Source organism: Helianthus annuus, chromosome 3 (genome assembly GCF_002127325.2).
Source record: "Helianthus annuus cultivar XRQ/B chromosome 3, HanXRQr2.0-SUNRISE, whole genome shotgun sequence".
Lineage (NCBI taxonomy): Eukaryota > Viridiplantae > Streptophyta > Magnoliopsida > Asterales > Asteraceae > Helianthus > Helianthus annuus.
The window spans coordinates 60,591,719-60,663,807 of NC_035435.2; positions in this window are offsets into that span (position 1 = coordinate 60,591,719).

A 72,089-nucleotide genomic window follows, 5' to 3' on the forward strand; every position below is an offset into this window, starting at 1 on the left:
ATGTTTACTTGAAAAACTATTAAAATTAAAAAAAAAAAAAAACGTATTTTTTTTGTCCGTTTGTGCGTTTAAACAAGTTTTTTAATTTTTCCAGCCTTTTTTTTTTAATTTCTGCAGCTATTTTTTTATTTCTACAGCTTGTTTTAATATTTCTGCAGCTTTTTTTATTTTTCTGTAGGTTTTTTTATAATTCTGCAGGTTTTTTTTTATAATTCTACAGCTATTTTTATATTTCTGCAGCTTTTTTATAAGTTCTGCAGTTTTTTTTTATATTTCTGCAGCTATTTTGTTAATTCTGCAGGTTTTTTTATAATTCTGCAGTTTTTTTATAAGTTCTGCAGGTTTTGTTTAAAATAACCAAAAAAACCGGTTTTTTTTAACCGATTCATAGGTTAACCGGTTTATTTTAACTGGCCGGTTATTAGCGGTTAATATTTTTCAGTTTGAAAACCGGTTATTAACCGGTCGGTTATTAACCGTAACCGGTTTTTTTGGCCCAATAACTACTACAACCGGTTTAGGTTATGAAAAAAACTGATTTGAGCACCTCTAGCAATAATAAGATAAACGCTTATTGCGTAACGAACAAAATGCGAAACGGACGTCAGTGACCGCACGATTAATGTTAAAATCCTAAAAATATTCCTTTATGATTAAAATGCTATTTTTAATCACATCCGTGAGGAAAAATTAAGTAAAACGCTTAAAAGCACTGCTTTGTGAATTTAAGCGCATACTGCGCAATACCGCGCGTATACGACAAAATACAGACAACGCAGTTAGTCAAAACAAATAAAATATTATTCAGCAATATTATGGCGAGTTAATTTTTATAATATGATAAACATAATCTAAAACGCTATAAAACGTGATTAAAATGCTAGATAAAATATCTGGAAGTCAGTTAAATACCTGTATTTAACTAGATAAATATAATATATGTGTATGTATATGCATGTATGTGTGAGAGAGATGGTAGGTGGCGGCTATGGAGGGTGCCCGCATTTTCTTTTTGTTGCCAGGTGTTGGCCGTGGGAAGAGAACACACACATAAAATATTTTCCATCAAAACCCTTCCATACTCCATTTTATGCACAATCCCAACATAAAATATTTTCCATCTCTCCCTCCTCTCTCTCTCTCTCTCTCTCACGGCCGAACACACACACACACACATACGTTCCCACCTTCAAATTTTGAAGTTCTTTGAAGATTCAAAATCATATCAAGAAGGTTTCAAGTTCATTTGAAGATCCAAAAGAGATTCCAAGGAGGTGCAAGTTTAACATCATAAAAAACCACATCAAAACTCACTTGTATTCTTGAAAGGTATAAGCTTATTTCAAGTTCATGTTCTTGTTTCTTGATGATGATGATGATGATGATAGAAGGTTTCTCGAACACATGGATTCTCCACAACACTTGAAATCTAAACAACAAATGGGGTTTTAATCAAAATAAAATGGAAGCATGTGTGTGTGTGTACATGTGAGGACGTGAGTTTCTATGGGTGTGTGTTAGAGATGGTGTTTTGTTAATATATCAAGTTTTGAAAGAAAGGATACTTGAAAAGTTGATGCATATATGATATAAAGTAATTTACATGAAAATGATTGTGATTAAAATGGATTGATGAAAAGTTCATGATTGAGTATATGCATATGGCCGAAAATGGGTATATGTATGGATTAGTGGTTGTGTTTTGATTTTAAGTTGAGTTTGATTGACATGATTCTTGAAAGATGATTGTATGTATTATTAAAAAGGGTTTTTGAGTAAAGATTATATGATCGAGGATGAACATATAAAAAGTGAATTTTAGAAGTGTATATATATATATATATATATATATATATATATATATATGTGTGTGTGTGTGTGTGTGTGTGTGTGTGTGTGTGTGTGTGTGTGTGTGTGTGTCGTTTATATATATACCCACACATATGCATGAACATGTGTTTTTTTTGTTTTTATGTTCATAAAGGTGAAAGATTTATGCATGTAATGATATGATGATGATTGATGTTTGGATTACATGGAGTTGAATTAAATGTATGTTAGATGCATTAAAGTTCTTGGATAATGATATAAATGTGACTAGCCGAAGCTTCCCTTCCCGTTCCATCTCAAGTTGTAACTATATGAATCTTGATAGCCATGGCTTTATATATATATATATATATAGATATATATATATATGATGGATTGTTTGTATATGAGTGTGTATATCTATTAAAGTTTTGAATGATTAATTGTGAATATATATGAATGATTGTGTTAGTTGAATACAATAATCAAATAACTTTTTGATGTAACAATTGTGGCGCACACTCATGTGTGCTTATTAATGAATACCTAATTTATTATGTGGCCGCACACTTATATGTATTTTTTATGAGAATTGTTAGAAATTTTAATTATAGTCGCACACCCCCAAATACAAGAATTATTGTCATTTTGGCAGCACACTACACTTATACATATTAATAAGTTTGGCCGCACACTACTTGTATGTCCATATGAATGTTTGGTGTGATTGGTGGATGCAAATTATAACCCTCATATAATTGGAAGCACACCAAAACAACTTGCACACCACTCCCTATACATCTTTCTTTTGGAAATGGCCCACGGGTGGCCGCACACTTCAACAACTTGGGCCTTAGTGGACCGCACACAATGATATAAGGGCGCACACCCTAGCTTTACATATGTGGGTGTGCGGAATCTTTCAGTATGTATAAATACCCATGTGGCCAAAAGCCTAGGGTATTCTTCCCCTTTTTCGTGAAACATTCCACCCTAGCTTTTCAGCAACAATAGTCCATCTCCTTTCTTCCGGAAGAATAACGGCAACACCATCTTTCAGCAACCTTTTGAATGACAACCTACATTCATTTTTTCTTGGTACTCCAATCTTCCTTTCCTTCTTATATATCCTACTCCAGGTTAGTTAAAATTCTACCATATTAGGGTTTATGTTCTTCCTCTAATTGACACTAAGTGATTTTATGATGGCTACTCATTTTAGTAAGATACTAGACCTATTGTACATGAACTAATTTAGATATTATAGAAGGATTTAGCATGGATTGATTTTGTCGTTCATAAATTGTTTATAAAATAAGAATGGTAAGATTGTGTGTTGTATGATGTATACGGCTTGATGATTTTATGATGAATTTTGATGATGTAGAAATACTAGGTCTATTTGGATAAGTGTTTGATGTTTTTCGTGTGAAGAAATCTACTGTGATTATTGATATCTGCGTGTGTGATGAACAAGGAATAATGGCATAGATCTGATGCTTTCTTTATGACATAGTATGAGTAAACGTTAAGAGTATGAATGATTTTCTGAGTAATGTTCATAAGGGTTTATGTTTGAATCTGTGTTTTTGGATTGATTTGATTGCATAAAGTTGAATGTTTACTATTCGGATAAGTTGATACCGTACACTCATGAGGTATACCACTTAATCGGCATAAGGTACAAACTCACGCAACAGGCCGCACACTAGCAGTGGCACATGTGCCGCACACACATATAATGTAAACACTTGGACTGCACCTTGTACAATTAAATCATGCATGACCGCACCCTTTCGAGGCCGCACATTCGTGTTGGACAAGTTCCTGTTGCATAAGGGTACAACCTCACTATGCAGGTCCGCACACCATGAGGGAGCAGCACACCCTCTTGAGGGTCGCACACTCACATTGGGCTGCACATTATTTTGGGCCACACAATGAAATGCATACATGATTGGGCTGCCTATTTACTGTTCACTTGATAGACTATTGTTATAATTATACATATGGCCCGCATGTCAATTTATGTTAGTTACGTGTAGAAAATACATGGATTACTTGCGTACGAATCTAATTAATATTGGTGACCATAATAGGACATGGTTGACCAACTTTAAAACAAGTAATTACCTGCCGAGCTAAACAAAGGTGAGTTCACACACTAAAAGCATGCGTCCCGGAGGGACAAACGGACGAACTACCATTCCTGGTAGGAATACTTTTCAAATTACTATTCCTGAGAGGAATACGGTTGAATACTATTTATATTTCATGTCACTAGCAAACTAAACGAAATTCTATCATGAAGTCCCCACTTACGTTACCGATCAATCGCCGGGGCGAACGGGATATTAGTTGATGGCGCTATTAGGTTTGATAAACCTCGCACCGTGCCTGGGAGGACGGGCGTGAACTATTATGCCTTGTAACTTGGTCAATGATGATAGACATTAAATTAGGACATAAATAACTTGATAGTAACTAGTATTCGGTTTATTATGCAGTTGAGTAGCTTACAGATGGGGTAACTCCCCATAACATGATTATAAATAAGTAATCAAACAACTTACGTTTTTCGAAAATAAAACCGGTAAACCGTGAACTCGCCAACTTTATGTTGACACCCTACTACATGCTTTGCAGGTCGTTAGGTACACAACTCTGGAGCTTGCAGCGCAGGAGTGTAGTGTGACAACTGCCACTTTCCAGTAACTTTCATACATTTAAATTACTCATTTTTAGCTATACAGTTATGTGTTTTGAACATCCAAACTGCATATTTCATGACATACACTTAGAATACTCATGGAATACATATTTATGATGCACACGATTCATTTTTATTGATTACATTTGAAACAGATTAAACAATGCATCAAAACAACTAGTATAGCACCTAGTAGACTAGTATGTTGACAGAAACGCAGGATCCGCAGAAACCACCTTAACGACATGTTTAGGACTCAGACGAAAGCCCAACATCAAATATACATTAAACCCTAACTGGGAATGTAAGGGTTTGGTTTAATACCATCCCGAAGTCCGATAACACTAAAAAACTGCCCGAAAAGCACTAAAAGTCACAATTTCAATACTTTTCAGCAGAAATTCAGCAGAAATCAACATTGTAAGTTTTATGCAATGTATAAAAGTGTTGTTTAACCTAAAATTCATATGAGAATACCTTGGGGTATCATCTAAACCAATAATTACATCAATTCCCACAACTTACACAAGCTTAGCATTCAATTAACGACTAACGGAACCAACGACAAACAAATATTTGAACGATATCTAAAGGTTTTTTTTAGTAAACATCTAACATTATTTGAGTCATTTAAGGCTAGTAGTGATCACTTAACATATTGAAACACTTAAATCCCTAAAACATCTAAGCTTTTCTAACAATTTTCTACAAAATCTAACACTTTAAACAAGTTAAACAATTCACAACATGAGACACCCCCCCCCATTCTCGGCCGACCCCATGTGGGAACCCCCCACCCCCTGCCCACTTGGTGAAATATCTTAGATATTTGACCTCCCTTTGCAAGTTGATGTAGTTGGTGAATGATAACACTTTGTGAAACTAGTTTACTAGCACATTACCCACATTATTACACCATAACTTTCACACACAAACCCACTTCATTTTCTAGTTTAAGAACAAGTTATAACGAAAAGAAACATACAAGAATAAGTTGAAAATACAAAGAAGCAAACTAAAAATGATGATATAAAAGATTGTTTATGTTATGATTTAAAGCTTATTACTTGCATATTTGATCTAGTTATGATGAATATCTTATGAAAAACTTGTTAGATGATGTTTAAAAACATGATCTAACAAGTGTACATTAAAGTGTTAAAAGAGTTATGTAAAACATAGTGTTTAATGGATGATCATAATCTTTGATATTGTTAAAGTATATAAAGTTTTTTTCACTAAAAATAATGCTTTTACAAGATTTATAAAAAGAAACATACAAGATGGGTTTTGTATAAAAGTTTGGTAAAACTAGAAGTAGAGTATGATTTTTGAACTAGTAAACATATGTAAAGATCATACCAAAACCCTACATGATTATGAGTTCATCTTGTTAAGTTTATGTTATAATTCTCATGTGCTTTTGCTTAGAAAGAAAATGAATAAATTGTTGGTGATTTTGAAAAGAAAAAGATATGTTTTATTAAACATGGCTAAGTCCATATTTCAAAGGAAATATGGCCGATTTTTCTTAGAAATCATATGTTATAAAAATTATCATTTTTGACAAAATCTTTACTAGACTAAAAAGATTTGAAAGAATGGTTTTTATAAAAGCAAAACTATATATAAATATATATTTTTGAGAAAATATATATTAATCTTAACAACTTATATGCTATGTGTTATTTGATTGTATTAGTTCTATATATGAAAGTTAGGAACTTGAATACAATGACACAAATAAACACAAGACATATCACAACTAAAGTCTTACAAGACTACACATAAATACACCTTAAAAGCAAATTACGGACGATCCGAATATTTGGATACAACTTATGGACAAATCAGACTTACGCACAAATAAACGGACTATATAAGTATTTCGGACTATAATATGTAATATATCAAATGTGACAACCCTCACAAAACCAGGTATCCGTACGACTTAATTAGCTATTAACTGTTGCCTAATTACTGTGCTTAACTGAGATTTCTGATAAACTGCTACTTGATTGTTGATACATGTACATGCCTGCATCATACTTTGATTTTTTCCTGTCACTACATTATTTATTTACTGAACTCTAGTGACAAACTTGATGCACAAGAAGCACAGTAGCACTAAACGGATACACAGTGAACATGCTGATATAACCAGCATCAGGCAAACACTGCCTCTAAAGGCCTGAATGAGCCAGAATTATTTTACTACACCCGTAGTGTGTGTAGAAATACAAGGGTTGTATAATTGCGTCTCTAGGAATAAGATACAGAGATTGGATGTGCCTAAAACGTACCTTAAGCACGGAACACAGCACTTTTATTTACACACTAGCTTCTAGCTAATTAATAAAGTGCCAAAATACAAGGAATTATTCCTGACACTTTGCAGAATGAATTGTGTCGCTAAAAATATTACTTACGACGCTTAAAGGATATCTTAAGCACTTTAACGGATTCCTATCCAACCGAACAACCGGACAATACCCGGAACATAAAAATATTGCCAAAATTAATATTGATACTTTTCTGAGCCAGTTAGGGTCCCTGATTACCCTAACACCCGTATCATAACGCACTAAACAACTAACGAGGTTAGACCTTTATGTAACCGACTTAACATAACTGAACCATAACTGTTTAGTTGGAATCGAACCGGGTGGTCCCACCACCCTAAGGAAATCGGCCAACCAAGGGGACAAACAAGGACAACTTTTTATTATTTTATTTCACTTGTCTAATATCTAGAAGGCACGAGATCCATTGGTCGATAACGCTTAAAATCTCTATATAAGCTCACATCTCTCACACACTAACACACACTTCACAAAATCACTCTCTCTCCCTCCCTTGGCACCTCACGGCCGAACCCCCTCACCACCACCCATCCGCTTTCGAGTTCGAGTCTTGCCATTCCAAGATCATTCAAGCTTCACGGGTCACGTATAAGGAGCTTTGGTGCACTCGGAACGCAAAGGACCTCTACCGTTTGCTTTTATCCACGCAGTTTTCGACTAGAATCTTCCCTAGCCCCGAGCTAGAGGTATATTGTTTAAAACTCGTTATTAGTCGTGTCTAAAGTGGTTAAAAGGATTTTTATCGGTTAAATGTCGATAACCCGCTTCATGAATCTTTAAAGTCTTCTAAAAAGTGAAAATCGTTGGATAAAAGAACATAACGCGTGTAAATGTCGTAGTATTTGAATATGTTGGTTTTTATGGCCCGATCTATGATGTGGTGGCTCTCATCATCGTTTAACCCGACTTTGTTAGGATCACGTATCTTGACATACACTTGTTTCTTTTATACAAGGGTTAAAAGGTGAAACTCCACCACACGGGAAACATGAACTTGTGTAAAAGTGTTTTAACGTGAAAAATAGTATTTAAAACGAGCCGATCTACGAATGTACAAGTGGTATATTCGTAGGACCGGGTGTCGAGAAAATCATGTTTTATAAAAGTTGTATAACATGTTAACAAATGTGATTTTTATAGTCTACACGTGTATAAACACTTGTGAAACGAAAGATCCGACAAAATAACAATTTTTATAAAAATTGTCGGGAAGTTGTAAAGAGTGATTTGTTCCAAAAACGGGGTTTTTGCAAGAATAAACTATTTTTATACATAGATCCACTAAATATAACGAGATCTGCATAATAGTTTTAGAAAAACTACAAGTTCATGTAATATTGTGATTTTACATACTAGTCTACGAATTCGAAGTGTTGAAACTTGTTTATTATGTTGGAAATTGATTGATTGAAATAAAAGAAGTGATTTTGTAAAAGAAAATGATACGCTTGAAAGCGTGGCCACCTCCAGTTACAGGGGAAACTCTGGCGAAATTTTCTAAAAATCTAACACTTAGAATTATTTACAGGTGTTAGACTACTTTTGACATGTTTTCAAAACTATATTTCGCCATGACTGTATTTATTAAATAATCGGAGGTGGGATTTTCACAAAACCAAACGTGATAAATATATATTCGGTAAATATATTTTGTCACAACACTGTTTATGATTATTTTGTGAAAATGTATAAATATTATTTTTAGAGTAAAAATAATATTTACTAACTTGTCAAACCCAAAATGATACCAACGCTTATACGACAAGCATAAAAGTTACAACGGTAATTTCTATTGCCACCTAATCATTAAAACGTAACTTACGCATTACGCAGAAATATTCACCAACACGTATGTTGTCAACGTATTATTTTGGAAAGTATTATGTAAAGTGAAAATATATTATTTTTGAGAAAAATAATTATATTTTGGAATGAGAAATAAAAATATATTAAGTGGGACTTAATGAGATAGTATAAATACACATGTATTTAAATCCCCCATCCTTGGGAAGGAAAGTAAAATACCAAGTATGTACACGAAACGGTTGTCTAACCGTCTCCTAAAAATATAAGTTATAAAGCTAAGGCACGGCCATCCGTCTAATAGAATTAGCACCTGTAGGTCGTTGCACAGCTTCGGATATTCGGATTACTTGGTAGAGATACGCATTCACTGTGAGTTCATGTCCCCCTTTTCTCTAACTGTTTTCAGTTTACTTAACTGCGGGGGTGAAATACATGTTACTATGATTTACGAGTACTTTACAACGGTATGTTTAACGTAAGGAGGTGTTATACGATCATGTGAGTGGATAGGAACAACATGGGGCCATTAGTCCTCATGGAGGGACCGAGGGACAGGAGCGGTAGATCTATCTGGGTGTAGCGAGCCCAGCCCCCGGCCAAACTAGAAACGGACCGTGGGGTGACTTTGTCCACATACTTTGCCGTGGCGAAATCTGCTAGGTTTGAGTCTCCCTATTTGCACTTCACATATGTCAGTGGCCTTGCAAACCATTGATGATCACAAGTCCTCTTACACTGCTACATACCACAACTATTTTTATACTCACAAAGGTTTTACATACTCACTTACGCATGAACTCGCTCAACATTATTGTTGATTTTTCAAACTCACATGTATTTCAGGAAATTAAACGGATCTGGCACGGTATGGAACGTTTTCCGCTGCACCGGTCATGAAGTCATCAGGGTTTAGGGTTGTGTCTCTTACCTGGACAAGACACAATCCCTAGATCACGTTTATGTTTTGTTATAAGTTGTAATGTTACTGAACAAGGTTATGGTTGCATGTTAAAACAATGGTATTGTATGATGTTTTCAAAAACTTAATGGATGACTTGCATGGTTTTTAAATTCATATAGCTTTGTTATGATTAAGCTATGGTATTAAGAAGTCACACAAATTAACCACGCTTCCGCAAAGCCAGGGTGTGACATCAAAAACTTGGTAAACTACGTTTTCTAAACCGAACAAGTAACGATATATTTCTACAAGTATACAAAATATATTACTTATAGTTTATCTTAAAAAGGTATTGTTTTTGAAATATATAAAGATATATATATATATATATATATATATATATATATATATATATATATATATATATTTCCTAACATCTAAAATATATTATTTTGGTGAAAGACTAAAATTATATTTTTAGAACTAATCTTAAAAATAGATTATTTTTAAGATGATTTTTATACCTTTTACCAAGTATAGATTATATATATTCACATGAAATATATATTAGAATATATAAGTATATAGATTCTAAGAATACAAGATCACATATAATGAACACGCGGATATACGTATTCCTATATGTACAACTATATACTCAGTCACATCACCTAACACTTGGTGAAAACATAATTATACAATTACGATACAACTCACGAGATACAAGAATATATATATTTGGCGAAATATATATACTAAACAGTTATTAATTAATACATCTAAGACAAAGTTCAATGAATAACAAATACATACAAGTCTTAACACACATTCAAGATAAAAGACTTGTACCTGAGTCACTACAAAGACCGAAGTGTCTAACAAAGATAGGACGTTTGTAGGTCATGACACTATTTTGGACGACCGCACATGAGATCACAATACTTACAATTCACGGACGCAATTCTGTGAGTTCATGTCCCCTATTCATTTTAAATGTTTTACAACTTTAAAACTATCAGGGAAAATCCTTGTTCAGAGTATGATAAGTCATGGAATGAAACACCATAGATCATGTGCGACTAGGGTTATACAACTAAGCACCATTAATCCACTTTGGACCTAGGTACAAGGGGTTAGATCTAATGGGTTTTGGCGAGCCCCACTCTTGGTCATGGACCCAACAGAACAGTGCGTATGTGTCCCAGTCGATAGTAGTCGACACAAAATCGTCTAGGTTTGGATGGCTTCCTTTTTCGTCACACATATTAATGTCCTTGCAAAACATTAATGATCAACGATTTCATTGACGCTTTACATACTACATCATACATTTTACAAACTCATCTTTACAACTAAACTGTATGAACTCGCCAACTGTTGTTGATGTTTTCAACTTAACATGTATTTCAGGGAATTAATGGACCATGTTGGGAATCTCAGTCAAGATAACAAGTATCAGAACTCCATGCCATCTTTTGGAGGGTTTGCCTGTTATATACCGCCTCTTTGCGGCAATATAATGGTCAAAACCTCACTAGTTAAACTTACATTTTGTTGTATGAAACAATGACACTTTACTTTTCATGTTAATGGTTTGTAACCGATACACTTAACTCTTGTGTGTTCTTTTGAAACAACTATGTAATGGCATTGGAGCATGTTTTATTCATATAGTATGTTCAGTTATTTCGATATTATGCAATGAAAACCGATAAAATCACACCTCGCGCTTCTGCTATGAGTGGGTGTGACATGTAGTGGTCACATTGAACCATTGTTAGTTCTGAATAAATAATTATGAACTTTAAAACTTATGTTTGGATTGTTAAACCCAATGGTTCAGCTGTTTACTTAAAACTTGCTTTTGGATTTTGAACTTTAGTCACTAAGCATATTGTGGTGATGGTTTTACTATATTTTAAATGATTGTTTAAAATGATTGGTGGCATGGTCCTAGTCAGTCACATGCCTCGCGGTAACTCTCCGCATGTGGAAATTGAGGGTGTGACAGATTGGTATCAGAGCCATTGGTTATAGTGAACTCGGTTTTAAAAGGAAAAGTCTTTTTGAGAAAAACCAGACTATAATCCGTTTTGTGCTAAGCGGAGCGCAACGACACTACACTCCAAGTGCAAGGCTCAATATTCTAGACTACACAGCTCGTGCACGTGTTTACTTTGTTGGATCGTCGTGCGACCTGAATGAGTCGTTCAGAAGAGTTTTTAATCCATATCAAAGGCGGAATCAATGATATGAACTTGATAACAGCTTGATTCTCCTTAATTATCTTCTTATTATTGATTTCAAAGCAATACAGATCAGTTGACAGTTCGGCAGCACCTCGGCTCTGAAATCCGGATCGTTACAAATGACAACCAGGCTCCACTATATATAGTCTTCTCATTTCGTACGAAATAGGTAAAGTTCATTTCGTGCGAAATGGACACTTGTCCATTTCGTACGAAATGCCTTTCTCATTTCGTGCGAAATGATCTATCAACATACAAAACCTAATTTCTCGACATCTGAGCACTGGTTTATCCTATCTAGATACAAGACTCGATAAAGACAAAGTTAACAGACATTAATTCACCAACACACTTGTTACTTACCTGGTACATATTTGATGATACATGTGACGGTATGCTAAGTATGTAAGACTTTAGCTATGAGATACGTACTTGTGTGCCACGATCAAACTTTCTTCTATTTTTCTCATGCCACTACGGCGTCTTTCTCATTTTGTGTTTTGTGGATGTGAAGAAAATGAATGGATGAGGAAGAGGCAATGTTGACATGACTTAGGACCAGCTGATGGACCTGATAAACGGCCGAGTTATCTCGGAGGTAAATCTACCTTTTGAACCATTCTAGGATGTCTAAATTTTGTTCTTGTGTCATCTTATCACTCTTAACCTTATTCGCTTCACTTTACGCGACACATCAACCTGCACCTACTCAACCCTGCGTCTGCACTTTCAAAACATTTATGGATTGCAAACCACACTCCTTCAACGGCACTAAAGGAGTAGTAGGCCTTCTGCACTGGATCGAGAAGGTCGAGTCTGTGTTTGCGATGTGCAAATGCCCTACTAACAATCGGGTGAAGTTTGCTACTGGCACCCTTGAAGGAAATGCGCTTTCCTGGTGGAACACGCAAGTTCAAATGCTTGGATTGGCGGATGCCAATGCCACTCCCTGGAACGAATTTAAGGATCTGATCAAGGAGGAGTACTGTCATGGGGATGATATTCATAAGCTGGAGGTGGAGTACTATGATTTGAAGATGGTCGGATCAGAAATTGAGACATACACGAAAAGGTCCAATGACTTGGCTGCACTGTCTCAACTTGTCAAAGTGTGCTTACAAAAGAATTGAGCTTTATCTCAAGGGCTTAATCCCCGAAATCCAAAGCTTGGTGACCTCAGCTAACCTTCCAACAATACAACAAGTTTTCTGTTTGGCACACCATCTCACTAACCAAGCAGTTGAATAGAGCAAGTTGCCCAAGTGAATCAGTGTTGTTACTGATATCCCTGGTGATAACAAGCGCAAATGGGATGGTAATCAGGGCAAAGATTCTAACCCCACACTGACTCCAGCTCAACAGAGGAAGTTCAAAGGCAACAAGTGTAAGGCCATATAATTTAGTAGGTTTACGCTTATCTTTATCAGACACAATTAATAAGCTATTGGGCTTAGTTTCTAGTGGGTTAGATGGTATTTGGATAAGCCATGTGGGCTAATTAATGATTTCAGTGTTGATCAGTTCTGTTTAAACATAATGGAAAATATAAATAACATACCTGTTACAACAGACATGCCAGCAGAGAATCCAGTCAGAGATGCAGCCATTGAGTTTGACATACTTGTCAGGATGATCTGGTTCCTCCTTAGGGTGTAATGTTATGATGGTGATGAAACCGAAACAAGGGTTGGTTTCGGTTAGGAGAGAGAGCCGAATTGATGTTATTAGGGTTGTGTAAATTGTGTAACCCTTAAACTCTCTAATAATCTCCTTATATATACACCCAAGAGAAAACCTAATTAGTTAATAAGGGTAATATGGTCCATCAACAATTACTAACTAATTATTAATAGGTTATTAATATATTTTGATCTATATAATATAAATGATTATAATGACTACAAGATTAAATATTATAATAATTATATATTTAATCTCACATTCTCCCACTTAGCCGAGTAATCATTTATCATGAGTATTAGATGAGCCTGGCCAAGAGTTAACACTCATTTTAGCCTTAAACCAAGAACTATAGCAGAGAAATACAGCCGTTGAATCATCATTCGACTCAGGACCCCCATTAGTCATACTATAGCCTCAATTTAAAACCTAACAGTTATGATCAAAATATGCATAAGCCCTTTAGCGTCTAATTTGTATTTATATTTGTCTATATGTCATTACACTGGCAGAACATATGTTAGAGACATACAAAATCAAACTGAGGAAATTTCATTAATTAAAACATAAGCTAGTACAATGTGCCATTAAATAAGGTCTTTAATAAGTCCCATTTTCGATACATGTTCTTCGAAAACTTTAGGTGGGAGACCTTTAGTCATCGGATCCGCAAGCATATCTTTAGTACTAATATACTCAATACAAAGATTATTTTCCTCAACTCGTTCACGTATGAAGAAATATTTTGTATCGAGATATAAACCAGCTCTAGTCGAACTGTTAATGTTCGAGAAACTAATGGCAGCTGAGTTATCACAGTAAAGCTTCAATGGTCTAGAAATGGAATTAACGATTTTGAGTCCAGTGATCAGATTTCTAAGCAACATTCCATGACAGGTTGCATTGTAAACAACAATGTATTCTGCCATCATTGTGGAAGTTGTGGTTAACTATTGTTTATAACTCTTCCATGAGATAGGTCCGTCTGTTAACATAAACTTGTAGCCCGAAGTGGATTTCTTGTCATCTTTGCATTTGGCAAAATCAGAATCAGAATAACCTACCACTTCTAAGTGATCACTTCTTCTATAAGTCAGTTTATAGTCTTTCGTCCCTTGCAGATATCTAGGGACCTTCTTAGCTGCTTTCCAGTGATCTAGGCCAGGATTAGTCTGATAACGGCCTAGCATTCCAGCAATATAAGCGACATCTGGGGGAGTACAGACTTGAGCATACATTAGGCTCCTGACTACTGACGCGTAAGGTATCTGGCTCATTTGCTCCTTTTCAACCTCTGTTGTCGGACACTTGAATGAACCGAAAACATCTCCCTTAACTACTGGAGCGACTGTGAGTTTGCACTGTTGCATGTTGTAAAGTGTCACACCCCGGCCGCGTAAAACAACAAACCGCGGCGGAAACGCCGGGGAGGTGAGTGGCGACAGAATTATTGTTTCAACAACCATGGCAATTAAAGTTATGTATTATTAAAATTTAAAGTTACATTGTCTTTGAGTTCAAACTAAACTAACATAATAACTGTCTTTTAAGTCACTAAGGCCCGAGTCCGCCTAAGTGAAGCACAAGCATCATCATGCATTAGCACCTGAAACACATGTAATAATAGGTACGTCAGCATAAAAATGCCTGTGAGATACATAGGTTTTGTTTATGCAGATTCATGACTTGTATTTGAAAGGAGAGTTTAATAAAATGTAGTCATGAACCTTGTAAAATGTTTTCCTTTGTAAAACTATGTGAAAATCAATGAAAATCAAATGATGATGAAATAATAATGCATGGTTAAATGAATAACCAAGTAAAAGTGAATTTGTATAAACTATGAAATTTGTAAAACAATGTCATGTTTATGTATGAAATGTTTCATGTGTTGCCCAAGTGGTTTATATAACGCAACGATGTATAATACGATAAAAGCACTTATATATAGGAAGTACCAGCGGCGTATCCACCATGCTTTTATCATATAACACATAGCCCCGTTACATAAGTCACTTATCAATAACCAACCAAAATGTCTTGTTCCATGTCAAAATGTGTATGTGTAAACCATGTACAATGTCATGTATATCATTTAAAACCAATGAAATGCATAGCAAGTAGGAAATCATCTACTTAACTATGTAATGATGTCTAATGTGAAAACAAATGTCATGTATGGTGAATAACTAGAAGTTACTCAACCCCATAGAAAATGTACAAAACATGTTTTTGAATAAACCTAAGTTTAAATCAAATGTTATGCTTTGCAGAAAAACAATGCTTTATGATTACAAACATTTATGCAGTAATGTTAATCGCATACATTCAAGCCTTGAGACTGTGGCGACAAACCCTTAAACGAATTAAAGGTTCATCTAAAGTTATGTAGTCGGATTCTGTCATCCCCAACTTCCAAACAAACCCAGGAAGTCGGAAACGGGAGTTGTCAATTCCTATGGTACCATTACATAAGTCCGAGCGGCGTAGCTAATGTTAATGAATGTATTATTGTCCCGATTGAACATACCAAATGTCATAACCAATGTAGCATGTGAAAACCATGTACTAGGAATGCTAAGTAAACATGCCTAGTAGAAATGTTCATGTAAAAGCAATGTGCTAGCATGCTCAGTAAACATACATAGCAGAAACGTCATGTAAAACAATGTGCTACATATGCTAAGTAAACATATGCAACAAATGTGAAACAAATCAATGTGCTAGCATGCTTGACATACATAGCAAAACACAATGGAAAGCATGTACTATATATGTACTAGGTGAAACTAGCATGTTTATGTCATAAAAGCATGAAATGCACAAAAGTAACATGTATGTACATGTGTATCACCCCAAAATATTTGAAAACGGTAAAAGAGGGGAACTATGTACTCACTTGGGATTGCTAATTAGTCTTGAGAATAAGACCAATTTAAGCTCCAAGTATCACGGAAATCAACCGGCACCTAGTATAGGTAACTATGTTAATAATCGGCTCCTAAATCGGGAGATAGGATAGAATGAGGTTCTATAAATCAAATGAGTAATTGAACTCATATGGTATGATTTATTAGTCCCAACATTCTGATTGGAAGGCCTACCTAAGTGCTTTTGACCCGTTTCGACACATTATGGTAACATAAGCTACTATAAGGCGTCGTTAGCGTAAAACTATGATCGGATGGTTAACTATGTGCTATGTCAAGTCTTACATGCCCAATTATTCCTAAACATGTTACTAAATCAGATTATATGTCAAAATTATGTTCACATAGTCAAAATACGGATTTATGCTTCAAAAGGGTATTTTGGTCATTTCCTATGGGCATACAAGCTAACAAGCATATGACTAACCGATCCTAGGTGATCATAAGGTTATAACCTCAGTGGTTATTCCCTATGAAACTATGATCACTAACTAAGCTTGGTCGGATCCTAAAGATCGACCAAACGGGTCGGGTTCGAAAGTATAAGCGGTTGTTTAGACCGCTTACCTTACGACCCTAAACAAGCACAAACTAATAGTGTCGAGTTAGACATGTCAAAACATGTCTAACCTACTGATTTGGTATCAAAACAAAGTGTTTTGATACCCTAAAGTAGTTTCGTTGCAAAATGCGTGCTAAAACGCATGTTGACCGAAACTTTGACTCGACACTACAACTAGCTAACGTGGTAATCAGCAACTATAATCGCGAAGGATTATAACTATCGTGATTACAATCACGTTTCAAAGTTCAATTGAACTTTGACTTGACCAATTGATGGTCAAAACCAAAAGTCAAACTGTTGGCCAAACTGTTTGACTTTCTGCACTACAAAAGGAAAAAGGAAATAAAAAGAATGAAAGAATGCTCACTTAAGGTCCTTGCTATCTTTTCTACAAGAAGACAAAGTCCCAAATGCTTGAGAGAGAGCTCCAAAGCAGATGTGAAGAGAGAATGAGAAGAAATGAGCAAAGAATGAAGGAGTTTGGATGGCTATTTATACTTGTGGTGAGTTAATAGGATCATCACAAGTGTTTTGCTTGGTCATTAAGCATTAATCCTAGCCATACATGTGTTACAAGCTGATTAGAAGCCTTGGTGAACACACAAACTTGCTAATCACTCAAAGAAATTGCACAAACAGCCCCTGAATTTGCAAACTGTTGCTGAAAATGATGTTTCTGCCCAGATGAGGCACTCGCGTAGCGCGACAGCATAGGCCATAGGGCTCGCGCTACGCTAGCATGTATCAGGTTCAGCAAAGTTTCAAAATTGACAGAAATGGTCCCTGCACGTGTTTAAAGCCTTTTTCGATGCGTTTAAACCCCGTTAACCTTATTTCAAGGCTCTAAAATGAAGTTAAAGTATAGGGGACTCAAAACATGCTTGAAAACATCTCAGATGTCGGTTTGTTTGGTCGTACGATCGCGTTGTTCGGTTAATTACGACGAAACTTGAACGGACGCGAAAACGATCCGAATTAAGCGACGAATGGAATTTTTGCATGGCGATCACTAAAATAAAAATATTTTAGTGTGTACAAAAATTTTGGATGTCCAGATGTGTCCAGAACGTAAGATATGCGCGAAAATGCAAACTTACGCCGTTTTTGACACTTTTAGTCCCTGAAAGACCATAATAGCATGTTTTCGCACACCGAACCTATCAAGGCTTATTTCTAAGCCATGTTTAGGTTATTTATGGTATGTTTAACTTATGATCAAGTTCCGGACTGTACGTTGCCTTACGAAACGGTAGACTTTCGCAAGTTGACGCAATTAGTCCCTGAGAGCGAATAAACTTGTTTTTGCCATACCAAAGCCTTTAAAACTTATTTCTAAGTTATGTAAAGGTTATTTAAGGTATGTTAAGTTTATGATGATGTTCCGGAGTGTTTGTCGCGTTAAACTGATCGTGTTTACGCATCAGTTTGCGTATAACTTTCCAGAAAACGATATAGAGTTCAAAATCGATCAAAAATCAACATGGGTACAAAACCAAACATAAATGACAAACATTGGGATCAAAACACACTGTTTTATTAATATTGTATTGTTCAGAGTTTGTAAAATGATATCACAAGCACAGATGTCACAGTCTCCCCTACTTCAGGAAATTTCGTCCCGAAATTTATTTAGAGGAAACTTGTGAGAATAGATGCGGATATTTCGCTTTCATCTGACCTTCACGTTCCCAAGTAAATTCTGGGCCACGTTTAGATTCCCAGCGAACTTTGACCAATTTAATCCGCTTGCCTTTCAACTGTTTAAACGAACGGTCCACTATCTCCACAGGTTTCTCAACGAAGTGCATTGTATTATCAACACGAATTTCATCAAGTGGTATGTGGAGGTTCTCATCAGCTAAACACTTTCTGAGATTGGACACGTGGAATGTTGGATGAACATTTCCAAGTTCAGGAGGTAGCTCAAGTCTGTAGGCTACTTTTCCGATTCTTTCAACGATCTTAAATGGTCCAACATAACGAGGTGCAAATTTTCCTTTCTTCCCAAATCTAATCACACCTTTCCATGGGGATACCTTGAGTAGGACGTGATCACCAACTTGGAATTCCAAGGGCTTGCGTCGTCGATCCGCGTAACACTTCTGACGGCTTCTAGCTGTCTGAAGGTTTTCACGAATCTTCTTGACCTTATCTGTAGTCTCTAGAATGAGTTCAGGTCCAGTAAGCTGAGCTTCACCTATCTCATTCCAGCAGACCGGTGAACGACATTTTCGACCGTATAAAGCTTCAAAAGGAGCCATATTGATGCTAGAGTGATAACTGTTGTTGTAAGAGAATTCGATCAAAGGTAGATGCGAATCCCAACTACCACCAAAGTCAATCACACACGCTCTAAGCATATCCTCCAGTGTCTGGATTGTTCTCTCAGATTGTCCATCTGTCTGCGGATGGTATGCTGAGCTTAAATGAAGTTGAGTACCCATGGCAGATTGCATGGTTCTCCAAAAGCGAGACGAGAATCGAGCATCTCTGTCTGATATAATGTTCAAAGGAACACCATGTCGAGATACAATCTCATCGACATATATCTTGGCAAGATCGTCAGCAGATAGACTCTCACGGATTGGCAAGAAGTGTGCTGTCTTTGTAAGACGATCAACAACAACCCAAATGGCGTCATGACCCTTCTTAGTGCGCGGTAACTTGGTAATGAGATCCATAGAAATGTTTTCCCATTTCCAAACCGGAATCTCTGGTTGCTCCAATAATCCAGAGGGATGTTGATGTTCTGCCTTAACCTTAAGACAAGTAAGGCATTTTGAAACATATAAGGCAATGTCTTTCTTCATACCCGGCCACCAGTACTGGGTTCGAAGATCCTTATACATTTTGTCTGCACCAGGATGAATAGAATAACGAGACTTGTGAGCTTCATCCATAAGCAAGGTGCGAAGATCGTCTATACTTGGGACCCACAAACGGCCCATGTAATAGAAAATCCCAAAATCTCTCAGTTTAAGCTCAGGATTAGTATGACATGGTAACTCTTTACCCATCAAGTCTTGTGCCACACAAGTATGTTGAGCCTGAATTATGCGAGATTGAATGTCAGATCGAACCTGAACACAGTGAAGCTTGACACGTTCCTTACGACTTAATGCGTCAGCCACGACATTCGCTTTACCAGGATGGTAGCGAATTTCGCAATCGTAGTCGTTTAGGAGTTCAACCCAACGTCGTTGCCTCATGTTTAGTTCTTTCTGATTGAAGATATGTTGGAGACTCTTGTGGTCAGTAAACACTACACACTTTGTACCGTAAAGGTAGTGTCTCCAGATTTTGAGAGCAAAGACTACTGCACCTAACTCAAGATCATGAGTTGTGTAGTTTTTCTCGTGCACTTTCAGCTGTCTTGATGCATAGGCTATAACTTTGTTTCTTTGCATAAGAACACAGCCTAGGCCTAAGTTGGATGCATCACAGTACACGACAAAGTCGTCGTTACCCTCGGGCAAAGATAGAATAGGTGCATCACAAAGCTTCTGTTTCAAGGTCTGGAAAGCTTCTTCCTGTTTGGATCCCCACTCAAAAGGTTTGCCTTTCTGAGTTAAAGCAGTGAGAGGAACCGCAATCTTGGAGAAGTTTTCTATGAAACGGCGGTAGTAACCCGCTAGACCAAGAAATGAACGAACCTCGGTAGGAGTAGTAGGAGTATCCCAGTCCTTAATCGCACTGATTTTGGCGGGATCTACATGAATACCTTGTTCGTTAACAATGTGTCCCAAAAATTGAACTTCCTTAAGCCAGAATTCGCACTTGGAGAATTTGGCGAAAAGCTGTTCTTTCTTTAGGAGCTCTATTGTAAGACGAAGATGTTGCTCGTGATCCGCATGAGTCTTAGAATAGATCAAAATATCATCAATAAAGACGATGATGAACTTATCCAAATAAGGTTTACAAACCCTATTCATCAAGTCCATGAAAACAGCAGGAGCATTTGTTAAACCGAAAGGCATAACAGTAAACTCATAATGACCATATCTGGTACGAAAAGCTGTCTTGGGAATATCTTCTTCGAGAACTCGAAGTTGATGATACCCAGAACGTAGATCAATCTTTGAAAAGCAAGTAGCACCCTGAAGCTGATCAAAGAGATCATCAATGCGAGGTAGGGGATATCGATTCTTGATGGTAAGCTTGTTCAGCTCACGATAATCAATACACATCCTAAAAGATCCATCTTTCTTTTTCACGAATAGGACAGGAGCGCCCCAAGGGGAAAAGCTTGGACGGATGAATCCTTTGTCAGAAAGCTCCTGAAGCTGCTTAGACAACTCTTGCATCTCAGACGGTGCAAGACGATAAGGTGACTTAGCAATGGGATTAGCGCCAGGCACAAGATCAATGCGGAACTCAACTTGGCGCACAGGGGGTAAACCAGGTAATTCTTCAGGAAATACCTCTGGATAATCCCGAACAACAGGGATATCTTTGGTTGTCTTACCCTTGCCTTTATCCTCTACGACATGTGCCAAGAAAGCAACATACTTCTTGCGTAGATATTTGCGGGCTTGGGTACATGACATGAGTTTAACGGGTTTCTCCCCATGAACTTCTAAGATCTCACCAGTCGAAAGCGGTATACGAACCAACTTCTCAAAACATACTACCTCAGCATGGTACTTGGATAACCAATCCATTCCAATTATAATGTCGAAGCTCCCGAGTTGCATCGGTGTGAGGTCGATAGGGAAAAGATGGTCATTGAGATTCAACTGGCAATTTCGAAGAACAGAGTCGAGGACAACAGGTTTACCACTAGCTACTTCTACTGTCAAGGGCTTTCCTTGTTTCGTTCTAGTCATCGCAAGTAAAGGCTCAAATGCTAAGGACACAAAACTCTTATCGGCACCCGAATCAAATAGAACAGAAGCAGGATGGTTGTTAACAAGGAACGTACCGTTCACCACTTCGTTATCCGCACGCGCCTCATTTGCATTCAGATTAAAAGCTCTACCACGAGCTGGTGCCTGATTTGCATTTGCCAATCTCGGGCAATTGTTCCTATAGTGGGTCAGATCCCCACAGTTGAAACATGAACCAGGCGGAAAGTGAGGTCGTGCAGGATTCTGGGCTGGGTTTTGTACTGCTGGATTTTGAGCTGCCTGATTTTGATTAGGAGCAAAGCGGCAGGTGTTTGCAAGATGACCAGACTTGCCACAATTCGTGCAGATACGGCATTGCATCTGTGGCTGGTGGTGGCTGTTACATCTGTTGCACAGAGGTGCATTTCCCGCATACTGCCTCTTGGCAGCAGGTTGTGCAGCCTGATTCTGTGCTGCCTGATTGGTAGCAGCCTGGTTAGTCTGAGCAGTGACCGCGAAATTCTTGGAAGCCTTACGCTTCCTAGATTTCTTTGAAGACTCAGCAGCCTTCTTGCCCTTACTCTCCTTGGCGCTATCAGACTGTTTCTGCTTCTTGTCACCTTTCCTGTGGAGTTTACCCTTCTTGATTTGGGATTCAGTAAGGGTAGCAGCTAGCTCAATGGCCTGTCGGACGGTAGTAGGGTGACTGCCAGTTACAATATCCTGAACAGGATCTGGCAAACCGTCTATGTACCTCTCAATAGCCTTATCCAAAGGCGTGACCATAGTCGGACAGAGCAAGCTTTACTCCTCATATCTGTCAGTGTAAGCCCGGTGTTCACCACTGACTTGCTTCAGATCATTGAACTCATCTTCGAGTGCCCTCTGCTCATGTCGAGGACAAAATTCTCTCATCATGAGAGTCCTGAGTTCCTCCCAAGTCTGACCCAAAGCAACATCAGCACCTCTATCTCTCATTACCCCATTCCACCAGGTAAGGGCCCTCTTTTGTAATACACTCGAGGCAAACTCGACTTTACGATTGTTCGGACACTGAACATGGCGAAACGTGCTCTCAAGACTCTCAAACCACTGGAGAAGCCCAGTTGCTCCTTCAGTACCACTAAACTTGAGCGGTTTAGCCGAGTTAAACTGTTTAAAGTTGCACGGAGCAGGTGCATTAACATTGTTATTGGTGGCTTGGTTTATTTGAGTTATGAGACCGGGTAGCATAGCAGCCATCTGCTGTGCTATAATAGCTGCCAGTTCGGCATCAGGTTGCTGAACGTTACGTCGAGGAGGCATTCTAAAAGAGGAAACATGAGAGAAAACGAGTGAGATGATGTGATGAAAATGAGATAACAATAAAATTGACAAAAAGCAAGGAATGTGGTCATTTGTTTGTTACCACAAAGCAAACAAACAACACACAGTTACAAATCAAAGTAAATGAGTCATAATAATGTATTACTGAAGACATGCTCGCCTACAAGTGAACACTCACCCCAAGAGTTCCCAGGTAAGAGTGACTGGTCCGATAATGCGGATTTGTACGAACACTCTAGCCTTAGACAGAAAACTCAGGGTACAGGCATTCACTCTTCCAGTTTGCACGTGTTCACATTATTTAGACCCAAAACTTTGACGAGATTTTGAAAAATTGGAAGGCACGAGGCCAAAAAGAAATCATCTAAGGATAGATGATTGATTTCAAAATCGTTTTGGAATATTATGTTCAAGTTTTGGTAATCACCTAAGGATAGGTGACGGGTATTGTTTTAAAATCTAAACACAAGTAAACTTGTGTTAGGGTCCTAGAAAGTTATAGTCTAGGTCAAAGCATTGCTAATAACCTAATTCCCTATAACCATTGGCTCTGATACCAACTCTTCTGTCACACCCCGGCCGCGTAAAACAACAAACCGCGGCGGAAACGCCGGGGAGGTGAGTGGCGACAGAATTATTGTTTCAACAACTATGGCAATTAAAGTTATGTATTATTAAAATTTAAAGTTACATTGTCTTTGAGTTCAAACTAAACTAACATAATAACTGTCTTTTAAGTCACTAAGGCCCGAGTCCGCCTAAGTGAAGCACAAGCATCATCATGCATTAGCACCTGAAACACATGTAATAATAGGTACGTCAGCATAAAAATGCCTGTGAGATACATAGGTTTTGTTTATGCAGATTCATGACTTGTATTTGAAAGGAGAGTTTAATAAAATGTAGTCATGAACCTTGTAAAATGTTTTCCTTTGTAAAACTATGTGAAAATCAATGAAAATCAAATGATGATGAAATAATAATGCATGGTTAAATGAATAACCAAGTAAAAGTGAATTTGTATAAACTATGAAATTTGTAAAACAATGTCATGTTTATGTATGAAATGTTTCATGTGTTGCCCAAGTGGTTTATATAACGCAACGATGTATAATACGATAAAAGCACTTATATATAGGAAGTACCAGCGGCGTATCCACCATGCTTTTATCATATAACACATAGCCCCGTTACATAAGTCACTTATCAATAACCAACCAAAATGTCTTGTTCCATGTCAAAATGTGTATGTGTAAACCATGTACAATGTCATGTATATCATGTAAAACCAATGAAATGCATAGCAAGTAGGAAATCATCTACTTAACTATGTAATGATGTCTAATGTGAAAACAAATGTCATGTATGGTGAATAACTAGAAGTTACTCAACCCCATAGAAAATGTACAAAACATGTTTTTGAATAAACCTAAGTTTAAATCAAATGTTATGCTTTGCAGAAAAACAATGCTTTATGATTACAAACATTTATGCAGTAATGTTAATCGCATACATTCAAGCCTTGAGACTGTGGCGACAAACCCTTAAACGAATTAAAGGTTCATCTAAAGTTATGTAGTCGGATTCTGTCATCCCCAACTTCCAAACAAACCCAGGAAGTCGGAAACGGGAGTTGTCAATTCCTATGGTACCATTACATAAGTCCGAGCGGCGTAGCTAATGTTAATGAATGTATTATTGTCCCGATTGAACATACCAAATGTCATAACCAATGTAGCATGTGAAAACCATGTACTAGGAATGCTAAGTAAACATGCCTAGTAGAAATGTTCATGTAAAAGCAATGTGCTAGCATGCTCAGTAAACATACATAGCAGAAACGTCATGTAAAACAATGTGCTACATATGCTAAGTAAACATATGCAACAAATGTGAAACAAATCAATGTGCTAGCATGCTTGACATACATAGCAAAACACAATGGAAAGCATGTACTATATATGTACTAGGTGAAACTAGCATGTTTATGTCATAAAAGCATGAAATGCACAAAAGTAACATGTATGTACATGTGTATCACCCCCAAAATATTTGAAAACGGTAAAAGAGGGGAACTATGTACTCACTTGGGATTGCTAATTAGTCTTGAGAATAAGACCAATTTAAGCTCCAAGTATCACGGAAATCAACCGACACCTAGTATAGGTAACTATGTTAATAATCGGCTCCTAAATCGGGAGATAGGATAGAATGAGGTTCTATAAATCAAATGAGTAATTGAACTCATATGGTATGATTTATTAGTCCCAACATTCTTATTGGAAGGCCTACCTAAGTGCTTTTGACCCGTTTCGACACATTATGGTAACATAAGCTACTATAAGGCGTCGTTAGCGTAAAACTATGATCGGATGGTTAACTATGTGCTATGTCAAGTCTTACATGCCCAATTATTCCTAAACATGTTACTAAATCAGATTATATGTCAAAATTATGTTCACATAGTCAAAATACGGATTTATGCTTCAAAAGGGTATTTTGGTCATTTCCTATGGGCATACAAGCTAACAAGCATATGACTAACCGATCCTAGGTGATCATAAGGTTATAACCTCAGTGGTTATTCCCTATGAAACTATGATCACTAACTAAGCTTGGTCGGATCCTAAAGATCGACCAAACGGGTCGGGTTCGAAAGTATAAGCGGTTGTTTAGACCGCTTACCTTACGACCCTAAACAAGCACAAACTAATAGTGTCGAGTTAGACATGTCAAAACATGTCTAACCTACTGATTTGGTATCAAAACAAAGTGTTTTGATACCCTAAAGTAGTTTCGTTGCAAAATGCGTGCTAAAACGCATGTTGACCGAAACTTTGACTCGACACTACAACTAGCTAACGTGGTAATCAGCAACTATAATCGCGAAGGATTATAACTATCGTGATTACAATCACGTTTCAAAGTTCAATTGAACTTTGACTTGACCAATTGATGGTCAAAACCGAAAGTCAAACTGTTGGCCAAACTGTTTGACTTTCTGCACTACAAAAGGAAAAAGGAAATAAAAAGAATGAAAGAATGCTCACTTAAGGTCCTTGCTATCTTTTCTACAAGAAGACAAAGTCCCAAATGCTTGAGAGAGAGCTCCAAAGCAGATGTGAAGAGAGAATGAGAAGAAATGAGCAAAGAATGAAGGAGTTTGGATGGCTATTTATACTTGTGGTGAGTTAATAGGATCATCACAAGTGTTTTGCTTGGTCATTAAGCATTAATCCTAGCCATACATGTGTTACAAGCTGATTAGAAGCCTTGGTGAACACACAAACTTGCTAATCACTCAAAGAAATTGCACAAACAGCCCCTGAATTTGCAAACTGTTGCTGAAAATGATGTTTCTGCCCAGATGAGGCACTCGCGTAGCGCGACAGCATAGGCCATAGGGCTCGCGCTACGCTAGCATGTATCAGGTTCAGCAAAGTTTCAAAATTGACAGAAATGGTCCCTGCACGTGTTTAAAGCCTTTTTCGATGCGTTTAAACCCCGTTAACCTTATTTCAAGGCTCTAAAATGAAGTTAAAGTATAGGGGACTCAAAACATGCTTGAAAACATCTCAGATGTCGGTTTGTTTGGTCGTACGATCGCGTTGTTCGGTTAATTACGACGAAACTTGAACGGACGCGAAAACGATCCGAATTAAGCGACGAATGGAATTTTTGCATGGCGATCACTAAAATAAAAATATTTTAGTGTGTACAAAAATTTTGGATGTCCAGATGTGTCCAGAACGTAAGATATGCGCGAAAATGCAAACTTACGCCGTTTTTGACACTTTTAGTCCCTGAAAGACCATAATAGCATGTTTTCGCACACCGAACCTATCAAGGCTTATTTCTAAGCCATGTTTAGGTTATTTATGGTATGTTTAACTTATGATCAAGTTCCGGACTGTACGTTGCCTTACGAAACGGTAGACTTTCGCAAGTTGACGCAATTAGTCCCTGAGAGCGAATAAACTTGTTTTTGCCATACCAAAGCCTTTAAAACTTATTTCTAAGTTATGTAAAGGTTATTTAAGGTATGTTAAGTTTATGATGATGTTCCGGAGTGTTTGTCGCGTTAAACTGATCGTGTTTACGCATCAGTTTGCGTATAACTTTCCAGAAAACGATATAGAGTTCAAAATCGATCAAAAATCAACATGGGTACAAAACCAAACATAAATGACAAACATTGGGATCAAAACACACTGTTTTATTAATATTGTATTGTTCAGAGTTTGTAAAATGATATCACAAGCACAGATGTCACATAAAGTGTAAGGACACGATCTATGTAAGTCTTCTGAGACAATCCTAAGATCCCCTTGTGTCTATCTCGGTGAATTTCGATGCCAATGACGTAAGAAGCATCACCGAGATCCTTCATGTCGAAGTTATGGGAGAGTAACCGCTTCGACTCATGCAACATGTCTAAAATATTACTTGCCAATAGAATATCATCTACGTAAAGGACAAGTATAGTAAAGTTACTCCCACTCATCTTGAGGTAGGTGCATTGATCCACTTGATTCTTCATAAAACCTTGTCTCTTGATGACTTCATCAAACTTGAGGTACCATTGACGTGATGCTTGTTTTAACCCATAAATGGATTTCTTCAACTTACAGACTAGATGCTCCTGACCTTCAGGTTTAAAGTCTTCAGGTTGTTTCATGTAAACATCTTCGTCTAAGTCTCTGTTAAGGAAAGCAGTTTTGACGTCCATCTGATGCAGCTCTAAATCAAAATGAGCTACTAGGGCCATAACGATCCTTAATAAATCTTTACGAGAGACATGTGAAAACGTCTCTTGATAATCAATTCCCTCTTCTGAGTGTAGCCCTTTGCAACCAATCTCGCTATGCAGCGTTCAACGTTCGCATTCGGATCCTGTTTTGTTTTGAACACCCATTTACATCCTACAGGTTTAGCACCATTGGGTAATTCGATCAAATCCCAACGTCATTTTTCTTCATGGACTCAAGCTCATCAATCATTGCTTTATTCCATTCAGAAGACTGATCACTGCTATTGGCTTCATTATAAGAGGTAGGATCATTGAGCTTTCCAGCATCCATTTCAGTCAGATAGGTAACATAATCATCCCAATTAGTAGGCCTTCTTTGCCTAGATGACCTCCTGAGTTGATTATCAGGTTCAACGTTATCTTGGTTTTGAGCGTTTGATGTGCCTTCGTTATGAGGTATAATGGGTTCTGATTGTGGAGATGGAATTTGTGTAGTAGCTTCAGGTGCAGTTGTTGCATTAGGTACAAGAGGAGTAAATGGAGTAATGGTAAGCGAGGAGTCTCCCCCCCCCCGTGTCTTGTACTTCGTTCAATTCTTCGTAAGGGTTGGTACTGCTCCCACTTGTGACAACCTGAAATTTCTAGGTCTTTCCTCTATGCATTGCGTGTCTGCAATTCTGCTTTCTTAAGTCGTTGACGTTGTAAATCAAGCTTGATGTATGAATAATTGAAGTATCATTTGGGTTGATGGTTAGTGAAAACGTAAGTATTATGCAATGTTAGATGTAATGTGATGTATTTGGATCCGGTTACATTTGGGCCGCACATCATTGGGAAGAGGCACACACGTGAACATTGGTGGCAAGTCAATAATCACCTCACTCATACAAAAGGGGGCGGCACATGCAGCCGACATAATTGGGTGCACATGATTTGATTGGGTGCACATGATTTATTTGAAAGAAAACATAATCATTCTCATTCATTCAAACATCATCATCATCACAAGACTTTAGGGGATTGGGCCGGCCTTGTTGCTGCCATTTAATCACGTGCACACACATAGTTTTAGAGGTGGGCTGATTAGCTTTGGGTCAGTAGATATACATGCACGCATAAGTAATCTGTACGTGATTTTTTTTATGCTAACACTCACATAATCTCAAACCCTAACCACCCCTCCTCTACCTTTCATTAACCCGACGGTCAACAACCCCCATCAGAGCTCACTATCTTCGAAGCATCATCTCTTGGGTTCTTGTATTTGATCGGTATGTTAACTTGTTACTCGTGAGCATGACTCTTGACTGTTTATGTGTGTAACGATCATGATACCAAGTTGAGTGTTATTCGTAAATGATTGGAACCACGATTGTTAGTTTATTTTGTATGATGATGTCCAGTTTTGATATTATATGATCGATTCGATTTAAGTGATCTTAGGTGCAACTGTTTGACATTAGAAAATAATAATTGTGCATGGATCGAATAAGGATAGTTAGTCTTGTTAATTAATATGCATATGTTAGGGAATTCTGTATGATGGATTTGATTTATTATCACACGCTAATTATTCGGTAAAGATTAGAGGAATTGGCAAACCACAAATATGTGAAATTATGATTGTATTAGTTGATGTAGTGGATACGTGATTTGAATGTTATTATAATCATTAAATGATGACCTGTTATTACTGGAACATATGAAGGCATGATGTACATAGTAATTTTGACTTCAACTAGATTTGGTAGTGATAGATTAATATTATTTGACAAACTGATAGATGGTTTGAAGAAATCTATTGGGTTACCTAATTGGAATCAAATATTGTTGGTTAGTGTATGATATATAGCCTGATTAGATGGAACTTTTGTGTGTTTATAACCAACCTGTACATGTTATCGATGCCTATCACATATAATCACAAGTGGAACATATACCATTTGGGATATATATTAATTAGTGGAATGCATATATTTAATGGGCTGCATAAATTAAACCAAACAAGCACACTGTTAAGGGAAAGTAGCACAGCCAAGATGGGCTGGGCTCAATGGGCCGCACGCATGTCATAGGTTGATTTGAGGCCTGTTGTACTTGGGCCGCATGTTCTATGACGGGCCGAGGACTGTTAGTTCACAAATCCCGGAGATTCCACTATTGTTGTGGGCCAGACTCTGATGGGCTATACACACACGCACCCGTCAAATAACATCTTAGCTAGGGACACACAAGTATCTGGGCTTGACTTCATATGGGCCGGTACCCAACCAGGCTACATATGGCTGAGAAAAACCATTAAGGAATATTGAGTGTTATGGGCATGGTAAATTGTGTATGTGCTGTATGTGACCAAACTGATAGCGAGGAAATTGTATGTAAGGGAGTTATGACATGCTATGTTGGAATTTGATTAATTCAGTATATGTGTGCAAAATGCCTAAGGTGTGACTTGGATAACTGTTATACCATGCATGAGAATGTGCATATATTTCATGGATGTAATTTGTGTAATGTATGACATAAGTGAATTTGAATGCTAAACTGATTGTACTGGTATACCGTGATAGGACGTGTTTGGTCAACTGTTAAACAAGTAACTAATCTTACCGAGCAAACCAAAGGTGAGTTCACTGCTCTTTTTCCAAGCATGCATCCCGGGGAGGGATATCGGGTAACGTTCCGGGGAGGAACACTGGTTTATTGGGATGTTTGTTATTATACTCAGTTTTTATCACATAAGACCCCTTACATCTACCAACAGTTGCCGGGGAGGCAACGAGGTTATTAGTTGATAGCGCTATTAGGTTTGGCACCCTCACACCGTACCGGGGAGGACGGGCGTGAACTAATTTCCTTAAAGCATGACCAATGTTTTGATAGAGACATTGGGGTTGGGCAAATACATCTTGTAGTCATTTCGGTAATCGAGTTAATGACAACATCAAATTAATCTGTTAAACTGTTTTATACACATACCTGGTAACTAAACTTGTTAACAAAACTTTGAACTCACCAGCGTCGTCTGACACACTTGTCTGCATGCTTGCAGGTCGTTAGATGTCTTGGATTGGAACTTGCTGTCTGGAGTAGCTGGAGTGGTCATGGGTGGACTGGAGGGATTCATGTGACTGATTTCTTGATACTATACATTGGTTTTGAAACTATTTAACTTTGGTTTACTATTCGCTTCCGCTGAACATGTTGGTGTTTATTTAAACTTATTATTGATACTTTTTATTAATAAGTGATGACTTCATTTAGAAACTGGTATGGGTTCTATGTAATTAGTGGCTCGTTGTTGGTACGTCACACGCCTAGCAGGGACAATCCCTTGGTGGTATTTTTGGGGGTGTGACACCACTCACCTTGAAATCCTCCAGGAACGCAGCACGCTTGGTTTCAACAATACGGGTGGCATGGGAAGGACAATAGAAACGATAACCCTTCGAATGATTAGGATACCCGATAAAGAAGCAGGTAACTGTTTTAGGGTCAAGTTTCCTTAGGAAAGGATTATATTGTTTTGCTTCAGCAATGCAGCCCCATACTTTCATATATTTAAGACTCGGTTTCCTTCCTGTCCAAAGTTCATAAGGAGTTTTAGGGACAGACTTAGAAGGAACTCTATTGAGTATATGAACAGTTGCTTTTAACGCTTCAGTCCAGAGGAATAATGGTAAATTAGTGTTGGCTAACATACTGCACACCATGTTCAAAAGGGTGTGATTTCTTCGTTCAGCGACACCGTTCTGCTGAGGTGTACCAGGCATGGTGTATTGGTTCACAATCCCCTAGCCCTTACAAAACTCATAAAATGGACCAGGAGCTTGACCCACATCAGTATGTCTTCCATAATATTCACCGCCTCTATCTGATCTCACAACTTTAATCTGACGATCTAATTGCTTTTCAACTTCAGCCTTATAATCTTTAAAGTTGTAAGAGATTCAGATTTTTCCTTAATAAGATACAAGTACATGTAACGAGAATAATCATCAATGAAAGTGATAAATGAAGTATGTCCTGTTATGCCAGCGATTTGGTAGGGACCACTAATGTCAATGTGAATGAGTTCTAATAAATTAGAGCTCCTAGTGGCACCTTTGTTATTCGCTAATGTCATTTTGCCTTTAATACATTTGACACATGTTCCAAAATCAGTGAAATCGAGAGGAGGTAAGACTTCATCCTTTACGAGACGATTTAATCGTTCTCTTGAGATGTGGCCTAAACGTTGATGCCACAACATAGATGAAGTCTCTAAGTCTCGATTCTGTTTCATCTTTGTGAGTGATTCATTAATATTATATGACAACAAAGATTTGGAAAAATTATCATCTAGTTCTAATCTATAAAGACCACCATCTAGAATGCCAGTACCATAAACAACGGAATCATAGAGTATAGAGAGTTTGCGATGACCAAGGGAAACGACAAAACCGTCCATGTCTAACTTTGGTCCTAATACAAGGTTCCGAGTTACCTCAGGAACATATAAGGTATCATAAATTTTAATACATAAACCAGTTTTCAAAATTAATTGTAATGTTCCTATGGCTTTCACTTCTAATTCCCGATCATCCCCAACTTTAAGTGTTCTTTGGTTTCTTCCCAGCGTTCGGATTGAAAGGAATCCCTGAGTAGAGTTGGTTACATGAACCATAGGACTAGAATCAAACAACCAAGAATTAAAAGGAACATTTAAATTAAAGGACTCAAGTATCATGAAAAAATCGTTACCTTTCTTAGCCAGCCACTCCTTGAAGTCAGGGCATTCCTTTTGCTTATGTCCTGTTTTCTTACCGAACTTGCAGTAGGGTTTGCCTAAGGAGCTCTTAGAGCTGGAAGGTGCACTTGCATTAGGATTGGGCTTTTGAACTTTAGAAGCATCCTTTCTTTGATGATTTTTCTTCCTCTTCTTAGAGTTGGAGGTGGTGAAGTTAGCAACATCAGTAGTGCGATCCATCTTCATACGCTCTTCCTCCGGTACGCACATAGCGACCAGCTCACTCATCGTCCATTTGTCCTTCTGAGTGTTGTAATTGATCAGGAATGCTTCATAGGACGAAGGAAGCGAAGTGATGATGAAGTGAACAAGAAAACCATCATTGATTTCCATCTCTAGCCCTTTCAGCTTATTGGCCATGTCATGCATCATCATGATATGCTCGCGAATACCGCTCCTCCCATCATACTTAGTCGTCACCAGCTTGAGTATAAGAGTACTAGCATGTGCTTTTGTTGTTCCCTTGAATTGTGCCTCCACAGAAGCCAGATAGGTTTTAGCACCTTCAGAATCAGGAATAGCTCCTCTAATTGCATTGTGTATGGACTGCTTCATGAACATGAGAGACATGCGGTTACACCTAGTCCATTTTTCATGAACTTTCTGCTCAGCAGCAATACTTTGAGTAGTAAGGTCCGCTGGCTTATTCTCTCTTAGAGCATAATCGAAGTCCAGTAATCCATGCGTAAGCATGAGGGCATCCTTCCATTCAGCAAAGTTATCACCAGTCAAAGGTGGAATCCCGCAGTTGGGTGCTGATAGTGGAAATAAGATGAGCGAATTATGATACAGATCAAGAAGTCCTAATGTGATCTAAGGGCATGTTATACTAAGGCAGGCATAAATAATGACCATTTTAGTTATGAAGTTGCGATATTGTCTATTACTAACATCAAAATAATAGACTTAGTTAAAATTCTACTTAAACGAAGACAAATCAGCTTTGGCCAGAATTGTAATCATTTAAGTATGTGTGCAATGTAATCGTGACAAATCAACTTTGGCCAGAAATGAGACAATCACTTTAGTTATGCACTTGTCAAGCATGCTAGACGTAATTGAATTAAATCAGCTTTGGCCATAAATTAAGACATTTTACATTTGTAATGCATACTCAACATAGCTTTTATAATACTTTAGCAATAAATAGATGTATTAAATCAGCTTTGGCCAGAAATGATACATCAGAAGCTCATTCAAGTTAAGCTATTTTGGTTTTGTAAAAAGTTATCTGATTCTGATTAGGTAATTAAGTGTTAACAAAACCAAGTATTTAATAGAAAACCTCCTGTTAGCGCGGATCGAACTAAATAATGAGGTTTCGAGTGAGGTCTCGAGTCAGGTCTCGACTGAGTTATGAGATCTCGAGTCAGTTATGAGGTCTCGAGTCGCAACCTTGGTCTAGAGTTGTTTCCTTATGGTCTCGAGTCGCAACCTTATGGTCTCGAGTTGTGAAGATTTAAGCCCTTAATCGAAACCTCAATGGTCTCGAGTCTAAACCTTATGGTCTCGAGTCGAAATCGTTGTCTCGAGTTGTAAAGGTTTGAGAACACTTATGATTTCGAGAAGAGATTTTATTGTCTTGAGTCTAAACCTTATGGTCTCGAGTCGAGATCTTGGTCTCGGGTCGTTAAATAAATGATCTCGAAATCCTATTAACAGCTGTTGTTGTTAAAAATAACTGAAAACTCGAAATCTTAGGGATTGTGGGATAATGTTTCCTGTTTTATGGTTGATCTAAACTTATCAAGGATTTCGAAAATTACAACTGATTATCTTTTAATAGTTTTCGAAAATTTGGCCAGATATAATTCAGATCAAAACCAGTAAAAACACCCACTAATCCAAATCATATTCCAAAACTTAAGGAATTTTCGAGTTTTCTTAGAACATGTGATAAACCCTAAAAAAATAAAACATAGTTCTTGGATCCGAAACCTGAATTTTAAGACTTTTATTAACAGATTTCGGACATTGATTTACCCATTATGATTTCGAGTCAATATATTAAACAACATCTTCCGAAAACAGTGATTTCGGAACAATGGTACTCGAAATCAGCCATGATTTTATAAGGCTTTCAAAAATTCTGTTTTCCAGATTTTGATCCCAGAATAATGGATACGAAAACAGAACTGATTTTCAATGTGACACTCTAGGTTTTCCCAAGCAACTATCTTGTAGTGACATCATGTGTATACATATTATTAAATGAAAATTTGTGTTGATCTTGATATGCTATGTGATCCTCTTGCTAAGTCATGTGTTGACAATGTGTACGTATGATATATATATATATATATATATATATATAGAGAGAGAGAGAGAGAGAGAGACCATGAACCCGACTCGAGACCACTCGGTCTCGAGTGAACATCAAACAGTTGGGCTGGTTGGGCCATGCCGCTCGGAAACCCACTAGGGTGCACCAACTCGGTCCGGGTATAAAACCCATAAGAGTGGCCAACCTTGCCACTTTTCACCATTTGCAAAATTTCCACACACACTCTCCTACACACTCTTCCCATCACTAAAACCCTAGAGCACCAACACAAAAACCATCTTCTTCCTCTCTCGGATCCAACTGGCAACACTAGGACTCTCGGTTCAAGCTTGGAATCATCATTCGGAAGCCCGTTCATCGATCCTCCATACCCTCACACCTCGGAACACAACCGGTTAGTGTTTTAATGTGTGTTAGGAGTTATGTGTGCTTAATGAATAGGATACATGATTAGCTTAGAGGTCTTTTGCATGATTTTTGTATGATTAGTGAGGTTGTAAGGGTTAAATGATGAATAATGTGTGTGAACTTTTGTATGATAATGTTTTGCTAAGATGTTTGGATGGTAAATGATTAATAGCTTAGGATGATTTTTGCTATCCGATTCATGTTAGATATTCTAGGACAAATGTGTGTTTGATGAAATAATGCAAGATTTACTTGATCCTTGATCACAACATTTCATGCTTAAATGATCTCATGAAGAACATTATGAATGTGTGTTAAGTATGATACGAACATATGATGAACTGTTTGAATATGGTTATGAATATTTGAAATCTGGTTGTTTGATCTATTTTGATTAGCAATTAGACAAGAAAACATGTTGGTGTGATTTGATTGGATAGTACACAATTACATGAAATTGCAATTCTATTGGTTAGTACATCAGAGGTTCTAGAAGAACTTCATGTGCACGTATCCGTGGTTGCGAGTCGAGACCCCCGGTTGCGACTCGAGACCAACACGTGACAACTCAAGACAGACTGCAAGAACTCGAGACCGGCAAGGTCTCGACTTGAGACTTCATGATCTCGACTCGAGACTGGACTCGAGACCTCTGAGGTTGCGACCCATGCCTACACCACTCGAGACCAGATGTTCGTGACTCGAGATCTCCTGGTTGCGACTCGAGACCGCTTGTTCTCGAGTCGAGACCACCTAGGCTAGACTGGGCTGCTTATCTCCGTTATTGGGCCAAAGTGGGTGGACTGGTCATGCGTGTTGCTGTTTAATCTATGTTATTGTTGCATGGTGTTGTTATAAATAAGTGTTAGAGCAGGCCCAATATCTTAGTGTATGCATAGTCAATGTGTATGTTGTGTGTTATGCATGCTACGTGTTAAATACGTGATTTGTTTGTATCCGAGCTTAACCCTCACTGGTAACCATGTTAGGACGTGGTGACCAGCATATCTGACCAAGTAAACTGCCTGCCGAGCAACCCAAGGTGAGTTCACAACTTAAAGCATGCATTCCCGGTGGATTGGGATACGGATTTAAAAATAACACTATCCCCTTGTGAGGGATACAAACTTACTTTTCTTCCCTTGTTACTGGGAACTCTTGGTTAATTACGGTTTATACGGAATGCAACGAGCAACACTAAACGAAACTCTATCACTTAAGTCCCTACTACATTATACCGATTAGTCGCCGGGGTCTGGTGAACGGGTTATTAGTTGATAGCGCTATTTAGGTCTAACCAGCCTCACACCGACCCTTGTTACTGGGAATGGGCGTGAACTAATAGACTCTGACAACCGTCAATGATGATAGAACATTGACAAACGGGGAACTGCGGAAACGTGGGGTTAATTAGTATTCGGTATTAGAAAAACAGTTTAGTCGCTTACTTTGGGGTAGCTCCCCATGGCATGTATAAACGGATAAATTAACTGGTGCAGCAAGTTTTTGGTAATTAAAAACTGGACAACTCGTGGACTCGCCAACATCATTGTTGATACCCTACTGCATGCTTTGCAGGTACCCAGTGACTTAGGAGCTTGCTGCTTGGGGATGTGTAGTGATCGTCTACCCCTGTGTTGGGTGCTAAATAAACTTGAACTATGAACCTTGTTTTAAATTGTGTGTCTATGCTTCCGCTACGTATTTGAACTACTTTGGAACTTAAAACTTTTGAACTTGAATTATATTCGCTAACCTCATGATTGGTGAATATTACTTTCGTTATTTATTAAATTGCTCAGTATAATTGGTGGCTGGATCCTGGTCAGTCACGCCCCCAAGCGGTGGTACTCCGCATGTGGATTTTGGGGGTGTGACAGATTGGTATCAGAGCCATTGGTTATAGTGAACATGGTTTTAAAAAGGGAATCTTTTTGAGAAAAACCAAACTATAACCCGTGACTCATGACGACACTACACTCCAAGTGCAAGACTCAACCCATTAGACCTCATAGCTCGGACTAGTGTTTACTTGCTTGCTTGCTTTATGCCTTCTGTTCTGCTATACGTACTAGTTTGCCTAGTTAGATAGATACACCTCCCTCTTCTATCTCATTCTCGCTATATTACGACATCACACTCATACTATGTTTTCTGGTTATGAAGACAATGAGTGGACGCGGAAGAGGAAACGTTAACATGAGTCAGGCTCAGTTCACTAACCTGATCAACACGGTGGCTGCAGCTTTTGCAGCTCACCCTGGAGGTAAACTCGTTATTTTAGGATGTTTAGATCCTACCGCCGCATCGTCTTTTCACCCCTAAACCTATTTCGCTTCACTTCTCACAACAGGCCAGCATGCGCCTGTGCAACCACGTGTTTGTACTTTCAAGACCTTCATGGATTGCAAGCCCCTCCCTTTCAATGGCACTGAGGGTGCCATAGGTCTTCTGTACCGGATCGAGAAGGTCGAAGCTGTCTTTGCTGTCTGTGAGTGTCCCCCTGCTAATTGGGTGAAGTTTGCTACTGGCACACTTAAAGGAAACGCGCTTTCATGGTGGAAAGCACAGATTCAAATGCTTGGTTTGGAAACCGCTAATGCCACTGCATGGGAAGATTTTAAGGATATGATCAAAGAAGAGTACTGTCACAGGGATGACATCCACAAACTCGAAAACGAGTACTTTGAGCTTAAGATGGTTGGGTCAGAGATTGAGACCTACACCAAGCTGTCCAACGATTATGCTGCTCTTTGCCCAAACATGTCTCGACCTGTGTACCGAAGGGTCGAATTGTACATCAAGGGTTTGGCCCCAAAAATTCGAAGCCATGTGACCTCAGCCAACCTCAATACCATTCAGCCAGTCGTCCGCCTTGCTCACAAACTCACTGATCAGGCTGTGGAACAGGGCAAGTTGCCCAAAAGGATCAGTGCTACTGATGGAACTTCTGGTGATAACAAGCGTAAGTGGGAAGGAAACCAAAGCAAGGATGCTAACCCCACTCAGGCCCCAACTCAGCAAAGGAAAACTGAAAACAACAAAGGCCCTCAGCAACAGGGTGGCTATCGAGGGAACCACCCCAAGTGTAACAAGTGTAACCGGCACCACAATGTGGCATGTAACAAAGGTCAGTGCCAGCGATGCAACAAGATGGGGCATGAAGCCAAAGACTGCAGGAGCCAGTTTCCGGCTAGACAGAACCAACAACAACAGCAGCAGCCAGGAAACAATCGTGTATGCTATAAGTGTGGAGCAACAGGGCACGTGCGAAGGGATTGCCCGGAACTGAACTAAAACCGCAACAACAACCAGGGAGCTGGAAACAACGATCAAAACAACAATGCTGGGAATGGTGCAAGAGGAAGAGCCTTTGTGATTGGAGCTGGAGAAGCAAGGAATGACCCCAACGTCGTGGCGGGTAAGTTCCTACTCGATGATCATTATGTTTCTGTATTGTTTGATTCTGGAGCCGATGCTAGCTATGTATCCTTACGTATTAGTAAGAAGCTTAAACACCCGCCTACGTCATTAAGTTCTAAGCATATCGTCGAGTTAGCTAATGGTAGAAACGTCGAGGCCTCACATGTAATCAACGACTGCAAGCTAGTATTGTCTGGTCAGACGTTTAGCATCGATCTTTTCCCTATCAATCTTGGAAGCTTCGACGTCGTCATTGGTATGGATTGTTTATCCAAACATCGCGCTGAATCCTCTGTCAAGAGAAAATGGTTCGCATTCCCCGCCGATCTGGCAAACCTCTCACCGTTCAAGGTGACAAAGGCGGAGAAGTCACAGGCGTCAACTCGTTCTTAAAGGCCCAGAAGTGTTTACGAAAGGGGCACACCGCTATCTTAGCACTCGTCACCAACACACAGGATAAGGAAAAGAGGATTGAAGATTTTCCAGTGGTACGCGACTACCCCGAGGTGTTCCCTGAAGAACTACCTGGACCCCCTCCCCACCGTCAGGTCGAATTCCAAATCGAGCTAGCTCCGGAGCAGCGCCTATAGCTCGTGCGCCTTATCGACTAGCCCCCGCAGAACTGAAGGAACTCTTTACGCAACTACAGGAACTATTGGATAAAGGATTTATCCGCCCTAGTTCATCACCCTGGGGAGCTGTAGGATCGGTTTCGCGACCTGAATGAGTCGTTCGGAAGAGCTCTTGTACGTTTCAGAGGCGGAATACTAAGAAACGCACTAGAAAATAGCTTGAATACACTTTAAATCTCTTTTCTATTGATATAACAGTGATTACAGTACAAAGAAATACCGACAGCACCTCGGTATCAAATATCTGAATCGTTACAAATGAACTCGTTTGAATGGCTATATATACTAGTTCCTGACCTTTTGAAACCTGCTTCAAACGGTCAGCCTTCAAACGATAAGCTTCTCAAACGGTACCCTCTCAAACGGACACGTCTTCTTCAAACGGAACCCTTCACTTTCAAACGGCCAGTTATCATTTTCTTGATTTCTTGCCCAATCTGATCTGCAACGAACCCGAGACTCGACATAAGACGAAGACGACAGATGACTGCACCAACAGACTCCCCCTCAGATGTTGACGAGTCTTAAGTGTTGAGTCTTCATAACCTTCAGTCTTTATCAGTCCTCTGAGCTTCTCTCTCTCTCTGTCTTCAGACTCCCCCTCTCGATTTACTGGTATTTCGTTGGTCTTCAGCAACATCTTCAGGATCGTTGTCTGGCTTCCCAAAATTTGATTTCCAGGATCGAAACTTGGCTTTCTTCAACAGATATTGTAACCTGGCTTTCTATCTTTAGATCCAAGATTGAAACCTGACAATTCCTGCACATTCTTAACCCGGAAATAAATTTTCTAATTTTAACAATTTTTATCACTAACATTAACTCTCTCTCAAATCATACACACATGATGAACCATTTGTTGATTTAAAAACTATATCCTGACAATTAGAAGCACTCCCCCTCACAACAATGTCATCATGTTTAGCACTCGGAATTTTGATAATCAGCTTTCCAACATCAGTTTGTCGAAAATCTTTTTGAATTTTTCAAAATTTATGCTAAAACACACACAAAATCTTTTTGGATTTGAAATAAAGAAAATGAAATGCAGGCAATGAAATATTTACAAACATATTTTTGTGAGTTCATGTAAGAGGATCATATCAGTTTATGAGACATGTCACTAACACCGTTAAGCTGATTTCATTTTAAGTTCTAAACAATTTACCTAGATTGTCAGTATATCGGTCCACTGAAATTTTCACACAAAGTTCAACTGATCCGAGATACGTTATTAATGTTTTAAGAACTTAAACTTATCCGTGTGTCCCACTACTTGAATATACTCCCGTATCCAGATCCCAATATTCAGTCTTACAGGTGAATATACCATAGATGATATCTGTATAGGGGTTAGATGCGAGGGCCGTGAGAGCTCAGGTCGATACTTCCGTATACGCAGAGAGATGACGGCTTCGACTTTTGGTGTGTCCCCTTTAGAGGATCTTTTAATTTCAACAGCAGCGACTATCAATTTTATTGTTTCATCAGCATGCTGAGGGTGAAGCTATGTTTCAAGCTTTTTGCGGAAAGCATTATCCGGGGACTAGGTCAGTACTTCCATACAGCAGAAGTCCCGGGATAATACCCCAGATATCACTGAGCATAAAGACCTAGTATCTCAGAATAAGGGACCTTTCAAACAAGATTTCAGGGGTTACCTATATATCCAAGTTTGTGTTAACCCACAGAACAAGCAAGTTTGAAATTTTAGATTTATATCTCGTCACAGTTTACTAAATGTGTAAAAACCTACTGACATATCCACAGTAAGACTGTTTATCACATATTATCTTTCCAATTCTTTAGCATGTTGTGACAGCCTACTGACGTACTATCATTTCCTCTTTTCACAACGAAACTCATTTTAGAATTTTATCATGTTTTTGTCTTTTTCAAATTTTCTAATGTTTTTGGATTTTCTGAAATTTTCTACTCCCCCTAAAATGCAAACACATTTCAAAGGAAATTTGAAAACTACTAGACTCTTGACCCACTTTAAAATATAGAAATCAACACAAACTGTACAGAAACTTGACAACTGATATCGAATCACATCAAATCTCCATTCACTAGGCATAAACAATCTGAACTCCCCCTTTCAACAAACCATTTTCTCATTTAGATTTCAAAACACTTAAGTTTGTTTTAATCAAAATGATTTTTCCGGAAAATGAGTTTGTGTTTACCACTTTTAAGTTTACCACTTATGAAGCATGGGGATATGGTTCATCATATTGTTTATCAATCTCATATGAATAGTAAATCAAGTACAACTTAATGTCCCTGATTTACCATTTGCAGTTCAGAAATCTCTGCATCACTTGTAAACATAATCTCTTCAAAGTATAACTAATCAACTACCACTTGTAGATCAAAAATACCACTTGTAGGTTTTACTGTAGGAATGAAACATCTACAGAAACCTCTTTACCACTTGTCAAATTAGTCAGAAAGATGCCGATTCCTGCTTCTCAATTACCAACCTGGAAGCTCCGGCGTAATCCTTCAACCTGTAAAATTCAAACACTATTCAACATCTTTCAAACACTAGAATGATGCCGATTCCTGATCCACGATATAAACTTGGGATCTCCGGCATAGTCCTAAGACTATCATGGGAAGCAGACTTCCATCCAAGTCTTTTCAGACTTGATGGATTTCAACTATTGAGCAGTAGGGTTGTATGTTGCCTTTTTAGTTGCATAAAAATCTTTTACCCCCTTAGCTCTCCCACTCAACATTTTCCCAAAAATCTTTTTAACATTCCCATTGAATGTTTTCTCGACATCAAAATCTTTTTCTTCATTGTAAAACTGATTTGAAATTTCTGTTTTACCAACTTTCTTTGTAATTTCTTCAAATTTCAGCAATGGAAAATCATCATCATTTACTGAAATTTTCTCTTCAATCTGTGGCTCTTCTGGCTTTGTGGAACCAGATTCATCGCCGACATTCACATCACTTTGCTTAGCAACCCATACTTGGTTGTCTTTTCCTTTCTTTTCATACCTCTTCTTTGTAGAACATTTACCAACCTCAAAAGTTGAATTTTCAAAAATTTAAGTTTTTCTGTTGGTGGTTCAGTATCAACAACCTTTTCTTTTAGTTTCTGAGAAACTCCCTGTTTTGTTTTGATATTTTTCGGACAATTCCATGCAATATGACCAGCTTCATTGCATTTGAAACAGGTTCGAGTTTCTCTCGGATGAAATACTCCAGTACCATTCCTTCTCCTCTCAGCAAGAAACTCTTGATTCGATTGTTTCCAGAACGGTTTCTGTTGTTCATCTTCCGAGCTTCCACCTGACACAAATTCTGTTTTTGTTTTAGAATTTTTCTCATTTTTATACTTTTCTGGTGGAACAAAACCTAATCCTTTCTTTTTGTAGCTACGATTTTGGTTAGGTTTCTTTTGAAAACCAGAACCAGAATTGTAACCCTTTTTCTTGTTTAATCGTTGTTGAACTCTTGAAGTATACTTTTTAGATTTTTCAAAATTTTTCAAAACTTTTAATTCAGGAATATTAATCTCTATTAGTTTGAAAGTTTTTTTAATCAATTCTGTTTTAATACTCATAATAGGAAACTCTTTGTTGTAATATAGTTTGTCAGAACCATTCAAAGTATAACCAACTTCGAATGTTTCATCATTCAAATCTGCCTTTGATAACAAAAATTCTTTACTGTAAGACCGTTTGACCGACGACTTTTCACTGTCGACTGACGAATTTGACTCTCCAGACCTAGACTTTGACTCGGACTCCTCATCAGTATCCAACACCTGATCGACCACCTTTTTAATAAGCTCAGACTCATGATCAGTATCGGATGAGGTAAACGTGACATCAATGTTATCTAGTAAAACGTCAGTTGTGTCGGTTTTAAGCTTTATATTGACTGCTTTCTCAAGTTGTTCCTCGTTTGGTTTCCTAGGAGAATACCCATCCCAAATCGGAGGCGGACACTTGTTATAGCTAACAGTCGGTTTCTTACCACAATCTTTTTTCTTCTTTTGGTTCTCGTCTTGAAAAGCTTCCATACCTGCGACAGTTGGGTAAATACGATCAATGAGATAATCAGAACTAGAATAACTTTGCAATAAACGTCTAATTCTCTCATTCTCAATCTTTTCTGTTTCCAACTCTTGCTTCCATTTGGCACTTTCTTCGATGTAGAAGTTTATCGCCTTCTGCTTTGACATCATAACAACATTCATCATTGTCAGTGCGTGTTCTCTCTCTGAGTTTGTCTTTTGGAGACCAGTTACTGTTTTATTCAAGACATCATACGATTCTTTCACGTAGTTGAGGTTGAACAGTAACTGCTCCTTCTTCTTCTCGTACTCAGCTATAATGTTGTCTTTTGCTGCACATTCCTTACAAGCCTCTAAACACTTCTCGCAAGGCTTGACGACTTCAACAATCTTCTCAACCTCAATTGTTTTCACAACTTCAATCACCTTTTCAGCTTCACTCACCTTTTCTTCATCTTTCACAACTTCGGTAATCTTCTCAGCAGCGCTTTCAACATTTTGAACATCACCATCAGATTTCTTTTGTTGTTCTTTAGCAGCTCTTTTCTCTTTCAGTTTCTCCAAGCGTTCTGCAAAATAGAAATGAAAGCTTTCAGGAGAAAGATGAGATTTAGCAACATTAATATGTTTCTCCTCCTCATCATCTCTGCTACTGTGATCTGGTGATTGATCAAATTGAACAGATTTTTTAGAATCAGCATCTGAAACACCCGAATCAGACGGTGTTTTGTCAAATACAACTGCTTTTTCTGAAACATCCTCATTCTGTACACTCTCATCAGAACTTTGTACACTTTCATCTGAACCCTCTGAAATTTCTCCAGATCTTTCTGAAAATTCATCGGTACTTTCTGAATTCCCATCAGACGCAACAGACTTTTCATCCTCACTAGACACATTCACTCCAATCGATTTCATCCAAGTAGCAAACAGATCTGGCTCTCGGACGATCTTGGCAATGAAAGCTTTAAACTCTCCCTTCTCATCAACAAACATATCCCAACTAAAATCTACCAAACAGATCTGGCTCTCGGTGCTGCTTTGCCTTCAGATGATATGTAATCACTCCAGCTGAAATCTACCAAACATGCTCTCTTGGGATCTTCAATATTTCTTCCATGAGCTGTCTGTGGTTCGTGAGATTGACCAACTTGCTGATAGATAGCTTTACGGTAGTAGTAGTCGTCTTTTCCGAATGGATTCTGTGCTCCACTAGCTTCTCTATCTTTGCACTCTCGTTTGAAATGGCCTTTCTCCCTGCATCGAAAACAAGTAACTTTAGATTTGTCAAAACCTAAAGTAGATACATGAGCATCTAGAAAGTCATTTCTCCCGGTAATGGTTTTGAACTTCTCAGCACGTCGAAGAACACTTGCAAGACACCATTTGATATCCATGAGTTCCATCTCTTCGGCGTCTATTTGATCGTAATCCTCTTTGGTGAGCATAGGATTTCCGATCCGACCAGCAACCAGACCTTCATAGGATAACAGAACAGAACCCAGAAGTGCCATGTGGTCTTTCGTAGTGTCTTCAGAAAAGCTTTAACCTTCTGGAAGGTTGAGAGCTATGTTGCACTGAATAACATATCCATTTCCCGTCTTTGTTCCCTGAGACTGAAAACTTGTCTTTGACTCTTTGGGATTGACACTCGGAAATGAAGAGAACCCACTACTGCTGTTTTTCGAACCCTGATCAACTTTTTCAGATGAATCCCCAGCACTGAACGCAGTTTGTATTTTTGGACTTTTCTCAGCTTCAGAAGCCGGAATACTACCTTTGTAGTACATTTTGACATCCTGTTGACCACTCGGACTATTCATCCTAGCGATCTTCTGCTGTTCCAGATTCTGACTCTCGATCTTTTCAATAAACTGCCCAATTGTTAATCCTTCATAAACACCAGTATTCTTCAGAATCATCAAATACGTTCCCCATTCTTTCTGCGGTAACGCATCTGCTAGCTTGTCTACCCACTCATCTCTATCTTTCTTTATACTAAGCATCGACATGGATCGTACTAAATGATAGTACCGCTCAATAAGCTGCTTTGTGTCTTCTCCGGGTAAACTACTAAAAAGATCAAATTCTTTCTTTAGTAATGCCTTCTTGCTCTTGATCATGTTTTCACTGCCTTCAAACTTAATACGAAGAGCATCCCAAATAGACTTTGAAGTTTTATCATGCTGAAGCAGTATGAAGATGTCTTCTTTGATGGCTTGTTGAAGCAAACTGATCATCATCTTTTCAGCCCGATACATAACACGCTCTTGATCCGTGAATTCTGATAATTCCTTTTCAACATGCATATCAGTACACGGTAACACATATTTCTTAAGTATGCACTCCCACGATCTTAGATGGTTGGCTTGAACCCAGTTTTCAAAGCGATCTTTCCATCCATGATATTCTTCGATACTCATCAATTTTGGTGGTTTTTGAGTAGTTCCTGTCTCGTTATCTAAATTCATAGCTTGAACAACTGCAGCTGGACTCGATGGTGTTGCAAATGCGTTATAGAACTCGGTACTCATATTTCACAATGTAAACAGCTTTCAAATGAACTACACAGTTCAAACGGTAGTGATTCAAACGGTGAACTTTCAAACGGTATAGTTTCAAATGATGGTGAACTTTTTAAACGACAGGATGCTTTCAAACGAAAGTGTGTTGTTCAAACGAAAGGATCTGATGTCAAACGATAGATTCAAACGGAAGGTATTGTTCAAACGATTGAATCCAATTTCAAACAATGGGATCCTGATTCAAACGATTGTTTCAAACGATAGACCTTGTTTCAAACGACAGAAGCTGATTTTTCAAACGGAAGGTCTATGACGTCATCATTTTGTCGAACAATTTCAAACGGACAGGCAATTTTCTATCAATTTTACTTCGATTTTCAGTCTGAAACTTTCAAGGCTTTGTCAGTTATCAATTCCGAGCATAATGTGAAGTTTTGAGCTGATTTTAACCGTAAAAAGTATCGGTTTTGAACAGAAGGTGTAGAAAAACAGATTTCCAAGCTGAATATTGCAAGAACTCCTCGTCCTGAGCTCTGATACCAATTGTAGGATCGGTTTTGCGACCTGAATGAGTCGTTCGGAAGAGCTCTCGTACGTTTCAGAGGCGGAATACTAAGAAACGCACTAGAAAATAGCTTGAATACACTTTAAATCTCTTTTCTATTGATATAACAGTGATTACAGTACAAAGAAATACCGGCAGCACCTCGGTATCAAATATCCGAATCGTTACAAATGAACTCGTTTGAATGGCTATATATACTAGTTCCTGACCGTTTGAAACATGCTTCAAATGGTCAGCCTTCAAACGATAAGCTTCTCAAACGAAACCCTCTCAAACGGACACGTCTTCTTCAAACGGAACCCTTCACTTTCAAACGACCAGCTATCATTTTCTTGATTTCTTGCCCAATCTGATCTGCAACGAACCCGAGACTCGACATAAGACGAAGACGACAGTCAAACGGTCAGCCTTCAAACGATAAGCTTCTCAAACGGAACCCTCTCAAACAGACACGTCTTCTTCAAACGGAACCCTTCACTTTCAAACGGCCAGCTATCATTTTCTTGATTTCTTGCCCAATCTGATCTGCAACGAACCCGAGACTCGACATAAGACGAAGACGACAGATGACTGCACCAACAGGAGCACCAGTGCTCTTTGTTAAGAAGAAGGATGGCACATTCCGAATGTGCATCGACTATCATGAGCTAAACAAAGTTACCATCAAGAATCGCTACCCTCTCCCACGTATCGACGATCTATTCGATCAGTTGCAAGGATCGAGCTACTACTCAAAGATTGACCTGCGATCAGGTTATCAACAGCTGAGAGTCCGTGATGAAGACATCTCCAAAACTGCCTTCAGAACTCGTTATGGTCATTATGAATTCCTCGTCATGCCCTTTGGAATGACTAACGTGCCTGTAGTATTCATGGATCTCATGAACCGCATGTGCAAACCCTACCTCGACAAGTTCGTAATAGTGTTTGTCGAAGACATCCTGATCTACTCGAAAAGTCAAGAGGAGCACGAGCAACACCTGTGTCTTATTCTTGAACTCCTTCGCAATGAGCAATTGTACGCCAAGTTCTCGAAATGTGACTTCTGGCTTCAAGAAGTCCACTTCCTTGGACACGTGGTCAACAAGGATGGAATCCATGTTGATCCAGCAAAGATCAACTCTATAAAGAATTGGCCTACACCTAAGACGCCGACCGAAGTTTGCCAATTCTTGGGATTAGCAGGATACTATCGTAGATTCATCAAGGGATTTTCGAAGATTGCTCAACCCCTCACGACTCTCACTCAGAAGGGTATCGCTTACAAGTGGAACGAAGCTCAGGAGTCCACTTTTCAGAAACTAAAGGATAACCTCTGTAGTGCTCCTATTCTCTCATTACCTGAACGTACCGACGACTTCGTGGTTTACTGCGACGCGTCTATTCATGGGCTCGGTTGCGTGTTAATGCAGCGCGAGAAAGTCATTGCCTACGCTTCTCGACAACTTAAGACTCACGAAAGAAACTACACTACGCACGACTTGGAACTGGGAGCAGTGGTTTTTGCTCTTAAGATATGGAGACATTACCTGTACGGTACCAAATGCACCATCTACATCGATCACAGGAGTCTCGAGCATATCTTCAAGCAAAAGGAGTTAAACATGCGACAACGTCGATGGGTCGAACTCTTGAATGATTACGAGTGCGCCATCAAGTACCATCCGGGCAAAGCCAATGTCGTGGCAGACGCCCTCAGTCGAAAGGACACTACACCCAAGCGCGTGCGAGCGTTGCAACTTACCATCCAGTCTAACCTCCCTACTCAGATTCGAAATGCTCAAGTTGAAGCATTGAAACCAGGGAACATCAGAGCAGAGTCCCTACGAGGATCGAGACAACGGTTAGAACAAAAAAAAGACGGTGCTTACTATGTAACAGGGCGCAGTTGGGTTCCACTCTATGGAGATCTACGTGAACTTGTGATGGACGAAGCCCATAAGTCCCGTTACTCAGTACATCCTGGTTCGGACAAGATGTACCATGATCTCAAGACTACTTATTGGTGGCCTGGTATGAAGGCCAACATAGCCACTTTTGTTAGCAAGTGCTTGACCTGTGCTAGAGTTAAGACTGAGTACTAGAAACCAGCGGGCCTACTCCAGCAACCAGAAATCCCGAAATGGAAATGGGAACAAATTTCCATGGATTTCGTTACTGGCCTACCTAGATCTCAACGCGGAAACGACACTATTTGGGTAATAATAGATCGATTGACCAAGTCTGCACACTTTTTGGCTATTAAAGAGACAGACAAGTTTTCCATCTTGGCAGACATTTACTTAAAAGAAGTGGTCTCGAGGCACGGAGTGCCAACCTCCATTATTTCCGATCGAGACGCACGTTACTTCTGAGTTATGGCAAGCTATGCACAAATCCTTTGGCTCACGTTTGGACATGAGCACCGCTTATCACCCACAAACGGATGGGCAGTCTGAACGCACCATCCAAACCCTGGAAGACATGCTTAGAGCATGTGTGATCGATTTCGGCAAGAATTGGGAGAAGCATCTACCGCTAGTGGAATTCTCGTATAATAACAGCTACCAAACCAGCATTCAGGCAACACCCTTCAAGGCATTGTACGGTCGTAAATGCCGATCACCTCTTTACTGGGCGGAAGTTGGTGACAGCCAGATCACAGGCCCAGAACTGGTGGTAGACACAACGGAAAAGATTGCCCAGATCAGACAACGCATGGCGGCAGCTCGTGACCGTCAGAAAAGTTATGCTGATAAGCGTAGGAAACCACTAGAATTCCAGGTCGGTGACCGGGTTCTACTTAAAGTCTCACCCTGGAAGCGTGTGGTTCATTTTGGTAAACGGGGCAAGCTTAATCCGTGATATGTCGGACCATTCGAAATTACAGAGAAAATCGGTAAGGTTGCTTATAGATTGAATCTGCCTGAAGAGCTGAGTGCGGTGCACAACGTCTTTCACGTGTCTAATCTGAAGAAGTGTCTGTCAGATGAAACACTCGTAATTCCCTTCAAGGAGCTTACTATTGACGAACGGCTACACTTTACTAAGGAACCGATTGAGATCACGGATCGAGAGATCAAAACCCTCAAACGTAGCTAGATACCTCTTGTACGAGTTCGTTGGAACTCGCGACGTGGCCCAGAGTTTACCTGGGAACGGGAAGACCAGATGAAGCGCAGGTATCCCCAATTGTTCCCTAACGAAACTTCCAGCACTGAAGCTACAACCGAATTTCGGGACGAAATTCCAAACTAACGGGGGGATGATGTGACACCCCGTTGAAATGTTCTCACTCATACTAGCTTGACAGTGGCTGCCTTAACTTTCGGGACGAAAGTTCTTAAAACTTGGGGATAATGTGACACTCTAGGTTTTCCCGAGCAACTATCTTGTAGTGACATCGTGTGTATACATATTATTAAATGAAAAATGGTGTTGATCTTGATATGCTATGTGATCCTCTTGCTAAGTTATGTGTTGACAATGTGTACGTATGATATACATAGTTATATATATATATATATATATATATATATATATATATATGTATATATATATATATATATATATATATATAGAGAGAGAGAGAGAGGGAGAGAGAGAGAGAGAGAGACCATGAACCCGACTCGAGACCACTCGGTCTCGAGTGAACATCAAACAGTTGGGCCGGTTGGGCCATACCGCTCGGAAACCCACTAGGGTGCACCAACTCGGTCCGGGTATAAAACCCATAAGAGTGGCCAACCTTGCCACTTTTCACCATTTGCAACATTTCCACACACACTCTCCTACACACTCTTCCCATCACTAAAACCCTAGAGCACCAACACAAAAACCATCTTCTTCCTCTCTCGGATCCAACCGGCAACACTAGGACTCTCGGTTCAAGCTTGGAATCATCATTCGGAAGCCCGTTCATCGATCCTCCATACCCTCACACCTTGGAACACAACCGGTTAGTGTTTTAATGTGTGTTAGGAGTTAGGTGTGCTTAATGAATAGGATACATGATTAGCTTAGAGGTCTTTTGCATGATTTTTGTATGATTAGTGAGGTTGTAATTGTTAAATGATGAATAATGTGTGTGAACTATTGTATGATAATGTTTTGCTAAGATGTTTGGATGGTAAATGATTAATAGCTTAGGATGATTTTTGCTATCCGATTCATGTTAGATATTCTAGGACAAATGTGTGTTTGATGAAATAATGCAAGATTTACTTGATCCTTGATCACAACATTTCATGCTTAAATGATCTCATGAAGAACATTACGAATGTGTGTTAAGTATGATATGAACATATGATGAACTGTTTGAATATGATTATGAATATTTGAAATCTGGTTGTTTGATCTATTTTGATTAGCAATTAGACAAGAAAACATGTTTGTGTGATTTGATTGGATAGTACACAATTACATGAAATTGCAATTCTATTGGTTAGTACATCAGAGGTTCTAGAAGAACTTCATGTGCACGTATCCGTGGTTGCGAGTCGAGACCCCCGGTTGCGACTCGAGACCAACACGTGACAACTCGAGACAGACTGCAAGAACTCGAGACCGGCAAGGTCTCGACTTAAGACTTCATGATCTCGACTCGAGACTGGACTCCGGACCTTTGAGGTTGCGGCCCATGCCTACACTACTCGAGACCAAATGTTCATGACTCGAGATCTCCTGGTTGTGACTCGAGACCGCTTTTTCTCGAGTCGAGACCACCTAGGCTAGACTGGGTTGCTTATCTCCGTTATTGGGCCAAAGTGGGTGGACTGGTCATGCGTGTTGCTGTTTAATCTATGTTACTGTTGCATGGTGTTGTTATAAATAAGTGTTAGAGCAGGCCCAATAACTTAATGTATGCATAGTCAATGTGTATGCTGTGTGGTATGCATGCTACGTGTTAAATACATGATTTGTTTGTATCTGAGCTTTACCCTCACTGGTAACCATGTTAGGACATGGTGACCAGCATACCTGACCAAGTAAACTACCTGCCGAGCAACCCAAGGTGAGTTCACAACTTAAAGCATGCATTCCCGGTGGATTGGGATACGGATTTAAAAATAACACTATCCCCTTGTGAGGGATACAAACTTACTTTTCTTCCCTTGTTACTGGGAACTCTTGGTTAATTACGGCTTATACGGAATGCAACGAGCAACACTAAACGAAACTCTATCACTTAAGTCCCTACTACATTATACCGATTAGTCGCCGGGGTCTGGCGAACGGGTTATTAGTTAATAGCGCTATTTAGGTCTAACCAGCCTTACACCGACCCTTGTTACTGGGAACGGGCGTGAACTAATAGCCTCTGATAACCGTCAATGATGATAGAACATTGACAAACGGGGAACTGCAGAAACGTGGGGTTAATTAGTATTCGGTATTGGAAAAACAGTTTAGTCGCTTACTTTGGGGTAGCTCCCCATGGCATGTATAAACGGATAAATTAACTGGTGCAACAAGTTTTTGGTAATTAAAAACTGGACAACTCGTGGACTCGCCAACATCATTGTTGATACCCTACTGCATGCTTTGTAGGTACCCAGTGACTCAGGAGCTTGCTGCTTGGGGATGTGTAGTGATCGTCTACCCCTGTGTTGGGTGCTAAATAAACTTGAACTATGAACCTTGTTTTAAATTGTCTGTCTATGCTTCCGCTACGTATTTGAACTACTTTGGAACTTAAAACTTTTGAACTTGAATTATATTCGCTAACCTCATGATTGGTGAATATTACTTTCGTTATTTATTAAATTGCTCAGTATAATTGGTGGCTGGATCCTGGTCAGTCACGCCCCCAAGCGGTGGTACTCCGCATGTGGATTTTGGGGGTGTGACAATCAATGTATGCTCTGATACCACATGTTGATCAGTTCTGTTTAAACATAATGGAAAACATGAATAACATACCTGTTACAGCAGACATGCCAGCAGAGAATCCAGTCAGAGATGCAGCCATTGAGTTTGACATACTTGTCAGGATGATCTGGTTCCTCCTTAGGGTGTAATGTTATGATGGTGATGAAACCGAAACAAGGGTTGGTTTCGGTTAGGAGAGAGAACCGAATTGATATTATTAGGGTTGTGTAAATTGTGTAACCCTTAAACTCTCTAATAATCTCCTTATATATACACCCAAGAGAAAACCTAATTAGTTAATAAGGGTAATATGGTCCATCAACAATTACCAACTAATTATTAATAGGTTATTAATATATTTTGATCTATATAATATAAATGATTATAATGGCTACATGATTAAATATTATAATAATTATATATTTAATCTCACATTCAGCCCGTTTAATTAAGAGTGTGCTTGTGGGCCTGGCCCAGCTTGTAATTAGGTCACCCTATGTGTTATAAATAGGGTGAACCTAGCTCATTAGAAGGTGGCTGTTCATTATTGTTCTTCATAGTCAAATTTCGAATTATGTGTTGGGTGTACCAGACGGTTCTTTAGAAAGCGTGTGCACTTTAATCTTAATTCAATCATTATTGTTCTTGTTCTTCTACACTTTTCTCAGTATTTCGTAGTTTGATTAGTGGTTTTGATATCCGATTTGTAGTTTTGGGACTTACAATTGGTATCAGAGCCTAAGTAGTCTTGCGAAGGCTTGGTTTTAATCGGATATTATTTGAAGATCGAAGAACGAAGAAACTATTTGCAGATTCGAAGAACACGAAGAACACACTTGAAGCTACAAAGAACAACTAAACTTATCATATTTGATCTGTTTAAGGGAAACATTCAAAGATTTTGTTATTATTTAGGAGCATATTGGTGGAAGAGATAGAATTTCAAATCAACTCCCTGATTTTCGGGATTTCAAAATTGTTTCCAATTAAATTGGAGTGTGCGACAATATAATTTAAATTGAAGTTTGGTGGATTGTTTGCAAATTCAAGGTGTAACACCTCGTAAAATCACGTCCAATGATGTGTTGACACGTGTACTAAACTCTATTGAAGTCAAACGTTGACTATTAGGGACTAAATTTTTGGAAAAAAAATCAAAAACTTTGAATGTTGACAGACTAAAAAAATGTCAACATGCCAAACTTGTGCCTTTGATTGACCTCATATGATGTTCGTATTCCTTATTGAATAAATTGTCGGACACAAGAAGCCGTTTGTGCTTAAAACCAAAAATTTACAAACCACAGGGGTTCAAAGTGTCAACATGTTAATTCTTACCTCTGAATGACCTTTTAATGATCCCGAGGCTTTGTAGAATCTTTTTATACTCTCACGATTGTTGGATAATGATTTCGTGGAGTTTCGATGCAAATAAACGATTTAGATTGCAATTATCAAGAAGATGGGTTAAAAACGTCAACATGCTCAAATTAAACTCTGAGTAACCTTTTCACAAACCCGAAGCATTGTGATGTTTGATAATACTCTCGAGAATGCCTAATATGGATGGCATAGGGCTTTGACGCGATAAAATGATAATGCGTGCAAGTTGTGCATTAAAGGGGCCAAAAGCGTCAATCTCTAAAACTATACCTTTGAGCAACCATTTAAGCAAACTGGAGTAAACTGGAGTGTTGTAATATCCCATCATACTCTTGGGAATGCTTATTATTGATCTTGAAAGGCTTTTATGCCATTTCGCATTAAAACGCACAAGTTCGCGAATTAAAGGGTTAAAAGCGTCAACGAACAGAAACTAGTGTTTTCGGTAATCGTTTAACGAAACCGGACCTAACGGTGTTTGGTTATACTCCCTAGATCATCTCCAAACAAACTACAAGGGCCCATTGTGCCTAAAATGAATGTTACTAAGCTTATAAAGGTGTAGGGACTAAAAGTGACAAGTTTAAAACTTGTTTGCTAAAATGTGGGGTGGTAGCGCGACGCCACAGCCTACCCCTTTTGCTGTGGTGCGCGGCGACGGCTCAATTTTAATAGAATCTCACTTCTAGCTGTGGGTTCTTCTTCCTTGCTCACCAAACTTGATCTCTAAAACCATTTAATCATTCTAGGGACTCTTAGATGGTTTTTAAACCTGGTATTACACCTATGATGATCTCATTGCATCCCTATTACGCTTGGCAAGATCTTATGGGGCCTTGAAAACTATAAATAGACTTCCCCTTTCACATTATCACTTGCACATTCAATTCAAATCTGCTATACTTCTCAATATTAGAGGATCCTGAGCAATTGGGAACCTCCATAGAGTTTTCTTTAGTCCATAGGACCAATTGTAAGTGTCCTTTCGTGACTAGTTTATTTTATTTGGCTTTTTTTGACAACTCTTAAAAATCCAGGTATCCGTACAATTAATTTACCATGATTAAGTGCTTAATGACTGTGCTGAATTACAATTAACTGCTTTCTGATCACTACCATATACATACATGTGCATCATACATTGTTTAATGTCAAACCAATATTGCATGAAAGCTTTATTTCCTCAAATGATGCATTAAGTACAGTTAGCACAATTATCTGATAAATCAGGAAAATGCTGATAGAACTCAGCACATAGACAGACAGTGCATTGAGACACAGAATGAGCCAGAAACCAAGTACTACACTAGTATAGTGTGTAGGAAAGTAAGGATCACAAAACTGCCTTTTTAGGAATAGTTAAAGTGCCGCAAAGTGCCTAAAACTCACCCAAAGTGCTGAATTCAGCAAAATTCAGCAAAAATCAGCAATTTAACACACTAATATTATGCAGAAATATGGTAAAATTGTCCTGAATGCTTTCCTAAGTGTCGGGAATCAAAAGTGTCACAAAAAGATACGTAAAGCACACTAAACTGCCATAGTTTAGCACTTTAACGAACTAGTAACCAACCGAACAACCGGCCACTACCCGAAACACCAAATTTACACTAGAAGCATTGTTTTAACATTTCCAAGCTAGTTATGATCCCCGAACATCATAACACCTCCTAAAAATATCTAATAACTAGAACATGTAACTAATACTTGGAATTCAACCTTAATGTAACTAAACTAGTTGAAACCTAATCTAGACCCCCCCCCCCAACCTATTTACGGCCCAACATGGCCCCACCATGTTGATTTTATTACAATTAAAAATAAGATCTTGTTCCCTGATAATAAACATATTATACAAAGGATAGAATGTGAAGATGGATTATAAATATAACTAGAAGATCACCATCTCATTTCTCACACACTAAAAACACACACATCTTCCTCCTCTCCCTCTCTTCTTCTCGACCAACCCATAGCACCACCACCATCACCTTCATTCATCCAATCTCATCCAATCTAAGCATACACAAGGGTGTTGAAGATCATACAAAGAAGCTAGGAGCTTGTGGAAGATCAAGGACCTCTCTTGTTTGCTTTTATCCACTTGTTTTCTACTCTTGAATCATCCCTAGCCTTGAGCTAGTGGTAAGAACCTTGTACACTCCATTTTACTTCCATTGTTAGTGGTTAAAGAAGAATCATAATCAAAATCTTAAAGAACACTAAAGATCATAAGAAGTAAACATGAACATAAGCTTGTTTAATGAAGTAATCTTGATGAATATGAGTTGTTATGCTTGTTGATCATTGATTGTTTGTAGAAATGATGTTGATCATCATGAGATCTTGCTAGATCATGATTAAAAACATAATCTAGCAAGATGAGAAAGTAGAAATGTTGTAGGATGATAGATCATCCACACATGAATCATGAACTTGATAGAATACTTTGATTTCTTGAAAAATAATGATCAAAGTAAGTTAATAATCATATAGATCTAAAGATTTATGAATGGTTTTTCAAAGGAACAAAGTTAAAAACATGAGTTTCATTTAATCTTGGTTCTTACATAAACAAACCCTATTTTTGGTGGTTAAACAAGTGTAGAAACACTTGTGTAACAAGAAGATTTCATAAGGAAACATTTTTAGAAAATGTGACAAGAAGTTGTAAACATCTAACTTCCTTAAAAATGAAGTTTTTAAAGAACTAATCACGTTTTAAAGGGTAAGAAGACTTACTAAGAACACTAGTAAGTTACTACAAATTTTTACAAATATTCAAGTTCGTGAAGTAGTAGAAAATGCATGATTTTGGCAAAATTGGTAAGTAAAGGTTGTTTGTTGAAGATTGTGAATGGATTGTGATGATTTTTACAAAAGAAAATGATATGCTTGAAAGCATGGAAACCTCTATTTTTAGGGGAAACTATGGCAAAATTTTCTAAAAATATAAACACTTAGAAAAATATTTTTAAACAAATACTTACAAGTGTATTTTAAACCATGAATTTCCTACATAAACTTTGCCATAATTTTTGTTACAAAAATATAAATATTGGAGGTTGGTTTTTCCTAAATAAAAATGACTAAATATGTATTTAGGAAATATATATTTAGAAGACACCATGTGTGTAATTATTTGTATATACCTTGTGTATTAGTTATATTATTTTAAGACTTGAAATAATATAACTCACAAAAAATAGCAAAAATTACCATCCAAAATATTACCAAAATTTCAAGGAATAAATATACGAGTTGTACACAAAATATTGGTGAAACCGAACTATGGAATAAGACTTACAAAATATTCCAGAAAATCTATTCACAAAGTATATTTTGGAAAATAATATTTTGGACACCAAGGAAGTAAAAATATGATTTTTACAATTACTACAAGAGTATATCATATTTTTGACAAGGAAAAATATATTACTTTTGGCAAGTATGAAATATATATTTTTTCTTGAAATTTTTAGAAGATATATTAGTTTTAATAAATATATATATTTTTTCTTACACAAACATGAAATACAATATTTTTAGGAGAAAAATATAGTTTCTCAAATAAATATGAAACATATCATATTTGGAAGAAAAATGAGTTTAAATATATACTCCAAGTTGGACTTGAAAGTATATTATTTTTTGAACTTATGAGAAAATACAAATGTTTTTTCCAAAAGAAAAATTATAAATAATTTTTCCAAGTAATATTCCTTAAAATATATATTTTAGAAATATATATCGAATCTTTATTAAAGATAATATTCCAGACTAGTTAATGTGAAATTAAGTATAAATAATACTTAATGAATACAATAAAAATACGTATTCTCGTACGTATACTAACACACCGGAATACGACCCCGATACTTGGCAAAAATATACAAGTGAAAGATACCCCAATCATTGGGAAGGAAATACAAGTATAAATACTTGGGAAGAATTAAGTTAATATATATTGTCTTAACAATTATTCCAAAAATTTAATAAATATAATTTAAGTTAAAATATTAATTATTTTAACAAATAATTATATAACTTGGAATAATATCGAAGGTACGAAGAAACGTAACTCAAAGACACTAATATTAAATCAAGGCACGACCCGTTCGTCTAATAGACATTAGTACGTTGTAGGTAGTCGTACACGCCAGGCGGAGCTTTGAGTTACAGTGCGAAGACGCAAGACAGTGAGTTTATGTCCCCCTTTTCTTTAAACTGTTTTGTTTTATAACTTCGGGGGTGAAGTACATGTTCCAAAAGGATTACAAACAATTACAATTGGTATGGTTAGCTTTGGAAAGTACAGTAGATCATGTGAATGGGTAGGCGCACTCTTAAGACCATTAATCCTCGTGTTAGGACCGAGGGGCATGAGTGATAGATCTATTTGGGTGTAGCGAGCCCACACCCACGTGGACCAGGGTTTGGCCCATGAGGTGACTATGTCTTACAGCCGGAGGCCTAGTACAAATCTGCTAGGTTTGAGCCTTCCTATGCCGTTGCACGCATGTTAATGTCCTTGCAAACCATTAATCGATCTGTTTCCTTGTTTTGCTTTCATACCAGGATTTACAAACATACATACATACATACATACGATGTTACAAGGTTTTATTCATACACACAAACAAACACATGAACTCGCTCAACTTTAGTTGATGTTTTCAAAATACATGTATTTTAGGGAATTAAGAATGTGGATCTGGCGGGCGTTCGGAGATTACAAGTGTTGTTAAGAATAAGAGATGTCATCCATGGTCTTGAGGTTTGGTTTGGGTGTCCTATCCTGGACAAGACACCACTTCCAAATCTTGGATTTATTTAGAGTCTTTTGTTGAGTCCTTGAACTCTTAAAAAATTCATATGGTTTGTAAAACTTGAAATTGAAGTCTATCTTTCAGACAATGTTGTTATGTTCTTAAACTTAATTTATGGATGACCATCTATAGTTTTTATCATATAGTGATGTTATGATTGAATGCAATGGTATTAAGAAAGTCACACCATAATCACGCTTCCGCAAAAGTCAGGGTGTGACACTTTTAGAGCTGAAAAGTCAAACGTTTTCGATAAACGCTTTGACTTTTAGCTAGACCATAAACGGTCAAGCCATTGTTCGTAATGAACATGGCTACGTGATCGTAACTAGGAAGGTGTTAAACCCTCAAAAGGGCACTTCCTAATTACCACGTTTACTTAGTTAATCGTCGGGTAAAAGTAATTAAATAAAAGTCAAATGGGTCAGTTTTTGAATAAAATTCATAACTGATAATATAGAATCAGTTTTTGTCACTTTAATAACTTGGCAAAATATTAATTGAACATGTCTAGGCATGTTCAACCCGACAGTTCTGAGTTTAGGATCGGTTCGCAACCGAAAGTCGCAAAAGTAGACTTTTACTTTGACTTTCAGTTCTGACCCGAATTAGCTTAGTTTATTTATGCCTTAAGGTTCCTTTATGAAAATATATTTGTCAGTATAACCCTCTGAGGTTATACTACATGGTCCCTTAGAAATCTGAATCATTTACATGTTTCCGTTAAATGCTTAAAAGTTGACCATTTTGCCCTTATGTTATAAAAACGATATTTTTGAAAATGTGAGAGGACAAAAATCTTTATTACTGATTTATAAGTATGTCCTAAAAATTTGACCTCAGTTTCTGGTTTCAAATAAAAGTTATGCAAGATATCGTAAAACAAAAGCTTTTTGTTAATTAAATGGCTTTTTCAGCATAAATCATGTTTAAACCCAATTTTTGGCACCAAACTACCTACCCACTGTTATGATATAATATTTAGGGATTTTTAGAAATTTTTTTCAAATTTTATACTGACCATAACATAGAGTTCTAGCATAAATTCGGTAAATGACGGTAATGCCCTTTTTGCTAATAAAATGAGTTTAACATATGATTTGCATACCAAACCTTTTCCTACTGATATCATATGTTAAATAAAATATATTAAGCATTTGATACTGGTCAAAACTTCAGAATTTTATAAACATCTTGAATACCGTCAATTACCGACTTTTACGCTAATTAGGCGCATAGTATGGTTTAAAACCATAATTAACGCCTAAGACTTGTTAGCTACTGATTTTAAAAATAAATTTTTATACTTTGACAGTAAGTATAAGTCTTGAACTCGGATTTCCAAATTTGACCTTAAAAACATATGTGAAATGACAAAAATGCCCCTACGGTGCATAGTTTGGTCATAAATGATAAACCTCACATATGTATGATATCTTACTGATGTAACTTGACAAAGTAAATATTTTTACTGAATATTTTACACCAGGATCTCAGTTTGCTATTTAACCTCTTTTATAAACTTTAAAATGACCAAAATACCCTTACGGGGCTTAAATTGGTTTTAAATTCGTTTTGGGCATAATGGAAGATATCTTGCTGATATCACAACATAATTTAAGCATGATAACTTATGGAACTTGTACATGACTCATTCAGTTGCCAGTTATGCATATATGCGTTCGGTACGGTTTATGTAACTAGTTTGCATAAATTAACCGAAACAGGTCAAACCTTATCACTTTTACTTCAAAATCCAGAATGTATTTAGTTTACCCATTTTATACAAGTCTTCATACTTGTGGGGTCTAAATCACAATCCAATCCGTTCATCGCTAGATCTCACGTTTTAAACCGTAAACTTTTCCTTAAAAACTAACCGGTCTAAGTTATAACTTAAATAAGACCCATCAGAAAAGCTAAAAGGATAATAAAACATTCGTTCCAGATTAGGAGCCCAGTAAAAGCTACCTACACTTGCTGAATAGAATATATGGTTGAGATTAAAATTATATTTCTAAGCTCAGGTAAATACTTTTAACTTATTTTCCCTTATAGGGGCTTGGGATATGGTAAATTATTACCGCTTGGTCGGGTATTCAATATTTAATCGATTAGTGGTTAAATTATTGAGATGACCCGTTTTAATATATTTTGTTTGATACAAAGCCTTTGGGGGTTAATATGACTGTGTCTTAGATATCCTCGCCTCATTCATTTGAAATGGCCACGGCTTAAGCACGGGGTGTAGGCATACACCTGACAGTTGCGTATGTAAAAATGGTATCTCACTCGTGAGGAAATTTCTTGTGGGCCTATACTTGTGGTGTGTCTATTAATCTTCTACCAGCTCTTCTATTCCGGTCCTGAACGGACGACAAACATGTAAATCTGTATACAAGATTATTTTAAATAATTGTCCCAAGTTATAAAAGATTTTATGCCTTGTGCATCTAAACCAATTTTATAAATGTTTTCAAAAGAGTCAGTTAATTGTATTTAGCAGTGTAAACTGACGTATTTTCAAAAGACTAAGTGGCAGGTACTACGCGTAATGGGCTGGAAGCTCCTGAACACTAATTAAAGAATCTTGCAAGTTCTTAGTGCTTAAAGTCTGTTAAACAATAAATTGTTTCCTGTTTTAGATCCGCCTGTGGATCCACTCATAACCGATTGTATAATAATAAATTATACTTTGTGTTTCGGTTTGTATTATTATTTTCATTCAAGACTTCCGTTGTGCATTAAACTGTGATTATTTGACTATGATGATATCAACTACGTCACGATACTCCCCACCGGGCCCACCGGTAATACGTGGAAATATCGGGGTGTGACAGGTTGGTATCAGAGCCAACGTTTGAGTGAATTAAACACTAGCCTTTAGTGTTTAATCTCAAATGACACAGTAGCATATTCCTTAGACTTTCTGAGTCTAGACTTAACATAGGAATGCTCTTATCCCTATTAAGTAAACATTATTTTCAATCTTTTGTGTTTTAAATATTTCGCCAAGCAAAGAAGCTGTTAATGGAGATTCTTCCCGTTCAAGGCCAAGAAATGTTAAGCTTCATACCACAGCTAGAATGGGCGTGCGACCGGTTTGGAGGAAGACCTTTATGGACTTATTCCTAAAACCAAACCCATTGAATTTTTAAACAAACTGTGGAGTCCATACCAGGAGATCCCTGAGGCTCCCATATTGAAGATGATACATGTGGATGCTATTACTCCCTAATTCCAGACTTGGACTATACTAGTCAAAACCTAATCCGTGATCCATGTCATTTCTTTAATCATTGAATCCTTGGATTCTACTTCTGCAACAGATCCTGATTTGAAATGTTTACTTTATTCACTAAAATCTTCAGAGTCGCTACTGTGCACAATAAATAAAGAAGAAGAAACAACCAGAATAAGGCAAGGAAGACATTAGAAACCCTTCTTCCATCACATTTAAATTTTTACCTTTAAGTCCCTGTATGGGCATTTGATTACTAAAGTCCTTTATGGATATATTATTTCATTATAGTCCTTATGGACCTACGTCTCTTGATAAGACTTTGTGTATACATATGTTTATCATAGTCCCTTCGAGGATATAATATTTCAAAATAATCCCTTTGTGGACAATATAATTCAATAAAGTCCCTCGGTGGGCATGCTATTTCAATATAGTCATTTCATAGACAAGTGATTTTATAAAAAAAATCCCTTTTGTGGATACACTATTTAAATATCCCTGTGTGGACATACCTTTTGACTTAAGACCCTGTATGGGCATTTGCTATATAGTCCTTATATGGACACGTTATTTCAATAAAAATCTTTTTGTAAACATGTTATTTCATTAAAAAAAACTTTTGTAGACATGTTATGTAATCAAAATCCCCTGGCGAACATAATAATTCATAATAGTCCTTTCGAGGACATATCATTGCACTATAGTCCCAATGTAAATATAACTTATAGTCCCTATAAGGACTTATATTTTCCTTTCAGTTCCCACGTGAACTAGTATCGCTTCAAAGTCCTTAATAGGACCTATCTTTTCTATATAGTCCCAGTGCGGACGTTGAATTATTAAAATTCTTATATGAACATATCTTTCGATTTGAGTCCCTGTGAGGACATCTGTTCAGCAAAGCCCTTTTGTGTGCACGCTGTATCAATATAGTCCTTTTATGGACATGTTATTTTATTAAAATCTCTTTGGGGATATACTATTTCGAAATAGTCTCTTGTGGACATGAGGTTTCACTATAGTCCCTTAGCAGACATGACATTTCATTATAGACCCTTCGTGGGCAAACTGTCAATATAGTCCCTATACGGACTTTTAATGTTGTAATAGTCCCCATAAGGACTTATAATATTTTATAGTCCCCAAACGAACTTATAATTTTCTTTAAGTCCTCTATGGACAAATATGATAATAAAAGTCCTGAATAAGGCACTGTTGTAAATTTCCTAATGATTTATGGGAAGCTTTGAAAATTTTATATAGGTATTCATTTCGTCCTTTATCAAACAATAGTATCAATTTTATTCGAACTTTATCGATCTGCTAAATAATCTCAAAAGATCTTCTTAATGGTATAATCTAGCCAATATGTCAATACAGACATGCTATGATGGTAAAACCCTCTTAAGACAATTAATCCTTTTTAACATCTGAGAACATGTTAACACTCCTGGCAGTGTGACTTGAGAGACCACCCCAGCTGTCAAGGTATTTGGGCTATGTCTAAGCCTTAAAGCCTATATGATCGAATTAGATCATGGCAAGTATCATCAAGGTGATGATCATAATATATAAACATCCGTTAGTGATGAAGTGCCTACAGGATAAACTTATTGTCCAAAAAGACAACGACAGTTGTGGTCTATGACCCCCTGTCTAAAGATATTGGATTATGTCCAAGCATAATAGTCTATATGATCAATGCGATCATGACTAATATCATCCGATACGGTGATCATATTATTAAACATCCTTAATGATGTTTTGCCTACGGGCCATAACATACTGTCCAACTGAGACATTGACATTGTGATCTTTATGATCCCCTGTCCAGGGTAGTGAGCTATGCTCAAGCCTAATAGTCTATATATGATCAATGCAATCGTGACTAATCTCATCTGAAATGATGATCACAATATTTAACATCCTTAAGTGATGTTTTGCCTATAGGACAAATACTATATTGTCCATTAGTGACATTGACAAATGTGACTGTTATGGCTTACCGTCAAAGATGATGGGCAATGCCCAAGCCTTATAGTCTATAAGATCGATAAGATCTTAACAGGTATCTTAAATTACGATAATTATATGTATATATATAAACATCCATTAGTGATGTCCAATTATTGGCCTACATGGCAAAATAAATCGTCTTTCAAAATGATGACAGATGTAGTCTATGACTCTCTGCCCAAAGGTGAAGAACTATGTTCAAACCTTATAGTCCCTGATCAAATAAGATCGCGACTTATATATTAAAATGTCCTCCGTGACAGGCTTTTGTGCCATATCCTAAATGTCCTTTGCGACAAGGCCTTCGTGCCATACGACTATTAATGTCCTTGGTGACAAGCCTACGTGCTACATTTATATGTCCTTCATAACGGACTTGTGTCCCATATTTTAAAAGTCCTTAAGGCGAGCCTTTGAGCTATCCAAAAATCTTCAACATAACAAAGAACAGTTGTGACATTTGATCCCCTGTCAAAAAGATAATGGACTCGATCCAAACCCCGAATGCCATTGATGGTCCTCTTGTGACCTAGGCTAAATGTAATTGATAAACATACAAATAACATTCATTAGGAATGTTCATAACCTATTAGCCTATATGGTTTAATGATACCATGGCTAATGTATGTTAGTTCGTCAAGGTGATGACTAGTTATTGTAATGCAATTAAGCAATTGTTTAATTTTGGAGTTTAGTGCCAAGCTTCAAGTATGGCAAACTTGAATAAAGATAAATAGCAATCGCACACTTATGATGCGACAAAAGCTAATGATGCAACAAATGCAAACCTCAAGGTTAATGGAGTTAATTTCCAAGCTGTGATTGACGTAGCTATTAGAAAAACTATGAAAGAGGTCATGAAAAGGCTCAAAAAGCCGAATGCTACTTGCTCTAAAACACTTTCCTCTGCTCATGAGAAGAGCTTTGTTCATACTTCGAATGCGAAGAATAAACCAAATAAGATCATATGTGGCAAGGAGCCCCATTCCTCTAAAGGATGTACTTAAAAGTACTTCGTCTCTTGGAAGTCAAGAGACTTCAATGATGAAAAAGGAGCCATTAATTGAACGAAATTGTTGGATGAAATAGAAACCATTATGTGTATCAGCGGTTATGCTGGAAAGGACATTGTCAGTTAGGTATCACAGTCATTAGATGGCGATGCCCTTAGTTGGTAAGGACATTAATAAAGTCCACAAGAAAGATACCCTCATACAATATGGGATGGTTCAAGTTTATGGACCTTATCAGTAAAACCTGTTGCCTGCAACATGAAATGGAAAAGGTGGAATCAGAATTTTCTAACTCTCACCATAAAAGTTCTAGACTGTCGACAGTATGTTACAGGCTTTAATTCATTATTTGAAATAGTGCCCTATTCGGTTAACCCAAAATCTAAGCTTAGTGCATAAATTATTTGTGGTTTAGCAACGGAAATAAGAGGGCATATTAAGGTTTCAAAGCCTGCTTTTTGTAAATCCATTATGGATCTATCTCAGCCACTTACATTATGGGTTAAGAAATAAACCAGTCAAAGCTGAGAATGCCAGAAAAGGAGAAAGGAGGATAACTCCCAGAAATCTAAGAAAAATGGGTGTAGTTAAGTTTAGAGAGACTAAGAATGGAGGCGCCTAAGCCCTCCTGTTGAATTCTTGATGCAGTTCGTATAAAAAATGGCACCAGATACATCCTTTATTGTGAATCAAGGATATTAGTGCTAAGAATTTTGTTTTGATTCAAGTACTACAAAGTCTTTCATAGATCATAAGCATAGCAAACTTTTAAAATTTTTCCAGAAGAACTCTAGATATTAAGTGTAAGGTTAAACCTACCGACGAAAATCATAGAAACCATTTCTTCTATTGTTATCGGAAATATTCATTCATAAGATCTGGAGTACTCTAATCTTCAGATAGAGTACGACAATATATGTTATTTTATTTTTGATATCTCTGTCACACCCCCAAAATCCACCTGCGGATAACACCTGCTTCGAGGGCGTGACTGGCCAGGATCCAGCCACCAATTATACTGAATAATTAAATTGATAACAAAAGGTAATACTTACTAACCATAAGATTAGCAAATATCAAGTTCAGAGTTTAAGGTTTCAAGTTCAAACAGTAATAAGTAACGGAAGCATAGGTAAGGTAGTTTAAACAAAGTTCATAGTTCAAAATAAGGTAACACCCAACACAAGGGTGGACAGACACTACTCGTTCCCAAACAGCAAGCTCCTTCGTCAATGGTTACCTGCAAAGCATGCAGTAAGGGGGTCAACAATAATGCTGAGTGAGTCCACGGGTTGTCCAGTTTTAATTACCAAAAACTTGTTTCACCAGTTAATTTATCCGTTTATACATGCCATGGGGAGCTACCCCAAAAGTTAGCGACTAAACTGTTTTTTCCAATACCGAACACTAGGTAACCGTTTGCGTTTCCGCAGGATGCCCCGATGTCAATGTTCTATCATCATTGACGGATGCCTGAGTACATTAGTTCACGACCGATCCCATACCATGGCACGGTGTGAGGTTGGTAAAACCTAAATAGCGCTATCAACTAATAACCCGTTCGCCTGGCCCCGGCGACTAATCGGTATTATGTAGTAGGGACTTGAGTGATAGAGTTGCGTTTAGTGCCGTTTGGTTGCATTCCGTATAAACAATAATTAACTAAAAGGTTTCCCAATACAAGGGAAGAGAAAGTAAGTTTGTTCCCAGTAACTAGGGAAGGAAAGTGAATGGTATCCCCTTTACAAGGGGATAGGGTTGTTTTAGTCTCGTGTCCCAAACCACCGGGACGCATGCTTTTAAGTTGTGAACTCACCTTGGGTTGCTCGGTAGATTATTTTACCCGGTCAAGTATGTTGGTCACCACGTCCTAGCATGGTTACCAAGTATGGGTCAAGTTGGGTACAAATAAACACATAGCGAACACGTACGGCAAACACATATAGCAAACACGTATAACATGCGTAACAACAAACAGTTGGGTTATTGGGTCAGCCCTAAACATACAATCAGCAGCAACAACACGTAGCCCAGTCAACAGAAAGCCCAACAGTCAAAGCCCAATAACACCAAAATAGCCCAGTCGAGACAAGGGTGGTTGCGACTCGCAACCGAGGTTACGACTCGCAACCGAGGTCTCGGTTTATCACGTTTTGGTTACGAGTCGCAACCAGAGGTTACGACTCGCAACTAGCGGTTCCGACTTAGCAGCAGTGGTTGCGACTCGCAACCGGATTCGATATGCGTTGATTGCGACTCGCAACCGGGAGATCTCGACAAGACTTGATGTGGTCTTGAGTTGCAACCAAAGGTTACGGCTCGCAACCGTGATTTCGTGCAGCAAATCTTCTAGAACCTGCAATGTACTGACCAATAGAATTGCATTTTCATGTGACAGTGTACTATGCCCACTAAACATGTTTTCTTGTCTAAAATGTGCACAAAACAGATCAAACAAAGCATATTTGAAATATTTAAGCAACCTTCAAAGTGTTCTTCATTTATCATCAACCACATTCAAACACATTCATCATACATATGAACCCTCGAAATAGATCCGAATCAAATTAGGCAACATATAAAACAGTGCATCCTTATTAACAAAGGTTATAATACCGAATCTAACATAAATCATTTCCATTATACCTACAAACCTAAGAATCATGCAATTTTCTCTAACCAACCCTTATTACAAACCGGAACAAGAATCAACAACCATCATTATATGTCACACAACAATGATATCTATCCGAAATGTACACATGTTAGCCGATTACTCACTTTACACATATTGAATTCACATAATGTAACATCAACTAAATAACCAACAATCATGCAAACATATCAAGGCAATTTATCAACATTGTGCAACAAACACCTAGTGAACATAATAACACTAACCGATTCAAGTGAGACACAAAGGTGTTCAAGTTGGTGCAAGGATGAAGCCTTCGAGTGATGATTCCGAGTTCGAACCGAGGGTGCTCTTGATGTTGGTTGATCCGAGAGGGAGAAGGAAAGGAGAGGAAGGTGATCTTGGTTAGGGTTTTAGGGTTTTAGTGAGAGGTAGAGAGTGTGAGAGTGTGAGAGAAAATGTTGCAAAATGGTAAAATGGTGAGGGTTGGCCGGTATATATATCGAGTGGGTCAAGGGTTCACAAATGTTGTCCTTGGTGGTCGGCCCAACCGGCCCAACTGTTACTGTTTACTCGAGACCGAACATGGTCTCGAGTCGGGTCCGTAGTCTCGGTTCACTAGGAGTTACACACACGTACATACACATATAAATATATATATATATATACACACATTACACATAATCGCAGAAATTTCATAGTTCTCATTTAATAAAATATGTACACGCAAAGTTACATCAATAAGGTTTTCCGGGAAAATCCGAAGTGTCACATTATCCCCAAGTTTTAAGAACTTTCGTCCCGAAAGTTAAGGCAGTCACTGTCAAGCTAGTGTAAGTGAGAACGTTTCAACGGGGTGTCACATCATCCCCCCGTTAGTTTGGAATTTCGTCCCGAAATTCGGTTGTAGCTTCAGTGCTGGGGTTTTCATTTGGGAACAACTGGGGATACTTGTGCTTCATCTGGTCTTCCCGCTCCCAGGTAAACTCTGGGCCACGTCTCGAGTTCCAACGGACTCGTACAAGAGGTATCTGGCTACGTTTGAGGGTTTTGATCTCTCGATCAGTGATTTCAATCGGTTCCTCAGTAAAGTGTAGCTGTTCATCGATAGTTAGTTCCTTGAAAGGAATTACGAGCGTTTCATCTGATAGACACTTCTTCAGATTAGATACGTGAAATACGTTGTGTACCGCACTCAGTTCCTCAGGCAGGCTCAATCTATAAGCAAACTTACCGATTTTCTCGGTAATTTCGAATGGTCCGATATATCGCGGATTTAGCTTGCCCCGTTTACCAAAGCGAACCACGCCCTTCCAGGGTGAGACTTTAAGTAGAACCCGGTCACCGACCTGGAATTCTAGTGGTTTCCTACGTTTATCAGCGTAACTCTTCTGACGGTCACGAGCTGCCGCCATGCGTTGTCTGATCTGGGCAATCTTTTCCGTTGTATCTACCACCATCTCTGGGCCCGTGATTTGACTATCACCGATTTCTGCCCAGTAGAGAGGTGACCGGCATTTACGACCGTACAATGCCTCGAAAGGTGCCGCCTGAATACTAGTGTGGTAGCTGTTGTTATAAGAGAACTCTACCAGCGGTAGATGCTTCTCCCAATTCTTGCCAAAATCGATCACACATGCTCTAAGCATGTCTTCTAGGGTTTGGATGGTGCGTTCGGACTGTCCATCCGTTTGCGGGTGATAAGCGGTGCTCATGTCCAAATGTGAGCCAAAGGATTTGTGCATAGCTTGCCACAATTCCGAAGTAAAACGAGCGTCTCAGTCGGAAATAATTGAGGTTGGCACCCCGTGCCTCGAAACCACTTCCTTTAAGTAAATCTCCGCCAAGGTAGAAAACTTGTCTGTTTCCTTAATAGCCAGAAAGTGCGCGGACTTGGTCAATCGATCTACGATTACCCAAATAGTATCATTTCCGCGTTGAGACCTAGGTAGTCCTGTAACGAAATCCATGGAAATTTGCTCCCATTTCCATTTCGGGATTTCTGGTTGTTGGAGTAGGCCAGCTGGCTTCTGGTATTCTGTCTTGACTCTTGCGCAAGTCAAACATTTGCTGACGTATGTTGCTATGTGGGCCTTCATACCAGGCCACCAATATGTAGTCTTCAAGTCGTGGTACATCTTGTCCGAACCAGGATGTACGGAGTAGCGGGATTTGTGGGCTTCATCCATCACGAGTTCACGTAAATCTCCATAGAGGGGGACCCAAATGCGCCCTGTTACATAGTAAGCGCCATCTTCCTTCTGTTCTAGTCGCTGCCTCGACCCTCGCAGAGACTCAGCCCTGATGTTTTCCGGTTTCAATGCTTCAACTTGAGCATTTCGGATCTGGGTAGGGAGGTTAGACTGGATGGTAAGTTGCAATGCTCGCACGCGCTTTGGTATGGTGTCCTTTCGGCTGAGGGCGTCTGCCACGACATTGGCCTTTCCCGGATGGTATTTGATGGCGCATTCGTAGTCATTCAAGAGTTCGACCCATCGACGATGTCGCATGTTCAATTCCTTTTGCCTAAAGATATGCTCGAGACTCCTGTGATCGGTGTAAATAGTGCACTTGGTACCGTACAGGTAATGTCTCCATATCTTAAGAGCAAAGATCACTGCTCCCAGTTCCAAATCATGCGTTGTGTAGCTCCTTTCGTGTGTCTTGAGTTGTCGTGAGGCGTAGGCAATAACTTTCTCGCGTTGCATTAACACGCAACCGAGCCCATGGATAGACGCATCGCAGTAAACTACAAAGTCGTCAGTGCCTTCAGGCAACGGGAGAATAGGAGCGCTACAGAGGTTATCCTTTAGCCTCTGAAAAGCAGATTCCTGTGCTTCATTCCACTTGTAGGCGATGCCTTTCTGAGTGAGTATAGTGAGGGGTTGTGCAATCTTTGAGAATCCCTGAATGAATCTGCGGTAGTAGCCTGCCAAACCCAAGAATTGGCGAACTTCAGTGGGAGTCTTAGGCGTAGGCCAGTTCTTTATTGATTCGATCTTAGCTGGGTCAACATGAATTCCGTTCTTATTAACTACATGGCCGAGGAAATGGACTTCTCGAAGCCAGAAGTCACATTTAGAGAATTTGGCGTACAGCTGCTCGTTGCGAAGGAGTTCCAGAATAAGGCGTAGGTGTTGTTCATGCTCCTCTTGACTTTTCGAATAAATCAGGATGTCGTCGATAAACACAATCACGAATTTGTCGAGGTAAGGCTTACATACGCGGTTCATAAGATCCATGAACACTGCCGGCGCGTTGGTCATTCCGAAAGGCATAACGAGAAATTCATAGTGACCATAACGGGTCCTAAACGCAGTCTTGGAAATATCTTTGTCACGTACTCTCAACTGATGATAACCTGACCGTAGGTCGATCTTAGAATAGTAGCTCGATCCTTGCAGCTGATCGAATAGGTCGTCGATGCGCGGGAGAGGGTAACGATTCTTGATGGTGACCTTGTTCAACTCACGATAGTCGATGCACATTCGGAATGTGCCATCCTTCTTCTTGACAAAGAGTACTGGGGCTCCCCAGGGTGAGGAACTAGGACGGATAAATCCTTTATCCAATAGTTCCTGTAGTTGCGTAGAGAGTTCCTTCAGTTCTGCAGGGGCTAAACGGTACGGTGCACGAGCTATGGGTGCTGCTCCGGGAGCTAGCTCGATTTGGAATTCGACCTGACGGTGGGGAGGGAGTCCGGGTAGTTCCTCAGGGAATACCTCGGGATAGTCTCGTACTACAGGAAAATCTTCAATCCTCTTTTCCTTTTCGTGGGTGTCGGTGACGAGTGCTAGGATAGCGGTGTGCCCTTTCTGCAAACACTTCTGGGCTTTTAAAAGCGAGATAATGCCTGTGACTTCTCCACCTTTGTTGCCTTGGACGATGAGGGGTCGGCCAGAATGACGAGGTATACGAACTGCTTTCTCTTGACAGAGGATCTCAGCGCGATGTTTGGATAACCAATCCATACCAATGACGACGTCGAAGCTTCCAAGTTTGACAGGGAAAAGATCGATACTAAACGTGTGACAAGAGAATTCTAGCGTGTAGTCGTGGATCACGTGCGTGGCCTCGATGTCCTTACCATTGGCTATCTCGACGATGTGCTTAGAACTTAATAATGCAGGCGGGTGCTTAAGTTTCTTACTAATGCGAAGGGATACATAACTGGCATCGGCACCGGAATCAAATAACACAGAAACATAACGATCATCAAGTAGGAACTTACCCGCCACGACGTTGGGATCGTTCCTTGCTTCTCCAGCTCCAATCACGAAAGCTCTTCCCCTTGCATTCCCAGCATTGTTGTTTTGCTCATTGTTCCCAGCTCCCTGATTGTTGTTGCGATTCTGATTCAGTTCAGGGCAATCCTTTCGCATGTGCCCTGTTGCCCCGCATTTAAAACATGCCCGGTTGTTTCCCTGCTGCTGTTGCTGTTGGGGTTGTTGCTGATTCTGCCTTGCTGGGAACTGACTTCTACAATCCTTGGCTTCGTGCCCCATCTTGTGGCATCGCTGACACTGACCCTTGTTACATGCC